The 72,089-nt window shown below is 42.2% G+C and overlaps 1 protein-coding gene across 4 annotated transcripts; it reads left to right on the forward strand.

Moving 5' to 3' along the window:
* Window positions 1-2,494: 2,494 nt before the first annotated feature.
* On the forward strand, window positions 2,495-53,652 carry CD3H18orf63 (chromosome D3 C18orf63 homolog). Of its 4 annotated transcripts, none has more exons than XR_008291673.1 (17): window positions 2,495-2,599; window positions 4,262-4,430; window positions 6,427-6,505; window positions 8,291-8,347; window positions 10,448-10,559; window positions 11,119-11,160; window positions 12,665-12,741; window positions 17,923-18,032; window positions 18,853-18,949; window positions 20,469-20,522; window positions 29,643-30,665; window positions 30,854-30,943; window positions 39,483-39,656; window positions 40,905-48,628; window positions 49,919-50,159; window positions 50,847-51,679; window positions 53,411-53,652. XR_008291673.1 is itself a non-coding variant. In XM_053206039.1 (13 exons), the coding sequence occupies exons 2-12, from the start codon at window positions 4,297-4,299 to the stop codon at window positions 30,908-30,910; spliced, it is 1,842 nt and encodes a 613-aa protein (XP_053062014.1). In that variant the 5' UTR covers window positions 2,495-2,599; window positions 4,262-4,296; the 3' UTR covers window positions 30,911-30,943; window positions 32,272-34,614. The 4 variants fall into 4 exon arrangements, 1 of the variants encoding a protein (XP_053062014.1); XR_008291672.1 differs by having other exon boundaries at window positions 40,905-43,248; window positions 48,525-48,628; window positions 49,919-51,679; XR_008291671.1 differs by having other exon boundaries at window positions 49,919-51,679.
* The last annotated feature ends 18,437 nt before the right edge of the window (window positions 53,653-72,089 follow it).

Raw genomic sequence — 72,089 nt, forward strand, 5'->3', positions numbered from 1 at the left:
AGGAGCACTAGGTTTATCTTTATTTAAATATATAAGAAAGACCAGGGAGAAATATGCATTTATTGTTAGATGTAAGCTGAATCTATATTTATTTTTGACATTGTCTTCATGCAGTTGTTTTTTTCCCTATGTGTATATCCCAGGTAGGATAAAGAGCTTTTCTGTAATCTTCAGCGGTTTAATAATTCCAATGATTGCTGACATAAAACCAGAGTATAAAAGTTTAGGACAAAAAGTTTATTTGTTGGAATGTTTGTTTCAGAAGATTTTATTTTGTTCACTTAATGTTGCAAACTACATTTGTCATAGGGGGCTGATTTTGCTCATCAATCTCATGATAATTAATTACTTACTATGATCTCCCAGCTGGTTATAAGTAACCAAACAATTAAGTATTGAGTACTTTCTTACTGAGTTAGGAATATACCTAAAAGGACTCCTCTTTGCCAAAGTTTATTTTGCAAATACAAAATAAGTAATGATTCCAATAGATCAAACATCAATCACGAAACGAAATCTCATCCTTTCACGATAGAACTTCTGGAACCTGTTAAGATGTGAGGTTGAAAAATGGCTCTTTGCTTAATAAAAAATATGCTGGCATTCCACACAGGAGGTTCCTCCTCTTCTCCAGGAACTTATATTGGAGTCTGCCAGGAGTCAGTGTAAGGGCTTCTTTTCTTCCTACACTCTCTCGGTGATCTGGTCTTGTGGCTCTATTTTATTTTATTCTTTTAAGATTAGCTTTTTTTTTAATGCTGATTTTTGAGAGAGAAAGAGACAGGGCGTGAGCAGGGGAGGGGCAGAGAGAGACAGAGACACAGAATCGGAAGCAGGCTCCAGGCTCTGAGCTGTCAACACAGAGCCCGACGCGGGGCTTGGACTCAGGAGCTGTGAGATCATGACCCGAGCCGAATTTGGAGGCTTAACCGACGGAGCCCCCCAGGCGGCCCTCGGGGTTTTAAATACCATCTATTACACACACATCTTTCCCCGGACCTCCTCCTCTTCACTTCTCAAGGTCAACATGTCCAGAACGGAACTCGTGTTGATCTTCATCCCCAAACTTGCTCCTCCCACGGTCATCCCCCTCTCAGATGATGGCAACCCTATCCTCCCAAGTCATTAGTACAAAAACCTTGGAGTTAAGCTTGACTCCTCTCTCACATCATACCATGTCCAAAATGTATTAGATTTAACTTCAAGTATCTTGGGGCGCCTGGATGGCTCAGTCGGTTACGTGTCGGACCCTTGATTCCCACGCAGGTCATGATCTCAGCGTTTGTTGCGCTCAAGCCCCGCATCAGGCCCTGCGCACTGACAGCTTGGATCCTGCCAGCATTCTTTCCCTCTCGGTCCCTGCCCCTCCCCCCGCCGATTCTGTCTCTGTCTCTCCAGATCAACCTAAAAAAACCCAAAAAGAATTAGGTATAACTTCAAGTAGCTTCACAGCCCAATCCAACCTCGTCGGCCCTCTCTTGAACCTAGCACATCCCCTCTCTCTCCCGGATTACTGCCGTTGCCTCCTGACCACTCTCCTCCCTGTCCCTGTGTCCCCAGCAGCCCCCTCTGAGCACAGCAGCCCGGTGCGCCTATTACAACACGCACAGCTTGGGCCTGATGCCCTCTGTCCGCCTTCGGCTTCAACCTCTCCGGACCCGCCGCACCCCTGGTCACCTCCTGCCTCAGGCCCTTGCACTCGCTCTCCTCTGCCCCACAACCTTGTCCCCTAACGTCCGAGTAGCCACCCACTCCCACCGCCTTCAGGTCTTACTCCCGTGTCGCCTTCTCCACGAGGCCTCCTGGCCTCTGTCACCGCCTCTCCCCACACTCCGTCTTCCCGGCCCACGTTATGTTTCTCCCATGCGCCTAGCACCATCTCCCATCCTCGTATGTTGCTCATTTATCCCATTTCCTGTCCCTCGAGGAACAGGATCTTGTGAGACGCAAGCAACGTGTGAGGTCCACGACGCCACAGAATGCTGTTTGCTTAACGCCCCGTCGCTAACTCCTGGAAAAGCTCCAGGCACACAGCAGGCGCTTAATAAATACCTGTCAAACGGACGGGAGGCACGCCTAAGGCGCCTGCGCCCTGCTGCCTCTCCGCGGCACGCGGCAGAACGTTCCGGCCAGGGCCGATTCGGCCACCGCGGGCCTTGCGGGCGACACAAAAGGCTCGCTTGCCTCTGTGAGGGCCGGGAAAGCGGCCCGCACGGAGTCGGCGCCTGCGGCTCCCCCGCGGCCGCACTTTGCCCACACGGCTGTGCGATTCCTCCGGGGCCGCCGGGCCTCGCGCCTGAGCCCCGCGGACGTCAACCCCGGCCCGTCCCGGACGCCGGGCGGGCGCTGGCGTCAGCAAGGTAGGCGGGAAACGCTGGGCGCCCGGGGCACGCCGGGAGCACCCGATAGGTGGGGCGGGCTGCGCACGTGACACGCGGCAGGCCTGGACGCTCGGGGCACGCCGGGAGCGTGTGGTGCGCGGGGCACGCTGGGAGGGCAGAGAGGGGAGCGCGGGAGAGGCGGCTGAGGAGCGCGGGCCCTGAGGCCGGGAGGCGAACGGCCCTCGAAGGCGAACCCGGGCCGACCGGGAGACATCGGGGTGAGGGAGCCGGGCAGGGAGCGGGGAGGCCGCTGCAGGCCCTGCCGTCTCCCCTCCCGCGAGAAGGGAGAAGGCTCGTGCTTCTCCCTCGGGAGGCCGTGGCTTCCACGGGTTTTAAAAACGTGCTCCCGGGCGTGGTTCTCCGCCAGGAAGCGATCCGCGGCGGCGGAGGGGGGGCGGCGAGGGGGGACCCCGTGCCAGCGCCCGGAGCAGCGCGAGCCGACCGTGTGGGCCAGTGGTGATGGCGGAGCAGGGTGGGGGGGGACGGGCCCCAGGTTCCAGTCTTCAGAGCACCTTTTTTGACGGGTTAGTCACAGGGTCGGCGCTTACACCCTGGATTTAAGCCGAATGAAGACCTTGGCCATGTTTCCACCGGGGTCCTCTAGCCTCCGGGCCGCAGTTTGGCCCGCGGGCCCCACAGGCCGCGGGCTGCTCAGACCCCGGCCCCGGGGCCAGGCTTGCTTGCCAGTGGGCTCTGGGAGCCCCTGCTGCTGGGTGATCGCCCCGAGGGAGGGCAGTGTGGTACCGCGGTTCCCGAACGACACGTGAGCGCCGGCGGCAGGGTATCCGGGAAAAGAGAAGATGCTCTCTATCTGCGACTTGTCCTGGTCGCGAACTCGAAAAGCAGAATTTTGCGCGCTCCTGAACACAGCAGTGCGGTTTGCGTGCTTTTTTCTGGCTAGTCTTTGAAGACAGGCGGAAGAGGAGGGGGACTGCTCGAGGGGCAGAGAGATGGGGACAGAGGATCTGAGGCCCACAGGCTGACAGCAAAGAGCCCCGTGGAACTCAGAAACCCGGAGATCGTGACCTGAGTGGAACCCAAGAGTCAGAGGCTTAACTGACTGAGCCACCCAGGCGCCCCATCTGCCAGAAGATATTTAAAGGAAGAACGACAAAGTCATTTTCGTGGGAAATGCGTTTTAGAAATAAAAGTAGCGAATCACAAACTTTCGCCTATGTCTTTGACTGAACTTCTTTAAAATATGCACAGGGGCGCCTGGGTGGCTCAGTCGGTTCAGCATCTGACTTCGGCTCAGGTCATGGTCTCACGGCTTGTGAGTTCGAGCCCCGCATCAGGCTCTGTGCTGACAGCTCGGAGCCTGGAGCCTGCCTTGGATTCTGTGCCTCCCTCTCTCCCTGCCCCTCACCTGTTCATGCTCTCTCTCTCTCTCAAATAAATGTTAAAAAAATAGGAACATTAGAGAAATTTATTAAATAAAGACAATGTGATAGAAATAGATCTAGTACCTAGATTAGAGTAGGCATTTAAATAGCTGGTTTTCGTATTATTATATTCAAATTATTTAGGATATAAAACTTCGGGCTTAAAATTCTAGATTATCTTTTTGAAATGATGAAAATTTTCTAATGTGTACTGTGATGGTTGCATAATGGCAAACATAGTAAAAACCATTGAATTGTATAATATAAATAGGTGAGTTGGAGGTTATTTGCATTACATCTTAATAAAACTTGTACCAAAAAGTTCTAGCAGGTAAAAAAATTCTTAAAGATAAAATGTTAGTGATATTTAAATGCTGAAGTCTGCTAATTTGTTTTTACTGACTTATTCCAACACAATATCAAATATTCTGTAGTGGGTTGGTATTAAATCCCTATTGGTAAGAGAATTTATTACCGCTTTATTGTTTATCTTTAAAGGCCTGATAGCTGAGACATTCAGTCAACAGGAAAATATGAATGATTCGAGGCAGCAATCATTGTTCTTCATCACATCTCCGGATTTACACAAACTCTGTGCTGTCAGGATAATACTGAGTAATGGGGTGGCAGATACTGAGATTAGGAGTACGCAAATGAAGATGTGCAGGTAAAAAGTACACTTTATGACTGAGGCTTTCTAAATTTTTTGAGACTTATACGCACTGTTTTAGAAGTATCTCCTTTTGGGGCGCCTGGGTGGCTCAGTCGGTTGGGTGTCCGACTTCAGCTCAGGTCACGATCTTGCGGTCTGCGAGTTCGAGCCCTGCGTTGGTCTCTGGGCTGATGGCTCAGAGCCTGGAGCCTGCTTCCGATTCTGTGTCTCCCTCTCTCTCTGCCCCTCCCCCGTTCATGCTGTGTCTCTCTCTGTCTCAAAAATAAATAAACGTTAAAGTACCACAAAAAAAAAAAGAAGTATCTCCTTTAAAGCAAACTACTCTTCTACTCAATCTGTGTATATAGTTTTAAATAAAGGAATTCAGTTTTCTTCTGACCAGGTATATCGGATTACATTTGGGGAAGGACTTAAAATACTTGAGATGGGATATCACACTATTGAGTTTTTATATTTGTGACTTCTTGTGTGATGTTTTTAATTTAAATTTTTTACAGACATTGATGAATTAGATCAGACTCCCCAAAACTTGGAGATAGAAATTAATATTTATTGAGTGCCTACTGTTTATGGACACTTTAGGAGATACTGTAAACACTTCAGATGACAGTTTCTCTTAATTTTCGGGTCAGCATAAGATCACTTCTGAAGACTGTTTCTCCAAGAACTGTCTTGAAATATCTGACCCAAGGTAGTCTGAAAAACAGCTTGGTTGAAGCCTAAAGTATAACTCCATGATTGCTGAGGACCCAGCATGTATTAGTCCCTTAAATTGTTTGAGGTGCTCAAAGAAGGACTCTTAGAATACATGACAAGATTACATGTGTAGCTGCCTTTCTTGCAGAGGAGCAAACAGAATATTGCTAGTTGTCCTCCCCATTTTGTTCTTAATTACAAAACTTTCCTTCTTCCCTTTGTATATTCTCCCACTCAAGTGCATCCAGGAGTCTGTACCCTTCCTGCTAAGGTGTAATTTGAAACCTATTGAACATTTACCTGCGACTCCTTTTGGAAACAAATAGGTGGAAAACCAGAGATTTTCTGCTGTTTACTCTCAAACCGTGCCCACAGAGTGGGATGTCTTGACTCAGTCCCAGTAGCTGACAAAAGAGGCTGGGACAGATTGAGAGGAGACTTCACTATGTCAGACAAAGGCAGGCACTGCAAAAATCAAGTGCTTGCTGCACTTGGTTCTGCACCAGCGTTCTGAGGAGAAACAGGTTGGCCCGTCTTACTTTTTGAGGAAACCCCTCCCCGCTCCCTACACACACACCCATGTCTTTTAAAGTTTGTTTCCCTGATGATGAATTTTGAAATTTTTCATATTTCCGTTTCTAGTCCCTTTCATGTTTTATCCACCTTTTCCTTGATCTTTGAAACAAAATTGATGGTAATTTGAATTGTGATGATTGTTGTTATGAGTTCATTTGGCTGTTGAATGCTAAACTGAAACAACCACCCTCTTCATTTTGGCTTGGAAAAAATTTTCTTTTTAAAGGAAAAGCATCCAGTCGATAGTTGTAACGGTGAAGTATTTGATAACTTCACTGATAGATGAATCCTTACAGTCTTGTCTCTAATGCCTCCTGATCACCACTTAAAAAAAGGAAAACAGAAGAAACAGAAGTTAAAAGAGCTGGATTCTTAACAATGTTTAGACATCTTCACATCTATACTTGGACAGAAATGGAGTTTTAAATGAGGAATCTAAGTTCACAGATAAAAGAGATTGGGAAACTCAGATGCAGGGACATGTTTTCATATTAATATCAATATTTGGAACCTAACATTCTTAAATCTTGGATGAATACCTAAATATTCAAGTTACCATGTTAAGTGTGGGAAGAGATACAGAAGTCTATAACACAGTCCTTCCCTAGAAGAAATGTAAACTTTTGAATAGAACTAAGCAACTTTCTAAATGTTCTGATAAAGTGAAACCAGACAGTGGGCAAATCCGCTTTACAATTAATACATTTCATCTCCACAGGCAATTGCTGTTTTTGCACCAAGATATTCTTACATCACCTGTGCCTGGAATATTAAACCAAATTTGGGTAGTGATGGCGGTTAGTATTTTAAAATTTTATGAAGTGTTATTACTAATTATTGGGAGCAATGTTGATAAGAGAATTAATTATAGCTCAAATTGAATGTGGTTTATGAAGCCAAATTACCTGTATTATAGTTTGAGTGAATCAATTATAGACTTTAACTTTGATATACCTGATATTTAAAATTCATTTTCATGGTTCTAATTTAATATTTTTTTCTGTCATAAATACTAAGATAAAGACTATGAATGAGTAAAATAATATAGCATAATTTTTTTAAAAATAGCATGGGCTTAATATTTTTCTTATATTTTTTTTCCTTAGAATTCCATTAAAGTAAAGGAAGAAGTTTCCCATTCCAACATATGTCCAATTGTTTTTAAAGGACTTAGATCGACAGTGTTTTTAATTTGGAAACTGTATTTAAAATTTTTTTTTTACACTTAATAAAATTAGAATGAATTTTCCCAGTGCTGTATGTTACTGGGAATGATAATGAAATGCCAAAAATCTTTATAAAAATTATATTATTCTGTGATTTTTGTCAAAAATCTTTGAGAAAAGATCCTCTTACTCTCAGATTTCATTTCCTCAGAATCCAGTGAAATGAACATTTATTAATATTAATAAGCTATCAATAAACTTTTAGTTCCTTTATTTTTTCTTCTATGTTATATGGTTATATAGTCATCTTGTCTTTTCATTCTTGATATCATTTTTTAAGAAGGATAAGCTGTTTGTAGACAAGTAAACACTAATAACTCTTATTTGTGTTCTTTTCTGCCTGAAAATCTTTATGGAACAAGGAGGACATTGTTTCAGGGTTCTCATAAATTCAAATATCCTAATCTTAGCAAGAATACTAAGAGGAAAGCAGGCATATAAAAATATGTTTTGCTTTCTTACAAAGATATTACGTAATTTTTTTTATATTTAAAGTAGAAAATGGAATTATTACACATACTATTTTAAACTTGCCATCCATTTCCCCTTGAACAGCCTCTCCTGGATGTTATTCTGTTTCATGGTTGAGGCTGTGAAATATTTTATTGTATTGGTGTATAATAATTTAGTTAATATTTTCAAATGCACGTCTGAATTTCTAGTTGTACTACTATAGTGCTTCAGAAAGCATCATTGAAATTATATCATTTTTATTGGTCTGGAAGTTTCTATGGGTTAAATTCCTAGAAGAGGGATTGCAGTGCATTTTATACTGTATATATTTATACATTTTATACTATAATCTAGATAATGCTAAATTACTCTCTGAAAAGCTTGTGCTGGATGGCATTTTCATAAAGAGTATATTGAGAGAACCGTATTTCCATATCCTCATAAACACTAGATATTAGCAGCCTTTACATATCTGCCAATCTGTTAGGTTAAAAATAGTATCTTCTTTGAATTTCTGTGTCTTTCATTGGTTAGTTAAAGCACTTTGGCCTTTTGAACTTTCTCTTGATCTTACAGTTGTGTCCATTTTCTTTATTCATGCCTAGAAATTTACTGTGTGTTAAGAGAGATGTTAAATATTATAGAAATGTATTAGCCTTTTCCTTTTCTAGGTTTGTATCACTCCCAAAAAGGCTTTCTTAACTTTGAGAATGTACCTACAGATTCTGTTTTAGGGAGAGAACGATTATCACTTGCTTCTCCAACACACAGGAACTGTTAGGATGATGGCCTGATGATGTGTCCTCTGCTGTATAATGTTTAAATTCTTTTTGTATTTCTTTATTTAATAGTATATTTAAGTAATTTTTATAAATATGGATTTTTGTTGTTTTGTTGTTGTAGATACCATTTTATAAAGCTGGAAAACTTAATGCCTATATTGAAAAACACGGAGCTAAAGTAAGTTCTTAAGAGAATAATAATTCCAAATACTATTTATAATGATTTTGTATTCAACTTCTTTTTGTCATCAAACAAAACTTAAACTATTTTTCTCATAAGTTATTGCCATGCATGTGAAAGAACCTGCCTTTTTGGCTTTTGAAGTTTGTGTCGAATTTTTATTATTTCTTCCATAAATTCTTGATAAAATTCATCAATCAAATTATCAGGGTCAGGCATTTTCCTTGTGGGAAGGTTTTTAACTATAATTTCAATATCATTAATAGATAATAGAACTATTCAAGTTATCTAATTCAAGGAATGTGTTCATTTCTTCTAACTTGTCACTTGTACTGACATAAAGTTGCTTCTAATACTCCCTTAATTTCCTTTGCTGTAGAATCTGTAGTGATGTTACCTCTCTCATCCTGATACTGGTAACATGTGTCTTTTTTTCCCCCCTCCCTAATCAGTCTTCCTAGAGGCTTAGCAAGTTTATTGATTGCAAAAAACAAGCTTTTGGTTTTGTAGATTTTCTCAGTTGTTTTGCTGTTTTGTATGTCATTGATATTCATTTTGGTCTTCATTATTTGTTTTCTTATGCTTATTTTGGGTTTAGTTTACTCTTCATGTTTTAGTTGCTTCAGGTGGAAGCTGAGGTCATTGATTTGAGAACATTCTTTTCTAATATAGAGACATTTAGTGCTACAGATTTTCTGTAAAATATGTTTTGTTTTTATTTTTTCTCTAATTCCCCTTTGATTTCTTCTTTGAACTATGGGTTAGAAATGTGTTATGTAGTTTCCATATATTTGGGGATTTTCCAAGGCTACTTCTATTATTGTTTTCTAATTTAATTGTAGTTAGAGAGCGTGTTTTGTATAACTTGAACCTTTTTTTAATTTATTGAGGCTTATTTTATGGCCCCAAATATGGTCTTTCTCTGGGTTCATGTTTGAGTTTAATGTTGCAAGTTGGCCTCATCCTGCTGCTTGAAGTCCTATTGATAGTATCCTTAATTAAAATATCTGTGAAACAAATTGAACAGATTTGGTCTTCTTCCTTGCCAGCAAATTAGTTACTTATATTCCGGGAAAATTCACCAGACCAAAAGGTCACAAAAATGAGGGGTGAATAATCTTTGGGAGACAATTCTCCTTGGCATGTCTTGCTGAGAGAAGCAATGGCAGCATCTTCTTCTAGGCTATATTTGCAAGGATATTTGTATAGAAAACAACCTTGGTTCTTTCCTCAGCCCTGGGTATTTCCCTTACATGCACGTGCTAATCCGTACTTAGCTGATGACTCAAGACGGACTCTGCTGATCTCAGAGTTTGCTCTCTGTTCAGTTCTCTCCCTCTAATGCTTTGCCCTCAACACCAGCTCACTTGGCTTCTTGGACTCTCAGCTGGCTCCTCAATGAAGGGAACCCATGGCTCTTCCAGGGTTCTCCTTCCCTGCACCACAGCCTAGAAACCCTCCTTAATCAATACAGAGGAGGTAATTGTAGGTTTCCCGTCTCTTAAGGATTGCTCGTCTTTATTGCTAGATGTCCAATGTCTTGTGAACCATTGTTTCATATAACTTGCCCAGTTTTTTAGTTATTCTAGGGGGAGGATAAATCTGAGCCTATCACTTCTTACTACTCAGAAGTAAAAGTCGTGATTTTTCAAAATTCTCTACAAGTAGAGACAGTGTGCTGGTTTCATGTGTGCCTATGTAAGTATTTAATTGTTTTCTGATGTTGAATTAAAGTGAACAACAAGGAAAATTATTATAGTATCGTTCTGGGCTGGTTTCCTCTGTGCAAAGCAACATACAAAGTAAAGTGTAAGGTCCTACCTAGCACAGGAGTTCAAAAGTTTAGGTTTATTGGGCCAGGATAAGGAGGGAGAATTTGGGCATTGTAGCATGATAGTCTTCCTGGTTTCAAAGCAAATATGTTTTAACACTTCCTCTAACTTTAGAACAAGATAGGATTACCTATAGTGATGACTATAACTCATATCCCAAATAACCCAGTTTGTTTGGTGGTGATCTAAACAAACATTTTCTTTGAGTTTACAGGGGCATGCCAATTGTTGTGAATTTGCCCATGTTTTTTCTTAATATGTTTAGGTGGAGGCTCCACAGAGAGTAATCCCTGTAATTCTTCAAAACTGCCTTTCATACTCCCTCATGGCTAGGCTTGCTCCAGCCTGGAATAAAACTGGCCATCTCTTGGTGCAAGGTGACTTTATCTCTTTCAGTCATCAGGGGTTTCTGAACTAGATTATTTCTATTATGGGCATCTATTTTAAATTTCAAGATATATCATTTTGAGGGAATAGTTTTTAAAGTTTCACCCCAACTAAGCCTTCTTAGGCAAGTCCACAACAATATAAATGTCCTCTCCTTACTTAGGATGGTATCCAGAGGCCTACTGATGTTTTTTCAAATAATTTTTAAAAATTATATAATACTTGATGTTTGGAAAGGAATAACTATAAGTTATGGAGAATTATGATAAAATGAACACAAATTACCAATATTGTTGGAATCAAAAGGCTCTTCTGGATTTTGTGTTGAGGTCTGTCCCTTTTCTAAGTATTTTATGCCAGGAAATAAATATTAGAAAGAAGAATTTCTGAACTTGGATACTTTTTGAGTGATTGTATTTTTTTCCGAACTGTCTTCGGATATTCCTTTGTGTAAAACTGCATTTTAAAATATTTTGCTTAGCTTTGATAATTTATCAAGCATGATTTATAAGTTATAATAATAAAGCATGTCCTATGAATTTTTTTAAGGACGAGAATTTCTTTCTCAGATGGGAAAGCAAAGTGCTGTTGGTAAGTAAAAATGTAGAAGTCAATAGATAAAACATTAATATGGTCAACAGTTGTTAAATAAAACAATGTTACTGATTGTTGGGTTTACAGTCAATGATTAGGTTATGTCATAATTGAATCGGTTGTTAATATAATCACAATTTACCCAGGACATCACCTCTGGGTCAAAATATATGTTCTTACCTATAAGAGAAAAAGTTAACTTCTCTTAATTGGAATAAAATCTATATTTTTAATTTCTCTACTTAGTTAAAATTATGACCCTGAAGGAATTTAATTCTACAGGCATTTGTAATGTATAGTTTCCAGAATCATATAATTAAAAATTGTTACTATCGTTGTAAGTAAAAGATTTATTGCTTATGAGAACACAATTCTTCTCCTTAAAAGAGTAAAGAAAGATTGTCTAAAGAGACAAAGATGATCTAAAATACACAGTTTACAGTACAGTCTAATTTGTTATTGATAAGCATGGCTGTTTGGCAGGTAGACCTGTTCCTAAACAGTAGTCTAGAGAGAGCAGAGAGGTGGAAATCCTAAATCCAAGGAGACATTGATCAATCATGGTAGCTTTCACCACAATTTGTTCATCGCCTTAAATCCTGAGCTAGCACCTCTAATCCAAAACTATTCGCTTTGAGTTAACTTTCAGGCTGAAGCCTATTTGCCTTCCTTACACTGGTTTTATTTTTAAGTTGGACAGTGGCAGTCACTGTGCTCTAGCTCTGGACAAATGGGTTCATTACAGAAATTCAGTTTCATCCCCACTGTCAAGAGACTATAGCTGCCAGAGATTAAAGAGAAAAGTTTAGGAGAGCAAAATCCCTCACTCTTGTATTACAGTTTTTCTTTTAGTTTTACCAAATGTAATATTCTACAGCAAAACTGACAAATTGTTAAGTGTATATAGCTCATTGGATTTTCACAGACTACACATATCCTCATAACCAGTTCTCAGATCAAGAAACAGAACATAACCAGTTCCCTGGAAATCCCCTCATGCTTTCATCCAGGTACTACCCCTTCCCGAGATAACCACTCTCTGACTTCCATAAGTAATTTTAATTATAGAAAGCAAGGTAGAAGCTTTGGGTCTCTATGAAATCTGTATTTTATCTGCTGGTATATTGATAAGCATTTGTTGGGAAAAGACTATGAAGTCAGGAGCTCGGCATGGTACCTCTCCTGATTTAAGAAGACAGTGTCCATTTTTCACATATAATATATAATAATAGACATGAGGCTTGTAAAAGGTATTGACCCCTCAACACATACATGCCCATATATCAGTGTTGTTTCAGGCCTCTGTCTCATCTGCAGACTCTCAAATATTATATGGTGATTTTTAAAAATTTTACCACGTGAGGAAAAAATACATATTCTTAACTGAGTTTCTAACGTGGATAAATTAAGTTAAAGTCCTTTCTTTCATTACTAAAATAGTTAACTTGATAAAATGGGGTAATAGTTCCATAAAATTCACAGTTAAATATTTTATTTTCAGTATTAGACATCAATGTAACTGAAACTCAAGTTTGTCTAAGTATAGAAGCTTACACAATCAGACTGCCACCACCTGAGGTACCACATATGTTGATTTCTATAATTTACTAGATTTATTATATATTTAATGTACTATTATTATTACCAACATGCTAGTAGATTTTAGTTTTTAATAAGAGTGATAAGAGCTTTTTATTATCAATATCCATAGTATTATATGCTTAATATATTGATATTGTTCTAAGTCTTTTACTCAAAGAAAACAACATACTGTCAGCTTAACACAGATTTAATCATATTTTCTTGTTCAAAAAAATCTCTTTAGATGACTTTCAAGACAACCCTCCCTTGCCTCAGCATTCACTACTTGCCTCTGTTTTCACCTCCAAATATTAAAAGCACTGTTTCAGTTCATACTAAATATCATATCCCCTCATTAGCATTCTAGTAGCATTTTTTTTTGCATCTATTTTCTTATAATGGTTTTTGCCTTCCTAGTAGAAGGATATGTCTTTTGTTTTACTAATTCTCATAACACCCAACATAGACACTTACAGATTAATAGTAGCTCAATAAATATTATTTTCTTTCTTCTGTTTCAGTGGTTCTCGGTAGAGGGGGGGTAGAGAAGGAAATGAATGATTTTGCTCCCCAGGAGATATTTGGTAATGTCTGGAGAAAAATTTGATTATGACATAGGGGGAGGGTTGTGTTGCTACTGGCGTTTAGTGGTTTGAGGTCAGGGATGCTGCTAAAAAATCCTATAGTGCGTGGGATATCACTATAACTCCACCCTAACAAAGAGTTATCCAGCCCAAAGTGTCAGTAGTGTCCAAGTTGAGACAGATGACTCCTCCTTTGCTTAGAGTGACCCTCTGATTAGTTATAGATCATACTCATTTTAAGAGCCAGCTCCAATGCTACTCCATTCATATTTCTCTTTAATTTTTTGATTACCTGTTATATTGAGGCACTAGGCAAGTCAAAAGTAAATAAGATCTAGTTTCTGGCCCTTAAGAATTGTGTAAGCAAATAGGGAAACTGACCTGCATAAAAATAAATGGAATGGGCAGCATGACATGAATATCTTGTACTGAGAGGAAACGTCCCAAAGCTTGGAGCCATGGTGACCTCCCAGCCTCTTTTAAACCTTCGTGCTATTCAGCATACTCACATACTTATTTGTGTGTTTATTATAATTATACTCATTTTTCATATTGCCAATTTACTTTATAATAAGCTTCTTAAGGACTAATATCATGCTTTACTGCCCTTTGAATTTTCTATAGATTATACTTGTGTTTTATATACCCGAGTTTCGAATCAATTAGAGATTGACAAAGAAGAATAAGACATATAGAAATCAGAATACCACCTTTATTATTAGGATGAGAATATAATTTATGGTCCAAAATGGATACTTTTGAGAGTGAAAGGGGCACTAACCTAATGGAATACTGGCCTAACCTGTATGAACTGGAGTCTGTTAAAAGTAAAATCAGATCAGTTAAAGTTGTATTTATTGTATTTATTGCATTTATTGCACATAAAAGAATAATTTGTGAACCAGGAGTCTTCAAGCCAACAGTGGAATGAAGCTCAGAAGGGTGTTGTGACAGGACAGCTTATATAATGAAAATGTGGAAACTATTTTATCTTTATAATGATTGATTATAGTAATGGAGTTTTCAAAATGACAGGTAACTGGTTAAACGTTATTATCTTACTCTGTTTTGGAAAACAATTTAAGTTTTATGATTTTTAGAGTATTTACAAGAAATAATTGAAATTAAATTTCACTTGTTATACAGTGAGCTAAATTAGGTTTTACTTGCATGGCTTAACTGGTTTTGTCTGCTTAAGGAATTTTCAAGTTTGGTCTCCATTTTATTTAATTCATGTATGGTCACACTGTTTATTATTGAAAAAAAAAAACAGTTGTTAAAGAATGTAGCCTATCTGAACCCTAGAATTAAGTAGATTCCCCACCTACGTATGAGAGTAGTGGAAACCCAGAGCTCCCTTGGGAGGTCAGGCACCAACCCCAATATGACAGAATGCAGTACACTACTCTTTGCCAGCAGGCCAGCTCCCAAGAGGAGGAAGAAGGAATTGTCCCAATTTTATCAACCAGATAAGTCACCCCATGGAATGAATGAAAGGGCAGGGAGATATCAAGAATATGTGTTAGAGCTTTCTCAACATGGAAGCAAACACCAGAAATGGGGAAGATGTACTTCTGTCTTCTACTCAACATTATATATTCAACACACACTTGTTCTATTGATTCCCTAAATTATAACTGACCATTAGCTCCTCTAAATCTCACTGTACCTAAATTTTTGATATGGCATTTTTCACATTCCTTTATAAAAATTGGTTTCATACATGTCTGTGTTCCTACTAAGTTGTAATCCCTTTGAGAGTGTTGGTTTTGCCTTATTTGTCTTTGTTCCCCATGTAGACTAAAAGATAATTACATTGAATTTTCCTTTTATCAAAATCTAGTATTGGTTATAGGTCAGGTGAGGGGAATAAAAGTGAGGAGGAGGATGTTTATCATCTCACCCCTTTCTAGTTTATTTTCTATACTTCCATTCCCCTTACGGAAGCGAATTGGGACAGAGGTTAAGTAACTTGCTCTGGGTCATGAAGGGTAGTAAGAAAGAGATTCAGGATTTACAGTTTTTCCTTTGACTCTGTTCATTCTTCTACACTGCATCATACTTCCTTCACCTAGCCTTAGGTTTCTTGACTCAGATTTGTACGTCCAATAGAGCCTGACAGGAGTGGATACTTAAAATGTATTGAAAAAAAATACAACAATTAAATAACCATGTTTGACAATATAGTATCAAACTAAGTGTCGTAGGAACTACATGACTTTAGAGTTCAGAGAAAAAGGAGATGGTTGAGGGAATTCATATTTGAAACCTTTAGAACTTAGACAGTGTTTTCTACCCTTTCCTTCTTGAAATCATCTGAAATTTGATTTCCCTGAAATTGCTTTATCCAGAATTTCGTACCATTCATTCGTGGTTCTTCTTTCTCTTATCACACTTTAAGTGTTACTATTTCCTAGGGTTCCATTTTCAGCATGCCTGTCTTTTCCTTAGCAGGTTCAACTAGTTCAGTGGTGAGCTGGTACACTGGTACCTCCCTAATACTCTCGTATAGTTGCAGCTTGCCCTCTCAGAAACTGTCACAGGAGTGTACTCATGATGTGCAGTCTTGGTTATTGTGTAACACTGAATTATTTATTTGTCACCCTCCCTCGCCTCAACTGTGTTCTTCCTTTGTACTTATTCTTGGTTACTGGCATCAACAGCCAATAAGTTACCCAGCTACAGACTTCAGAGTTATCCTTGGCTCTTGCTTCCTGTATCCAGTCAGCCATTAAAGCCTCCCTTGATCTCTGAAATCTCTTCCTCTCTCTCCATTTCCATTGCTCTAATTTAGGTCCTCTTGTTTGCCCAAACAATTAAAATTGGTCTCCATATTGGCCTTTTTTCTAGCCTTTCCTCTTATTTACTCTCTAATTCTTCACAGTGTCGGCAGAGTTCTCTTCCTAAAACAGACAGCCACAACCTAAATATCTCTAGTATCTCAACATTGCTTAGAGAAAATAAAGTCCAAATTCTTTAGATTGGTGTTATAAGGAAGAAGTGATATTTACCGAGTACTTTCTTGTTAGTGAAGGTCTGTTCACATAAGGACATGTTATAAATATTTGTTAAGTAAATACATATAAGAGGGTAAATGTCTTTGGGGGGTGTGTATGGTGAACACTTGGGTAGTTTTCCAGTCTTCAGAAAGATCTGTGTTGAGAAAATCCAATATAGACCTTAAGTGCTGGTACCATGGAGATCTCTGCAGCAATTTTCTTGGGTCTCTGAATAGTGTTGAGATAGGCAGAAGAATATAAACTCAAGCTAATGTAAGTGGGTGTATATGAGAACCCATAAACTGTGAACATTTGGACATATCTATCCTCTCTGGGTTCAGTTTTAGGTTCTGTTTTCCCTCAAATAATCTACTTATTCACCTGTAGTCAGTCTTTCCTGATGTTCATAGCCATCCCAGTACTGACCATCCTTTCTTTTGTCACAGATTGGACAACTCATCTCTTAAGCACAGTATGTCACAGTGCAAGATTTATCTCCAGTGCACAGGACAATATTCATTCTTAGTGTCTTTGCTCTCTTACCTCACAACATAACCAGCACATCTTATCTTCCTGTTCCTACATTCATGTTTTCCTGCTCTGCCCTGTTCCCTCATTTCCATTAGTCTTAATAAATGCTGTCAGAATTCAGAGAAGGATCAATCACTGAACATAGAGGAGATGGGTCTAGCTCTAGGCCTATAAAGGCTTTTACTGGTAGAATTCAGATAAATCAGAGTAAGGGCAATGCTTTCAGCACGTGTATTGTTATGACCTGTCTAGGCAACAACAAAAAAATTGGCCTGTTTAGTTGAAGTTTAGTGAAAAGCAGTAGAGAATGAAGTTAGGCCATTATTTTCCAAAAGCTGTATGATGATATGTTAAAAAGGGGATGAGGGATTATGAAATTATGAACCATTCTCTCTGACCCTAATACAGTGTCCTCTTAGGAGGACATTAATACTTTATTCTTCACTTCAACGAAGTCCCTCCTTATCTTTGACTCACTGTATTAAAATGTCCCAGAGGGTGAGGAAATGTAAATGAAGAATTCTTGGCAAACTATAAGCTTAAATACCCTGCAGATAGGGTACCTGAGGACCAGAGGAAAAGCATTCGAGATAAAGGATACAGAAGGAGAGTTGAGTATTGGCTCTCCCTCCCAAAGACCAAATAGAGGAACAACTCTCTGACTCATTCTCCAGTTAAAAAAATTTTTTAAAGTAAAGAAAAAATTAGTAAAGATGCTATTCTGATAAAATGTAAATACCTTCCTTTAGAAAGAATTCAACTTCCTATAAACTAACATCATCAAAACATTGAAAACCACTTGAAATAAGTACAAGATAGGCATTGGGGTTGGAAAGTGAGAGAAAGCATAAAATACGTGATATGTTGTATAGAGAGAAGCAGGGTGAACTGAAACACTGATTGCATTATGTGAGGTGCCCTGCACCTCCAATGTAACCAAGCCTTTAACACGACTTTGTAATTGACTGTGTGCACATGTGTGTGAGATATGTGTTTTTTAATGTTCCTTTTGTTTCACAAAATCTTTTGAGGACTAATGCATTAAATCTTATTTCTATTAAAAGCTAAGAGAATTTGATATTTCTCAGAGTGTTATAAAGGATTTTGATACTAACAAGAATGCCATCATTGAAGGACGTTCAATTTTAAGCAACTGGTGCTACGTTTTGCCAAGGTGAGATTTCAATTTGTAGCATCTGGGGTGGGTCCAAGGTGTAGTGGTTCTCTCTCATTTTGCTTCGACATCAATGTGTACGAAAGTATAAAGGAATTTTTGAAACTGACTTGTAACTTGAAAAGTGTTGTCATACTTACAGAAGTCATCAATTTCCTTTATCAAATTAGTAAAATAATTTTATTATACACTTAAATTTTTGTTAAATATAATTTTTACAAAAGTAAAATTTCTAGATAGCTCATTATGAAATTACAACTATTATAATATCAGTAAAACCTTATAAACTTTACGTATAATTAACAATTCATTATCATTTGACATGAGCTGTTTTTTAAGATTGTACCATCTGTAGGGGAAAATGGCTTATTATTTATATAAATAGGACTATTGGGATGAAATTTTAACCTGCTTAGGAGAAAGAACTTTAATTAACTAAGAGAATATGTATGATAATTTAATCATCAAAGCAGGGAAGAGGTAGGTAGGGAACACGGGTTTGACTCTGATTCATTCAACTCTTAATAGACTTTTCCCTAATGTCTAACAGTTATAGGCATGCTTCTGTGTGGCAACATTTTATTAGTCATTATTTTGTGTTTATAACTGGCATGTTGTTTGTATCAATTCAATTTCACTTTTTCCTAACAATTCTGGTTGTTGAGATTTACTACAGTGTGTGTTAGGAACTAGGAGCAAATGATTAGTTTTTACTTATGTAAAGAGAGTTGCTAAATCTTTTTGAATACTTCCTAAATTAAGTTACATAGTTAAATAAAATGATATCCAAGAATATTTTATCAACTCTTATTTTTCATAGTATGAAAAGGGGACAAATAATAAGTATTCTTCACACCATACCCCCTGACTGTCCTTTTCATTCATATGAAGATTTCCAGATGCACTGGGATGACCTGGTAAGGAATAGAAACGTATATTATGTTAGAAGCTATTTGATTTTGCGTCTTATGATTTAACCCAAGTTTAGCTTTCTCTTGAGAGAATTTCAGCTTGGTTTTTAATTTTCAGTATGGCTATAAACTTCCAGAAGATTGTGGAAATATTAAAATATACTGCAGCATCTACTTCAAAATGATAGGAGAAAGGATCTTCACATATCCTTTACACATCATGTATAACAGAAGCCCCCTGCCAGCCTCATGATCCAGTCTTGCTTCTGGCCCTGATGTACATCATCCTTTTCAATCTTCTCTGCATCTAAATGAAACTGCTTTCCCCTCTAACTTCTTTTTCTTCTGCTTGAGTGTTTCTTGTTTTCCTTAGTTTTTTAAAATTAAGGATGAGCTTAATAAAGATATTTTTTCTCTTAAACGCCATTGCAACATTTTAGGCAACAAAAGGAACTTCAGAGTGCCTAGAGAAATGTTTACATGATTGCTAGTAGACAGTAAATAATCCTAGAAAATAACCCTAGAATTCTCCTTAGTCAGGGGCTCCCTCCAGTGGCATTTTGGATATTACTGAAAGGGTGGAATTAAAAGAATTTGTCTTTTAACAGAGATTTTTCTTTTTGGAAGATTATTTCATCTCACAGGCAAAAGTTAGAGGATCTCACTTGCACTTAATGCAACTGAATGATTTAAGAAAATGTGTTTCTTAACATTATTTTAAATTTAATAATAATTACATGTGTTCAGGTGAAACTCTTCAATTGTAATTGATACTGATGTCACATTCCTGTCTCTGTATTCCGACCTGCTAGAGTTTCAGACTGGAAGAAGGAAGAGCCATAATGTTCTCTTTCTGCATTCTACACTTCCTAGCCCAAATCTTAATGTAAAATTGAGGCTGACAGAGGTAAACTGCTCCCTTTCATTAGATGCAAAGACATTGTTCCAAGTCCTCAGAATATTTTTCATTAGAAAAGTAACCACTTTTCTCAAAGATCTGCTTTTGGAGCTTGAATACAATCTGTATGTGTTGTTTCTCTGTACCGAATTTTTACAGCATTTGGAGATGCAACCTGTTTATTGTTTATTATAAATACTTATTTTTGTAATCTATAAAGGTCATAGTGTCTTTGTTATAAATCATTTTTGGAATATCTTAGTCTGCCAGCTCTGTAATAAGGACACAGTAAGCTGTCTGGAGTGTTAAAATAGAAGGAATCAAGATCCCTGTGATAAAACATACTTTTAGCTTTGGAAAATATGAAATAAATGTATAAAATAGGATTTAGTTATGTGTGCCTTTTAACAGTTACTATTGTAATTACTTTTTAATTCCATAGAAATTGCTCTCTCTTAAGCACAAACACTGTTCTATTATTCGTTAACATTGTTCAGATACCCTCTCAGCTGCATCAGAAGTCAGCCTATACAGTTCTTTCCAAGAGTAGATTTGGAAGGTGTGTTGCAAAGTTTCCTTTCAGATTTAAAATCTAAACTGCCTCATATATGTGGCTTTCCCATAAAGATGACAACGAAACCATGCTACTACACACAAGAACTAATGAAGCCTCATGTACAGGTAAGAGATTTCATATCCTACTGAGTTTTCCAGGACTTAGTATGCACCTGTCTTACTTGGATCTCTTGCTCTCTCTGAGGGACTACCTAGCCCATTGTGCTAGAATTCTTTTCTCTCAGGTCAGTGTTTCCCTAATGCTATTTGATGTGATTGTACTTGATCATTTGTCACTGACATTTATTGTTATTACTGTATTTAACATAGCAGTATAGTAATAGTTGCTTACTGGTCTATTCTAATTTAGCATGAACTCCTGGAGGACAAATATCATATTCATATTCTTATACCAAGTACCTGGTACAAAATAGATGTTCATTAAAAGTTTTTTTTTTTCAATAAATAAATGATCTTATAGTATAGTTTGGAAACATTCACCTCATACAAATCCAAGTTTACTTTGAATTGCCACTTCATTTGAGTCTGGTTGATGAAAAAAGCCTTTGTATAATTCTGTTTACAGAAATCGAATTAATTCAATAACGTTTTCATTGTAAGAGGATACAGGAAGTGAAATCTTGTGAAGAAGTACCAGCGATTAAGTAATACTGATGAAGAAAGTATTCTGGGCTATCTTTACACTCACCAGAATATGATTTCTTTGTCAACAGATAACAAAATTGAAAGGGAAGTTTTTGAGAAACAAATATAAGGAAACTTAATTAAAAAAATTTCAACAATGATCTTTCTTATAAATGATAATTGTGTTTTCATAAAAGGGAAAGAAGAAAGTTTGAACAATTTGAGTAGTCTGAATTGTAATATGAATTCTATGAATATTTGTATTGTCTGCTTAATCTCTTTTCTTGGTTCACTGTGCCCTCTGTTTATTGTAGTTTCCACTGCTCCAATGATTTCAGGTTTCACATGGCATTGACTTGCTGTGGCTCATGGCATTTTTTCAGTTTTTGTTTCTATTGTCATTCTCTTATAATCCTCAACTAAAATTTGCCAGCGCTAGTATCTGATAGTCCCCATTTATCTTTTCAGACCAGGATGCACTTTCTGTCCCTGGTGAGCATGGGGATTTGGTATCCTTGAGTCAGGGACACCTCATGTAAATGGTGTAAAAACATGGCAGCCCATTTAGATATCAGGGCCAATAGACAAGGCCATTTTCGAAGAAAAAAATGTGAGTGAATAAATTCCAATTGACATCCTTATGATAATGAATCTTAAGTTTTGCCCAGACATAACATTTTTAGAAGTTTAGTTGCTGGCCAAGTCCGTATCTGTGGAATTAAGAAGAAAATACGTCATTACATAATGCGTTTTTATTGGATATATTTATTGAATACTTAATTATTTCCAGTCCATGTCTGTTTTAGAAATAGTGAATCTGGACAGTATACTTGTTCAAATTTGCTTTTTCAATGTAAAACAACACTTAATTGGAAACCCTGGTCTTTATATTCCTCTTGACAGTAAGAATTTATCATTCTCAGTTTTATTGAGTGCCTTCTGTGTGCCAGCTGCTTTTATGTGTATTATTTCATCTTAATCATAAAAACACAGTCTTGGAATAAAGAATTGTTTTCCAAGTTTTGCAGAAGAACCTGAAGCTCAGAGCATCCAAGTAATTTAACCAAAGCCACACAGTTAAATACATTGCAGAATTAGAACTGAAACCCCAGAGGCAGATTCTTAGTCACAAAACCGGGAAAAGTTTACATCTGTGGTTAAGAGCTCTGGCTCTAGGAACCCTTACTATGTGCATAAGCTTAGGCAAGTTATTTGATCTCCTTGTGCCTCAGTTGCCTTGTAAAACAAGGCATGGTAGTGGTGGTGATAATAACATTTGTTGCAAATTGGGCTCTCTAGGAAGCTGACTCTGGAGTCTAGTGCATGTGATGTTTACTGGGGCTGAACCTGGAACACTTGCAGAAAGTGAGGATGGAAGAACGTGGGGTCAAGGGAGAAGTCAAAAGCAAAGCAGGTAGCAGGTAGCCTTGGCCAATCTTCCGAGGAGCTCTAAGGCTAAAACAGCTCATCGTGGTGGTTTTTTATCATCCAAATAGCCAGACCTTTGTGCCCCCTCCTCCATCTGCCATTGGATTTGCACCACACGGGGATATAGGCATGTCCTAAGATGAGGTAGGTTGGCCCATGCAGGGGCCAACTCCCAGGAGTGGGGGCAGCAGCCCTTCTGTGAAGGTGATCTGAGCAACATGTCACCATGTCCTTCACGGTATTTTGCGGTATTTTGTTTTTTGCTTTAGGATCAGATAATACTTAGAACTGTTTCTTGTACTCAGTGAGCTCTCAGTAAATGTTAGTTCCTGTTATTGCTACACCACATGTTAGCTCTAAGATTCGGGTAGTCTAAAATGCGGAAGTTTGAAAAATAGAAAATAGCCGTACCTAGGTGGCTCAGTCCCCATGTCGGTTAAGTGTCCGACTTTGGCTTAGGTCATGATCTCACAGTTTATAGGTTTAGGCCCTGCCTTGGACTCTGCTGACAGCTCAGAGCCTGGAGCCTGCTTTTGATTCTGTGTCTCCCTCTCTCCCTGCCCCTCCCCACATCCGCAACTTTGTGTCTCTGTCTCTCAAAAATGAATAAACATTAAAATTTTTTTTTAATTTTTTTTAATGTTTATTTTTGAGAGAGAGAGAGAGAGAGAGAGTGAGCATGAGTGGGGGGGGGGGGGTAGAGAGACAGGGAGACACAGAATCGGAAGCAGGCTCCAGGCTCCGAGCTGTCAGCACAGAGCCTGACATGGGGCTCGAACCCACGAACTGTGAGATCATGACCTGAGCTGAAGTCGGACACTCAACCGACTGAGCCACCCAGGCGCTCCTAAAAAAATTTTTTGAAGTAAAAAATAAATTGATCAGACTATTTGATAAAACTCAGCTGACTTTTTAAAACATTAAATTAACAGGAGTGCTTTACCAGACTAGATTTTTTTAATAAACTGATTGAAATTCTCAAAGATAGATAAAAGAAATTACTATAACAAACTCTCATATGTCTAGCATCTAGCTCTTCTTTGATATATTTTTGGGTGGGGAGTAAACTGGAGTATTATTTTAAAAGAAACCCAAGATGTGGGACTTCTGGATGACTCAGTCAGTTAAGCATCCGACTTCAGCTCAGGTCATGATCTCACAGTTTGTGGGTTCAAGCTCTGCATCAGGCTCCATGCTGACGGGGTGGAGACTACTTGGGACTCTCTCCCCCTCCCCAACTCACACTTTCTCTCTCTCTCTCTCTCTCTCTCTCTCTCTTTCTATCTCTCAAAATAAATAAATAAACTTAAAAAAAAAAAAAAAAGAAACCCAACATGTGATGTTGTTTCATCTGTGAAGACTTTAGTATGCATTTCTATCTGACAGGAGCTTTTAAAAAATTATCCAATAATTCTTTAGCATCGTGTAGTATCAGCCCATATTACAATTCCCTATTAATCTCAAAGATTAATTTTAGAGGTTTTGTTTAAATCATAATCCAATCAAGGTCCACGTAATTTCATTTGGTTGTTGTCTCTTAAGTCTCTTTTATTCTATAATATTCCAACCCCCTTCCCCACTTTCCTTTTATTTATGTCAGTTATTTGCTGGAAGAACTGGACCATTTGCCCTGGAGAATGTACCATATTCTGGAACTGACTGTTGCTTTCTTAGGTCATGTCATTTGAAGTTAACATATTCTTCTAAACCTCATATTTCCTACAAGCCTGTGGTTAGATCTAAGCTTAACTGAATTCTGGTTCAACTTTTTTTTTTAATTTTTTTTAACTTACATCCAAATTAGTTAACCTATAGTACAACAATGATTTCAGGAATAAATTCCTTAATGCCCCTTCCCATTTAAGCCCATCCCCACTCCCACAACCCCTCTGTTTGTTCTCCATATTTAAGAGTCTCTTATGTTTTGTCCCCCTCCCTGTTTTTATATTATTTTTGTTTCCCTTCCCTTATGTTCATCTGTTTTGTCTCTTAAAGCAAAATTAGTCAGTCAGAGAAAGACAACTATCATATGACTTCACTCATATGGTTCAACTTTAATCAAGAAACATTCAGGTGGTGTATTACACAGAACCAGATTTTAATAAAACACATTTGATCAGTCATTTCTGTCAGTCCTCAAGTTTCATTTAATCATGACCTTAATTCTAGGACTCCATTAAATGACATCTATTCATATCTAAATAATATAGGTTAAGGCTTTTGGTTTTCCTCTACACTTTATGTTAATGAATCAAGTTATGTAAATTGTATGTAGAGTTCTAGAAGTTAAAAGTCAACTTAGCCACATTTGCCAGTGATACCTGGCAGAATAATGATAATAATGTAGTAAAGCATATGATTTTTTTTTAGCTATGACCTCATAAAGCTTTGGTTTTTGACCATTTAAGTATTTTAAGTTGTATGAATTATTTATGATCTCATCTGCTATTTACATAGTACTTTTTTGTAGTCTTTTTATAAATTTTGAATATAAACCTAGAGGTTTCACCCTTTGGGCTATTTATTTTAGAAGTTGAAAGAATGAGGAAATAATACATTGACAAGCTAGGGGGCAAAACAAGTCCTTGGAAGTTATTTTCATCAGATGTATGTTCCTAACACAGGTGAAAACAAAATAGGGTGTGAATATAAGCATATTTCAGACACATATTCTATGTAAGTTTTATGTCAGAATACAAGTAATCTCATATGAATCTGCTTAGAACAAGTTTTTCTTTTGGAATCTCAAGTAGTAGGTATGTTGTTTAAAAGTTACTATAGTTTATGAAACCCAAGGGTCAAAAAATGGCTTAGTTCTTCAACCCTTTTTTCATAAAATGGAGATATATACATATTGAAACATTTTAAGATGATCCAGTCACTTCTGATAAAAGCTCTCCTTGAGGCAGAATTTCATTGAAATTTAAGAATTCTTATTTTCCTCATGGTAGCATCTATACAAGAAAAGGCTGTGTAGGCTGAGGACATTTGGTGTATTTGCTTAATATGGTCCATGAGAATGAATGCCCTAAGCTCTGTTTCTGGACACCTACAAAAATGATGCGTGGATAGTTAACTTCTGCTAACTCTGCAACTAAAATAGCAAAGGCATTCATAATTGAACTTTCCAGCAGAAACTGCAGAAGTGTGGTTTTATCTCACTTCTTCCTTCCAAGTAATGTATGATTGTGTCTGATTAGTTGATCCTAAATTGTATTCTGAACCCTAGCTGCAAAGGAGACAATGTCCATTTTAGATTTCCAGGCACCGGTTTAGGAAGGAACACTAGACAGAGGATAGGGTGGATGATGAACTTCAGTCCACCATACCCATCCCACAGTCACAGCTGGGTAATGCAGGGGTGAGGGAGGCATTCACTTCTTGACCTAGATTGGTCTGATGTTTATGGTCTCTGCTCATGAAGTATCTTGATGAAGATAGTGTGCAGGGTTTTCTCCTAGCTCCCTTGTACAGAGGGCCTTCAGAAGGACACATCACACCCTGTTATGGGTTGAATTGTGTCCTCCTTGCCCCATATTCATGTGTTGAAGCCCTAACCCCAGTATCTCAGGATTTTATCTTGTTCAAAATAGGATCACTGCAGATATAATTAGTTAAGATCAGGTCATATTGGAATAGAATGGGCCTCTAATCCAATATGACTGGTAATGTTATATAAAAGAGAAATTTGGAGACAGGCACATGTACAGGGAGACCTCCATGTGAACATGAAGATGACCATCTACAAGTCAAGAGGAGAGGCTTGGAACAGATACTTTCTTCATAGCCCCAATCCTAACAACACCTTGATTTCAGACTTCTAGCCTCCTTAACTTTGAGTCAATACATTTCTGTTGCTTAAGCCACTCAGTCATGGTAGTGGCATCCCCATCCATAGGGACAGCATCACTCTCAAACTAATACAAACCCCTTTGTGATGCATCCTTTTTCATTCAAGGTAGCAATCTGCAGGGGTTATAAGCCAGCTCTTATTCCTTGGTCAGCCTCTGTATCCCTTCACTCAGGGTCATGAAACCTGTCTGGGTCTTTGGTGCCCTCTGAAAATTATGGGGAAGTAAAGTGTATTCTTGCCCTACTGACATGGATAAGCCTCCAACTTGAGAAGTATACAGACAAACAAGAAGTGAGCCCTCCTCATCTGTTTTTAGCATCAACTCAAACCTCACCCCAAATTTTTCTTAGAGTCTTCCCACTTCTCCCAAGAATAACCAGGGTAGGAGAATGAATATTGTTCTCCATGTAGACTTTGTGTTATGTCAACTTAAGTATGCTAGAAGTCTATTTTTCTGAATTCCTGTCTCTACGTAGTTCTGGCATAGGGTAACATGTGATGAGAAAGGTGGAAGTGAAGCAAGAACCATATTTACACTTGGAATTTCCATCTCTGTGAGGCCTGTATGGCAACTCAGCCCCTTGGGGGATATCCTATGGCACCTTGTTGGTGTGGAGACATAATTGGGCCATGGTTCCTTCATCTCCCACCATATCTCCTCTTTAAGCCTGTCTAAAGCCTGCATCAGATTTTTGTGCAACTTCATTGCAAAGTGCACCAGTCCTTTGGTACTGTGACATTGGAGGCTTGAAGTCGGTAAGGGATGACATAGGTTCTGGCCAGAGACAGAATGCTTTTTGACATGGCCATGAGATTGTCCATTCACATGCCCTTATGACCAATGACAACACTCAGGCTATTGCAGGGTGGAGTCTGTGTTCCCTCCTCCTGGGTCTGGGCAGGACTGTGGCAGAGGTGATACTGTGTGGCTTCCAAGGCTAGGTCAGGTAGAAACTGTCTCTCTCAGGACACTTGCTCTGGGATCTCAGGCAAAACGAGGGGCTGCTTGAAGTTAATCCAGTTTATAGCCAGGATCCACCATCACACGCAAGTGAAGAAGACGCCAGCCCCACGGTCATCTCACTGCAGCTCCGTGAGAGACTCCGAACTAAGCCAAGTCAGCTCCCAGAATCATGAGAGAGAAGACAAGTATTGTTTTGAGCCACTAAGTTTTAGTGTGATTTATTCTGCCTAATCAATAAATGGATTGCTGTCTTACGTTTTCTTGGCCTATTTCCAATGCTTATCTCCAGTAGTGGAGAGAGGTAAGTCAGTTGCACTGGGTTTGCACATTATTTCTAGCAGTTTTTAAAATTTTATTTTAAGTTGTGACTTTATGGGTTTTTGATGCCAGAGAATGAGAAAAGAACTCCCATTCCATGTTTCAGATTATTGTCACACGTCACTTTTTTACAGACACTAAGACTCGATAGATACATATTTTAAAAGACTATAGGGGCACCTGGGTGGCTCAGTTGGTTGAGCTTCCAACTTTGGCTCAGGTCATTATCTCACATTCATGGGTTCGAGCCCTATGCCAGGCTCTGTGCTGACAGCTCAGAGCCTGGAGCCTGCTTTGGATTCTGTGTTTCCCTCTCTCTCTGCCCCTCCTCTGCTTGTGCTGTTTCTCAAAAAATAAAGTAAAATGTTAAAAAAAATAAAACACTGTGAACACTTCCCATTAACAGGTGGCTAGATAAACAAAATGTGGGATTTCCATGCAGTGGAATATCATTCAGCCATAGAAAGAAAGGAAATTCTGACACCTGCTACAACACGGATGAACCTTGAAAACATGCAGAGTGAAATAAGCCAGACAAAAAAAAGTCATCAAATATTGTATGATTCCACTTATACAGGATACCTGGAGTGGGCAAATTCATAGACAGACAGAGAGAATAGAGGTTCCTAGGAGCTGCAAGGAGAGAGAACAGGAATTGCTGCCGAAGACCACACAGTTTCTGTTTGGAATGAAGAAAAAGTTGTGGAAACAGATAGTGGTGATGGTTACACAACTTAAGTTCAATGAAGAATGCACTCAGGTCCACTGAATTGTATACTTAAAAATGGTTAAAATGGTAAACTTTATGTTTTATCTATATTACCATAATTTCTTTAAATTTTTTTTAATGTTTATTTTTGAGACAGAGAGAGACAGAGCATGAACGGGGGAGGGTCAGAGAGAGAGGGAGACACAGAATCTGAAGCAGGCTCCAGGCTCTGAGCTGTCCGCACAGAGCCCGACGCGGGGCTCGAACTCACAGACCATGAGATCATGACCTGAGCCGAAGTCGGACGTTTAACTGACTGAGCCACCCAGGCGCCCCCATAATTTCTTTTAAAAGACTATAAATACTTGGCTCTCTTTGGGGTATCTGACAAGTCAGTCTGACAGATCCTTGTTGAATTGCTACCAGGTACCAGCACTTTTTAGACAATGAAAATACAAATGATCAAGACACAGACAGCCACTGCCCTACAGTCAAAATCCTACTAAAGGCCTGGTATAGATGCAGCCACCTCTTCCATTCACTTAATTTCTTGGAACAAGTATTTTGTAGTAACTGTGTGAAGGGTTTAAGAATGTGAAGTATAGGGGCACCTGCATGGCTTAGTTAAGCTCCAACTTCACTCAGGTCGTGATCTCACAGCTCGTGAGTTTGAGTCCCGAGTCGGGCTCCGTGCTCACAGCTCAGAGCTTGGAGCCTGCTTTGGATTCTGTGTCTCCCTCTCTCACTCTGCACCTCCTCCGCTCATGCTCTGTCTCTGTCTCTTATTCATTAAAAAAACTTTTTTTATAAAAGAATGTAAAGTATATAGGAATAAATAAGTAATGGTTCCTACCCTCAAAGGGTGATGGAACATGCACACTGAAAGTTACGAACACCACCTTTTACTGGTGTGTGTGTGTGTGTGTGTGTGTGTGTGTGTGTGTGTGTGCACGCCTAATACTGATAGTAGAAACATGGGAAGTTGAAAAGGAAAAAAGTTTACACAAGAAAGACATTTTGAGTGAGAACAGCGTGGACATACTTGGAGGGCAATGGGCAGCTAATTGTAGTTTTCATAGTCAATTTGTATACAATGTAGAGCCTATCTTCATCTTAAAATATCTTGAAAGGTTGGCATGTAAAAAAGGATGCAGACCGTAAGAAGTGTACATGTTTCCTCAAGAAGTCTCATTTGTTTTTTTGTTTTTCTTTTCTATTTTATATATTGTAGTGTTATTCAGTATTCTTATTTTGATGATATTTTATATATTATTTCTTTTCCATTAACATTTTTACATTTTAAATGTTTCCCAATCTCTATCCTTTTAGGAAAACAAAGTCAAGGCGCCTAATCTGACCACTAAACAAGTGTTTAGGTCCTCTCTGACTCAGGCCCCTTGCACCAGACCTGTCCTGGCTCAGTGTCTTGTACCAGGTTCAGGAGCCATGAACCACAGGATGGAGATTCCAGGCAGCCAGCTGAAGAAAACCTGGGTGTCTTCAGCACTGCACCTCCAGCAGCAGTCTGTTCAGAGCGGAAAGAAATCCCTGTCTGACAAGGCACCACAAGTACATTTGGAAGCACCAAAGCCCAACACAGGAAACCTTCAAGTTCAAGGCACAGACTTAAGCTCCCAGAATAATACTGCCCCTACATTCATACCAGTTTTCAAAAATCGATCCTTGCAGATGAATAAAAAGATCTTAGAACCTGGCAACCTGAAAAGGGAACAGCATGTTGTTACAGAATCTAAATTCTTTTCACTTAAAACTAGTGTGATCCAAAATGACAAGCTGAATTTAGATCCAGCTATTAAAAAAAGATCTAATCATAACATTCAGATGAATGCTAGAAATTTAAATCAGAAGATTTCCAGACTTCTGCAAGGAAAAAATACTGAGTCCTGTGAAAATATGACAAAATATCCCCCTTCTAATGGAGAATCACCAACTGTGAGTTTAAATGAAAGTAAACACCTCTCTAATAGTTCAGTATCTCATATATCAAATAACAGTTTAGGTGTAATAAAAAGTGCGGTTGACTTCCAAGTGAATAGAAAAGAAAATTTAACAAGGAAATATATAACACAAATTTTGGGGAAAGGCCGCGAATCACTAAAAATGAAAAAACCATACATTTTTGAATCAGACACAGAAACAGAAGATCCCCAACTACTGCAGCCACAATCAATAAATCAGACTATAAAAGCTGATGTAAGTGACCACAAATTGATGATAAGCAAAACATCCCAGAGGTCTAAAAGAAGATTGTGTCAAGAATCTTCAAAAGCTTCAAAGAGACCTCATTCCAATACTATCCATTATGGACAGTCCAGTTTTCCTAGGAGCAAGGTAAAAAAAAATTTTTTTAATCTGGGTTATTTGCCATATGGTGGGCCCCTAAAATCCCTAAATAAAGATTTAAGTGATTTGCCCAAGATCATCTAGAAACATAATGAGAAATAGAGTATCTGCTCTAACACAACTGCAAGTATATACAGTTCATTTTCACCAAGTGTGATTCTTCAATCTGATTACAGATACATGATGTGGACAAATCAAAAGTTCAGAAATCTCTCATCATTCCTAAAACTTAGAACATGGATGTGAAGGAAGGACATGACTACCAGGTAACTTAGGTGACCTATTTTCCTTTATTTTTCATTACATTATCTGAACTGGAATTGCCACGTTTAGGGAATCCCCAACCTCTTGGTAAGAAGGAGCTACTTTTAAATTCTTTGAAGCTTTATAATCAACAAGGAAATAGGAAATGTTGGGAACAGTGCAGTCCGTTAATAAGGGCCATACACAGGGTCTGTTGCAAATCGTAAATGACCCCACAGAGTGATGAGGTGGATAGAGGTCCCACTGTGGCTGCCTCCCACTCTGCTCCATGGTCTTTGCAGACTAAGAGGTCATAGCAGTAGCAGATGGCCCAAAGATCCAAGATTCCACAACCACTGGAACATGTACCTTTGGGACTTTTACCCAAGATAATGTTAGTCATTAAAATGTACTCCACAAAATTGCAGCGCTGGCTAAAGACAAACTTGAGATTTAACTGATAGTGCTGAGTCCAAGTCACCGAATTCAGAAAACCATGCATCTGGAAACTACATTTTATTCCATTCTGCCATCTGTTTTATTCTAAGAACAAACGTATTACTAAAATATCCACAAATACTTTTTTTGCACAGAACTGTTGGAATATTTTCAATTCAAATTCCTTATGAACAAAATAGAAAACATTTTCTTCTTCTATATATGCTATTTCTTTCTGTAATTAATAGAATTTCAGCCTGATTTCAATTAACTGAAAGGTACATAATTATATTCTTTTTTTAAAAAATCATGTAGTTCATGTAGTTTTTGACATCTTACATTTTAATACACTCAGTAGGTGGTTGAGGAAAAAGAGTGTGTTTGTTAAAATGCCTTAAATGTTTTCATTTTCATTTTAAAAATAAATCTATTCCAGATTTCATAATTTTTTACAAGTATAGAACTTCCCCACTTTGAATTACTTAAGAACTAACATAATTTTTAAAACTTTTTTTAATGTTTACTTATTTTTGAAAGAGAGAGAGAGCATGAGGGGGCAAGGAGCAGAGAGAGAGGGAGACACAGAATCCAAAGCAGGCTCCAGGCTCTGAGCTGTCAGCACAGAGCCCGACGCGGGGCTCGAACTCACAAACCGTGAGATCATGACCTGAGCCAAAGTTGGATGCCTAACCGACTGAGCTACCCAGGCGCCCCAAGACCTAAGATAATTTTTAAGTTAAAAAAAAATCATTCCATCACCTAGAAATTATAGCATAATGAGAAAAACTACAGGATATCGTTATAGAAAATAATTTCTGCCCAATATAAAGTTAATGTATACCTTGTAAAAATTTGAATAATACAAAAGTTTCAAGAGAAAAGTTAAAAAATAATCTGTAATTCCTCTTTGCAGACATAACCCTCTGAATGTGGATGGACATTCACACACTCCTATGAACATGAAATCAGGTTCTGTGCACTGCTGTGGAACCTCCTTTATCACCTGACACTCATTATTCTCATGGGCACATAGGATTCATTCTGTAGCATGGGGGTGTTACTACATTAACTGTCCCTACTGACTGACATTTAAGTTGTTTCCAACTTTTCACTGTGGTTACAATATTGTATAAACCGTGTTGTAAAAGATGGACAAGTATAGAAATGTTTTTGTTAGTTGAAAATGTCTTTATTTTGCCCTTAACCATTTTTGTTGAAATTTCTTTGAATTTATTATTTTTATCATTGAAGATTTCAAGCTATACAAAGTATAGGTAATAGTGTAAAGAGCCTCTGGGGCACCTGGGTGACTGGGTCAGTTGAGTGTCAGACTCTTGATTTTGGCTCAGGTCATGATCCTAGGGTCGTGGGATCAAAACCCTGCGTTGGGCTTTGCACTGAGTGGGGAACCTGCTTAAGATTGTCTCTCGCTCCCTCTGTCCTTCTCTCCCACTCACGTGCTCTCTAAATAAATAAACAAATAAATAAGTTTTAAAAAATAGTGTAAAAAGTAGTTATCACCCAGCTTCAATAATTATTAATATTTTGCCACTATATTTCACCTATTTCTCGCAGATTCACTTTTCTTACTGAATTATTTTTTATGTTTATTTATTTATTTTGAGAGAGAGAGAGCAAGGGAGGGACAGGGAGAGAGAGGGAAAGAGTGAATCCTAAGCAGGCTCCGCACTGTCAGCGTAGAACCCAACACAGGAATCAGTCTCACAAACCATGAGATCTTGACCTGAGCTGAAATCAAGAGTCGGATGCCTACCTGAGTGAGCCACCCAGGTGTCTCTTTACTGTACTATTTTAAAACAGATTCAGTACGGCATAAAGTTCACCCATAAACACCTTGATACAGCTCTCTACCCGACGAGGGATAGCATAAAGAAAAAAATATGTGTACGTACTGTGAACCGTCTACAGTGTCTTCACTGACTCACTAAATTTTACTTTAGTCTAACATGCAAACTGACAGGAAGTCCTCAGTAAACATACGATCTATTTCACAGAAGAACTAGAGCCTTCAGTCAAACAACCAAAATACTGGCGTGAAGATTTATTTGTTCAGCTGTATGTGTGTGCTCTGTGCCAGGCAGTGGGCTGAGCACCGTGTCCCTGAAATCACAGAACTGCCGATGGCTGTGTAGTCTAGTCCCCAACCAACCCACTCTGGGCTCCTGGCAAAGATGGAGGAGCCTGAGAGTAAGGAAGCAAATGCAACAGTGACGTTTTGGTCCACGTTACAAAAATTATGGAGCGTATAAAAAATGAGGAACAGAAATAGAGCTTCTCACCGAATTAGTATTTTTCTGGCTTTCAAACATTTTAGATGTTCAATTTACAAAATGTGATACAATAGTTGTGGTAAGATATTTAAAAGAAATAAAAACCCTCACTAATATTGCACTGAAATAATTCTTTATTAAATTTAAAAAAATAAGCAGAGAACCAAGTATAAGTTGAACTTTGATTTTTTAAAATGAGATTCACTATTTTTGCTCCTTCGCTAAACATTACAATTAAAGGCAAAAGCGAATATGAGCTCTACTTGAAGACTGTAAATATAGTTCTTGCTCTTGGAATTGTGCCTGGCTAATTCATTTACTGTGTGTCTTTTACCATAAGCATGTCTTTTTTCCAGAGTCTATTTTATAATATTATTTTACCATTTTCATAGGGAAACACACCTGGTTTAAAGCCCATTTTGAGTGTGCCTTGCTCATTCTAGAACTGGTATGGTAGACAACGAGTAGACTGCAGTAAAAAATAGTATATCATTGTGTTTGTGAGGCTGTGCTGAAAATACCTGTTAATGAAAATACTATGAATAAGGATATATATTCGGTCACTCAGTCATCCACAGAATGTACTTTCTTAAAACCAGTCTTTCCCTCTGCTCCACACATTCCCCGCTGCCTTCCTGCTGCTCTCCTGCTGCTGTCCAGTCTTCATGCCTGAGGTAATAAAGACTTGTTTTATTCTAAGACTAAGTGGACTAATTAAAAAGATAAATCCACTGCTTAGTGTGTAGTATCTTCCAGTTCTTTATATAAATAATCTTGCTAGCTCCTCCTGCACTCCATTAGTGTCTAAAACTAATTTATAGGATACTATTTCATTTAGATAAATTTAACCTACATGACAAAGCCTGCTTGTGTTAGGATCAGCCTGTTTTCTGGTGTAAAGTAGGTTTATTTTTGCTCTTACAATATTTATCCTAATGAAAACTTAACACAAAAATATATATGATATATATGTAGATAACTATACTGATTTACTATAGATGATTTACTATAAAGATACTTGATGATTTACTCATCAAGTATTTACTATATGATTTACTATAGAGATACTTGAACAGATTGATTGATTATTTACTATTTCATGTTCAGAGAAGAGGTCCCAGGGAGAATTACTGGCTCAGACTCCCTGAAGAAATTAATGAAGATTTTGTTTCATTTTTAAGATTATAATTTTGAAAGCCAGGATAATTCCAAATCTAATTAGGGAAAACTAAATTGTACTTCCTTGTTTAAATTTTGGTTTATATGCATCATGGTCACCACCCCCACCCTGCCCTCAAATCATTCTTCATATTCCAGCTGTGAGTTTTAGAACCATTACAATTTTAAATAATTTTGTGTTTGCCTATATACAGAAACTTAAAAGATTAGCCATTTCATTTAAAAACCTGTGGCAGGGGCGCCTGGGTGGCGCAGTCGGTTAAGCGTCTGACTTCAGCCAGGTCACGATCTCGCGGTCCGGGAGTTCGAGCCCCGCGTCAGGCTCTGGGCTGATGGCTCGGAGCCTGGAGCCTGTTTCTGATTCTGTGTCTCCCTCTCTCTCTGCCCCTCCCCCGTTCATGCTCTGTCTCTCTCTCTGTCCCAAAAATAAATAAACGTTGAAAAAAAAAATTTTTAAAAGCCTGTGGCAATATGCCAAACTAATGCTAAAGAATCATCTTCATAGAAATGTAAACATCCTTTCTTGAACGATTTATAGTTTAAATTTCACAGTATTTTTTGCTTACTATATTTGAATTTTTTGTTTATATTTTTATTATATATTTCTGAAATTATACATTATATATCATTTTATTTGTATTTGCTTACCATAGCAAATAGGTAAAAAATACGGGTTTGTCAATGATTATTAACCAGTTCACGAACCAGTTTTGCTCTTGTTTTCAAATTGCACACCATCAGGTGTTATGACGGAACTGACAATATATTGATAGTTATTGATACTTAGGAATGGTTAGTATTTATAAATGTTTAAAGATGTCGTGGTCATTTATTGGTGCTTAAAATGTCCATTGTTGTTGTATCCTACGTAGTGTCTTAGTTAAAATAAGAAAATAAAGGTATTCAAATAGGCCTATTTTCCATGTGTTGGAGTGACTGCATATAGGAATGGAAAGACTTGGATAAATTCCAAACTATTTTACATTTATGGTTTCCTTTCTTCACATGTATTTGCTACCACATCCATGTAAACTAGTTAGGTCATCACCACTTCACAGAAGTTTCATTCTCAAAAGTTCTTCATCATTTCATTCAATAGATATTTATTTAGTATCTGCTATGTGCCAAGCACTATTGTAGATGCTTGGGATATATCCAAGAACACTGACCTTGGGATATATCAGTGACCACTGAGAGAGACAGATGATAAACATGACAAATAAATAATGTAATGTATTAGAAAGTGACAAGTATATGAAAAATAGAGAAAAGTAAAGGAGATGGTTAAGGTAGGCTTCCTTGAGCAAAGGTGTGAAGGAGGTGAACTCTCCAGGCTGTTATGTTCAAGAGACATCAGGGAGCCCAGAGTGGCTAGAGTAAAAAGAGCCAGATGGGGGAGACCAGAAGATAAGATCTGATGGCATTGGCAAGGATAGTTACTTTCACACTAACTGAGATAGGGTTGGGACCAGAGGGGAACAAGGCCTGACCTGGGTTTTAGCAGGCTCATTCTGACTGCTGCATTTAGAAGAGACTGAGGCCAGAGGGGAGCGCAAGAGAAGAAATAGGGGGACCAGCCCAGACGCTGTTGACGTCATCCAGGCAAAGATGGAAGCGGTGTGCCACATGACAGCCAGGGGGGAGATGAGGCGTGGCTAATTCTGGGTGTGTTGTGAAAGCTACCATCCACTGGATTAGGGTTTGAGAGAAAGAGGGGTGCTGAGGATGCCTCACGTGTTTGCCTTGGTCACATCTAACTTGAGATGAAAAGGAGCAGGCTTTGGAGTAGGAGGAAGACTGGGGATTGACCATCACATTTCACGATGTGGAGGCCCTTGATGATGAGCAACTCCATGGAGTGTCAGAGACAAAAGCCTGACTGGGTTTAAGGGAGAAGAGAGGAGGGAGAATTGGAAATCATGAGTGTAGACGGCTCTTTCAAGTGTCATCAGTGGACTTCTCAGAATCCTTATTTTCTTTTACCTTTAACAATACTGTCCTTTGATTATCCCCTTCTTGAAAGAGTATTCTCCCACAGCCTCTATAATCTTACATCTCTGAACACAAACTTTCTGTTTCTCTTACTGATGGGCATTGAGTACCCAAGGACCTGGAAGGATGAACAGTGGTTATGCCAGACACATTTGGGACACAGAAGGAATGGGAAGAAGGGCATTCCAAAGAGAAACCAAATGAGAAAAGGCACGAAGAGGTACACGTGTTTAGGAACAGTGAATACTGGTTCTGGTGTGGTTAGCATGTGCTTTATACAGGGACCAGAATGAGTGCAGACCAGGCTAGGGAGAAAAAGGAGAGTTTTAGGGCAGGCAGTGAAATCATCTGGAGGCTGTTCCAGAAGCCTAATCCGGGCAGCAGAGAATAAAAAATAAGACACTACTGACAGACCTACAAGTGGCCACCAGGGAAACTGGCTGTCGATGACAAATGCTGGAGGTAGGGTCAGAGGTGAAGCTGGATTTTCAATCCTGAATCACTACAAGAAGAATGTCACCTTTTAAAAATATGGAAAGTGGAAGAGTGGTGGGGAAAATGTAACAGGAAGATGGTGGGTTCAGTCCATCGTGAACTGAGCTGGCGGCGTTAGTAGAAGCTCCAGGTAAAGACAGCCACAGCCAACAGACAACTATATTAAAGCTCAAAGAAATGTAGTTGGGGTATCATCCACACAGAACTATCAGCTGAAGGTTTGTGTGAGAGTGTAGGAAGTGAAGAGAAGAGCATGTGTAAGGAATGGGGGAAGGGAGAAGGTCAGGAAGGGGAGTGGCCCCAGAGCCAAGGAAAGGGGAGTGTGGGCATGGCAAGGTCAGCAGCCCTGCCTGTCCAGGAGGAGACCTGAGACACAGCGGGCTCTGGTCTCCCAGGTCCCCAGTGTCTGCTACAGTTCCAAGGTGACCCAGAGGGCATGGTCAGGTGCAGAGGAAACAAGTGCTGGGGTCCTCTGCAGAAAGGACACCTGCACCATGTGTCTGATGGCTTGAAGGGATGGCAAGAAGAAAGGGACATTTGTGCACTGAAACAAAAGGATAAAACTCTTCAATACAACCAGGAACAAATAGCTGGTGAGATTATATCAAAGTGATAGGATTTGTCCATCTTAAGCTTTTCCTCTATAATTTTTTTGAAATCCTGGAACCTATAGCCCCTAAATATTAACAGAAAAAATCATAAATAGTTGATCATCTTAGCTTATTAGCTTTTGTTTTTAAGAGGAATGTTCATTAATGATTTTCTTAATATTGCATGTACCTTTCATTCTGTTTTCTGCCAGAGAAAATGTTCCTAGTTCCCACAAAAAAATAAAATTCATCAATATTTTATTGTATTCTACAAAGATCATCTTGGCTGCTACCATATAGTCATTATATTATTAAATTTCTGAATTTAAATATTCAAAGAATGTTTTGCGATTGACATTCAGCCATAAAAGAAATTACATATAATATGTGCATAATATTTTTTTTCAACATTTTTTATTTATTTTTGGGACAGAGAGAGACAGAGCATGAATGGGGGAGGGGCAGAGAGAGAGGGAGACACAGAATCGGAAACAGGCTCCAGGCTCTGAGCCATCAGCCCAGAGCCCGACGTGGGGCTCGAACCCACGGACCGCGAGATCGTGACCTGGCTGAAGTCGGACGCTTAACCGACTGCGCCACCCAGGCTCCCCTGTGCATATTTTTTAACTTTGTTCCACTAGCTTTTTTCCAGAGTACCAATGGGAATTATTTCTAGTTGCTAGCTTATATTCCTACATAAAAATAGAAATCTGCAGTTGTAATCAAGGAGAAACTTGGGAAAACATAATTGGTTCTATGGTTTATTATATATCTACTTATCTCACCACTAAAATAATTTAGGAATAAAACATTTAAATATCTGAAAAACATGAGTTAAGTTGCCTTAAAATAAAATCTTGGGTCTACACTTAGAAGGAACATATGTCAGGGTGCCCGGGTGGCTCAGTCAGTAAAGCGTCTGACCTCGGCTCAGGTCATGATTTCACGGTTCTTGAGTTCGAGGCCCTTATCGGGCTCTGTACTAACAGCTCGGAGCCTGGAGCCTGATTCCGATTCTGTGTCTCCCTTTTTCTCTCTGCCCCTGTCCCTGTCACACTCTGTGTCTGTTTGTCTCTCTCAAAAATAAATAAACATTAAAAATTTTTAAAAAGAAGGAACATACATCAACATAATCATTTAACTAAAGTGAATAGTATAATGGAATTTTATAAACATACTGTTTAAACTATTAAAAGTTTTATTTAAAGTGTGTTTTTTTTTCAAATCTATTTCGAATTTTGCTCCATACCAATGCTGCCATAGTGAGATAAGTAAAGATGGCACTTTTATGAAGCAGACAGCCTCCCCTACCCTCTTTCTCCTTCAGTTCTGGACTCAGTGAACTTGTTCTGGTCTAAGTCAGAATTTGACAACTAGCTTCCTTGTTGGAGTTCCTGTTTTCAAAAATGGTTACTTAAACCAAACCTGTCACGGAAACCAACCAATAATGCTGGATAAATTTTTTTGAGTCCATAGAAACATTCAAGAACCAAAATGACATGAAGAATTACCAGGATAAATACTAGGAGAAGACGAGAAAGGTAAACAGAGAATTCAAAATCACTTTTGTTCTTAAGATATTTGATAACCCAGATGGAAATGGAGCTGTGTTTTGATAATGTGGAGGAGTAAGGGGAACAGAAATGTAAAACACGAGTGCCTGCCAAAGCCCAGGAGCCTAACGGAGATACCCACCTCACTCGGCAGTGGACGTGTTTCCTGGGACCCTGAAGACGGTGCCCAAGGTTAAGGTGAGCCAATCAGTCACCACCCCCAGGAGACTGTGGGGGTGCACTGCTGTAGTGTGAGAAGAATAAGGGGAACTCATGTCCGTTGTCTTTGCCCAAATTCACCAAGATGATCCAAGAGAACCCAAACCACGAATTTAATTTAAAATAATATCAGAAATATAAAAGTGCCAGAAATACCAAAAACTTTAGGGAGAAAACTAGATGGCATTTGAGTGGCATTAAAGCATATCAAAGTAAATGGAGCCCTGTGCTTATGTTCATAGATTGGAAACTCGATAATGGAAAGATTCAGTTGTGATTTTGAGCCAAACTTCAACATATTTATTTCTAGAACTTGATTGGCTTATTCTAAAATTGTTATGGGCATGCAGAAGTCAAGAATAAACAAAGACTCTTCTAGAAAAACAAGAAGAGAGAGAACTTGCTCTCCAGATAGCAAGATTTCTACAAAGCTAGAATAACTAAAACAATATGGTATTGGTATTCAGGTTGACAAAACCACTGAAGCAAAAAGAGCCCAAAAATAGACCGTAAATAAATAAGATTTCATACAATTACTGTTCATAATGGCCCACGTGCCACAAATGGCCTTTATGAATCTTACTAACATGGTAAGAAGTGAGATGGGAATGAGCTTCCATTCATATGAAGTTCAAAAACAGGAAAAATCCAACCATATTGTTTAAGGATTTTTTTTTTGCTATAATTAATATTTTATTCTTCCTTTCAATGCTTCTTAAAGGCTGAAATATATTAGACAAAGAAATCTTTGATAATATAAGTGCTAATTCTCTGCAGACAACCATATAATCCTTTAAGAAATCACATAAACAAGATAAAGGTTTCTGCAGCCTACAAATGCCTCTTTTGGGAAAAAAGAAAAAGGGGTTTATCGACAACAATTTAATAATAGTTTTAAAAAATGGTTTTCCTGCCAAACTTTAATGTGTAGTAAATGAACCCATCATCTGTTAGAGCAGTGAACCCAAGTCAGATCAAGCACAAGAAAAGTAGAACAGTTATGAAGAAAAGCAAGGGAATTAGTACTTAAAAATTCAGCATAATGGTGCATTGTGAGAGAGAGTAGTGGGGGCAGGTGGATGGTAGGGCAGTCCTTCTGAAATACTGATAACATCTGTTTTATTTCTTGTCCTGGGTGGTAGTTACACAGGCATTGACTTCATTATTGCTCATTAAACAGTACCTATATGTTTATGTACTTTTCAATGTGTGTGTTATATTACACAGGGTTTTGTTCTTTAAAGAGAAAAATAAAATGGAAACAATAAAAACAACCTTCACCCAGTGCAGAGGACTGAAGGGGCTTTTGTCTGGGACCATAAGACGGTAATACGGAGCTGTGGGTCGTAAGGATTGCTTTCTGACAGTTCTCGGAAGGATGGTGGATGTCCAAGACTCTCAGTGTAACTGCGGCTTGATGGCAGAGTGAGCTGCTTTACTGAGGTGTGTGGGATGAGGTAAGGGCAGAGGGCACCCGAAATGCAGCAGGATAGCATGGAACCAAGTGGTGGAATCAGGTCAGACACTTTGCAAAGTTCCAATTAGGCATGGCTAGTGAAATGAGCCGTGAATCGAGCTTCAGTCTACAATGGTCTTATTGCATGGTTTTTACCTTGTGGACCTCAGTTTTAAAGTCAATTCGTGTGAGTTCTGAAATTAGAAACTCGTTTAGAATCTCTGCTTCCGACTTAGTTTTATTCAACACACATCCACGTAATGAGGATGCTGAGAGGTCGTCCCGAGGAAAAAAGCAAGGAGGGAAGTTCCGTGACAGCTGTGTGTGACCAATATGAGCCTAAGGCATTCCTATTTTTATTTCGTGGATTTGCTTCAGGGTTAAGTATAAAGAACAACCGTGCATGAGAAAGCTATTCCTTTATTAACGTGGAAAGCAAGTATAAGTAACAATACTGTGCGGTAGGAAGCGTTATTAAGAAATAGCCATGTCCTAGCATATCACGTAAACTTCAAAGGGAGAGGAAATGCCCCCACCTCTGCCCTCCCCCCCAAAGAAGACCCAGAGAAACAGGAAATACGTAGTTACCAAAAAGCTACGTTGTTTGAGAATGGGGTATGGGGGAACAGAATTCACAGTTACTGTCAGTAGTACAAGTTGGAGGGGGAGAGTCCGTGGGAAATAGACTTCATTCAGCATTTCAGGAGCATTATTAGGAACCTCGCTTCCAGGGAGTCTCTCCTTCTGCTACTCGTGGCCCCTGGGATCTCTTCCCACAGCCAAGCCAGTCTGGAAGCCCAGACACCCACGCATCACGAGAGAGATTAACGGTGGTTTTAAGCCACTGGGTTTCAGGGTTAGCGTGTCACACAGCAAGAGGTGACCCATAGAGCAGGCCAGTTTGGAAATGAGGACAAAGAACAGGGCTCACAAGCAAAACTGCCAGGCAAGCACCGAGAACATGAACATGACAGATGTAAGCAAACATCCATGCAGAGCCACTGGGTTCTCACTGCAGTGCTCCCCATGTGTGCAAGAGGAGGACATTTCATTGACGCAGAGCTGCGAGGCCTGGAGTCAGACGGCCCAGCACGTTGGGACACGTGTTTTTCTCACGCTCTGCTGCACAATGGGAAACACCAATCTAACTGTGCTGGGGGTGGGGGGGGGGGGTCAGCGGTGGCAGACCACCAGGTCCTTGTCCTTGGTGATCGCCCGCCAGTATTTCCAACACCAGTCCCTCCGGGGAAGCCTGTGGACCCCCTAAGCCAGGGTGGGCAACCCTCCCAGGCACCCCGGGACTTTTCAGTGTTGTGATGGCCCTTTGACTCCCCTCCCTGGCCGTCTGCAGGGGAGGGGGGGTACTGACATTCCCTGCCTGTACCTTGGAGCCACGTGGGGGGCGGGTGATGCAAAGGGACCAGATCCACTGGCCTGGACGATCAGAGCACTTGGGGCAGCAATCTCTCTGCTGAACCTCGTTGCTTCACGACGTGCAAGATTTTCTTAACACGCGATATAAAAGAAGGATTTAGAAGACATGCTGATGTGATCCTTTTCATGAGTATCAGCGATCTGCAAACACATGCAGTGTTTCAAAACCTTTCTTCAATTAGTAGTTCTCACTCTGTCCTCTGCCTCACTGCCCCCGTGTAAACTCGCTCCCTTTAGAACACGTGTGACTCCCCACAGTGAGTCTCTAGATGGAGGGAGGGTTTGGCGGTGGTGCCTGGAGCTTTGACATTTGAAAAGGCCCCTCAAGAGCCGAGGGGTATAGGAGAGGAATCCTTCCCCTCCCCTCTGTTTCCCTTGAGAATCACTCTTAGTCGGGTGACGCCGGCACCCCCAAGTCCTCCCAGCTTACAGCACTGAGAACTATTTGAGAAACCAGTGTAGGCTTCTCTCAGAAGCAGAAAGGCCTGTGTCCTCAGAGATCATGAGTCCATCTGGTGTTCCCACATTTCCGTGCTAACCTCACCCAGGCTGTGCGAATGCCTTGTGGATGATGAAGATGTCACAGGCCTGGCAGAGTGACTGCGGCCCACACGATCTACCAGCTCCAGAGGTCCCTGTGAACTTGAGCGAGCTTGCTTTGGGCCCCGGTATAAATGGCAGGTAATGATTATGACCCAGACTTTCATGGCATGTCTATAAAACAAAGAGCTCCTATGTTATAAAATTGAGGAAGCTCCGTGGTTTCCCACAGCAATAAATTCAGCTTGCCTTTTGCCTCCTCAGAACTGGCATTAGGACTTTGTAAAATAAAGTAAGCCACGCTATATATGGGGCTGCTAAGATGAAACAAAGGAAAGTATTTTTAGCCCTATTTCTCTTAAACCACATTTACCACATTTCATTACTTTGCTGCCTACTATTGCTCTGTGGTCCCTAAGGAAATAACCAGATGAAATTGAGAATAAAAACAACATAAAGTAGGATATTCAATACGCCAGGTTGCATGTACCCAGTCGGGTCACACAATGATTAAATTTAGCTCTAGTTAACCTGATTTCAAGTGCAGTTCAATCCTGGGGGCTATGAGAAACAGAATGCTTCTTCCACATTATCAGAAAATAGTTATATTGAAACACATGAGTCTGTGTGTCCCTTCCATATAAGAACATTGACGTGCATCAGACAGGTTCTCCTTTGAGAGACTGCTGAACGTTGTATTTGCAGCATCAACTTGACAGAGATTTTATTTGGCCAAAGAGAGCATCAGCCCCGTGTCCCTCTCCACACATGCATACTACCTGCCACATCTCTGCGCTGTTGTGCTCTAGGAATGGGTATAGGGTTCCATCTGGGTGTTGGGAACCATGACATTTCTGATAGGCAGCTCCATTTAGACTTAGCATCCCCAGACTTTTCAACTTTGAATGTATTGTATCATTGTTTGAAAAGAGGCCCCAGAGTGTAAACCATCTGTATAGGTCAGAAGGAAGAATTTTCAGATATTTAAAGTTAATTATATAACAAGGCTGTGTAATTTCTTCCTGGGGAGAGGGAGAGTGGGATTTCCAAATCAAACTGGTTCACTTTTGCCTGGACTGGTTTTAATTAACTGGCAATTTTCTGGAAAGTATGGAGATAGACCAGATGTCCTCTCAAGGTCCCTTCAAATCAGCCTGCTCTTTGCTGAGTGATAGAATGTAAGAACAGAAGGAGGTCCAGTCCATTCCCTTCACTCAACAGTGAGGGAACCAAGATACACAGAGTGAGCGTAGTTCACATTATTATTATAATTATAAGGAAAAAATAATGCCGTTGCTTTACAGTCCCATCTTGCTCTTTTTTTTTTTTTTTTAAAGAAAGAGCATGCATGCAGGACAGAGAGAGAATCCTAAGCAGGCTCCATGCTCATTGTGGAGTCCCACGTGGCATTCAGTCTCACAACCATGAGATCATGACCTGAGTTGAAATCAAGAGTTGGACGCCCAACCAACTGAGCCACTCAGGCGCCTCCCCATCTTAAAAAAACTTAAACTTAAAAAACTTAAACTTAAAAAAACTTTTTTCATAAAGAAATACCCTGAACTCAAAAGCATTTATATACACATGCAACTTAAAGATTAAAAATAAAGCAAAGACCTTATCCTACCGTCCAAGTTCAGAGACACAGCCTCACTTGTACTCCAGGAAGGGAAGTAACCACCCCCCTGAATACTTTGTTAATCTTTTATTTATAGTTTTTCTTTATAGTTTTACCACATATGTGGCTATATCCCCATACAATATATTTGTAGGTTGTGTGGGTTGATTCAACACCAAGTGCATCCTCTGTGACTTCTTTCTCACATTCATCATTATGATTTGAGGTCCAACCAGGCTGATGCCCTGTTCTTGTCTATTTCTTTTCCTTTTGCTGTACTACCCCATTGCATGAACATACCACAGTCTATCCATTCCACCATTGATGGACTTTGGATTCTTTCCAGTTGGCATTTTTCTTTGTTGTTGTTTTTTTTATTTGTTTTGTGTATGATTTGCATATGTGCAAGTTTCTCAGGCTCTGGAGTTGACACGTGAAAGGAGAGCCAACTTTAAATTGGAAAATGACATTTGAGTTGAGTCTTGGGTGGTGGGAAGGAGGCAGTCATGTGAAGCTTGGGAGCAGAATGTCCTGAGGGGGAGAAACAACAAACACAAAGGCTCTAGGGTGAGAGATCGTGGAGTAGTAGAGGAAGGGCAAGACGGCCCAGGTGGCGAGTGTATGAGAGCCATGGGTGAGCGGTAGGAGATGAGATCTAAGAGAGAGCAGAAGCCACATGGTTTAGACACCATGGCAAGGTAGATGTGTGGGAGGCTGGCAAACAGGCCACTCAGGGTGATGTGTGGAGAATGGGTGGATCATATATGGACAAGACATCAGGTCATTCTGATGTCATCTAGGTCACCCAAGTGAGACCTGGCGAAGGCTTAGATAAGAAAAGGAGTGGAGGTGGAGAGACAGACTGAACTCAGAAATATTTTGGACATAGACACATGAACTTCTTAGTAGGTTGGATGTGAAGGTGAGAAACAGAGAAGTCAGCTTGAGTCCTACATTTTTTCCTTAAAAAAGCAGCAACTCATGGAATTTACTGAGATGCAGAAGGCCAGAGGAAGGACAGACGTATTTTCAAGACATGGAGAAAATAAATGTTTTTGTTTTAGCAGCATTAGGCTGGAGATGCCTAAAAGACATCTGAGGGAAAGTATCAGGTAGGCAGTTCATCTGCGAATCTGGAGAAAGGTCTGGCCTAGGGAGGTATGTCTGCAGTCACCAGCATTATCGCTGGTAGTTAAAATCCTGGTAGAAAATAAGATTACCCACACAAGGTGTTGAAGGGAAGAGGTCCGAGTTCTGGCCCTAGGGTACCCCCAACATTCTTGCACAAACTGAAGGAGAAGAGCCACCAAAGAATGTGGAAGTAAGGGAACCAAAAAGGTTGGTATTGTGGGACCCAAGAGATGGGACTGTTTCTCGAAGGAAGGTATGCTCGACTGAATGGTGCCAAAAGGTGAAGTACAATTGAGGACAGAGAAATGCACAGACGCACAGACATGTGGTCACCTTCAAAAATCCCTTTTCCCTGAGGGGTGGGGCCACACCCTCCCAGAGCAGATGCAAGTAAAAACGAGATAAGGAAGTGGAGGCCAAATCTAGGACCAGATAAAGGGGAATCGGTCAGCAACGGGTACAGAGAGGGCAGCTGGGGAGGGTATGGGGTGAGAAGGGCTTTTCTTTGTGCAAGATGGAGGGTACTAGAGAGTGTCTGCACCTTGATGGCATGGGTTCTCCAGTGGGGACCTCTGAGGTAGCAGGAGTGTCCTTGAGAAAGTGAGAGGGGCTCCAAACACAAGAGGAGAAGCTGACCTGTGATTTGAGCAGAGGGGCTCGTGAAGATTAATATTCAGAGTGCTCACCACCAAAAAGCTTATAACAGTAAATACTTAGAAACCAACATGTCCAGCAGTAGGAGAAGAGTTTCCTAGAAGTTATAGCAGATCTGCAAAATGGAAGGTTACGCAAATCGCTCTTGGGGGTCCTGTGTGCACACAAGTGATCTACAGAAACATACATTCGAATTTTGAAAGGGAAAATACACATCGGTATTACATGTGTGAAAACTTCTGAAAGGAAAATGCATCGGAACATGACCAGTGGCTACTTTGCGTACTGTTTTGGGTGATCTTTCTCTTTCATATACCTTTTTAAAATGTCCCCAGTGTTTATAATGAACATGAATTACTGGTATTTTTAGGAAAAAGACAAATCATGTTAGTATTTTGATGTAGCAACTCACAGCATTTTCTCTTTTGGCCAGACAGCCATTTCCTCTTGCTTGAAATGTGCAAAAATATCACAGGACTGATACTGTTTAAATTTAGGTTAATTCTACGTTGGTTTTCCTTTTTTACTCTTATCTGTTGCATCTCCTCATGGTGTTAGGCATGTTTCACTCTGACATGTGCCAAGTTGTTGCCTATGCTCTTTCTAGAGCACTGGGCGATCGCCCAGATACTTCTAAATAGTCCTGCCAGGAAACATAACAGGAATATTGCCAGTGAAGTCACCCAGCACGTTAGCGATATGAAGATGGAGAAATAGGAGGGCCCTGGAGCCTTTTAGGAAACCCCAATAACTCATTTAATCGAGAAATTGCAGCTTCGAGCAGTTGAAACCACAAGAGCAGATCAGTTTTCCCAATGGAGAATATTTCAGTAACTGCTGGAGCCAGGCTAAGTATATGCTTCCCAGGAACCACGCAGATTCCCAAATAGAATTCAGAGCTGTCGTCAAGCTGGAAGCGCAAGTGGATACCAGGAAACAACTGATGTTGACCACAAGCCATAATCCAAAAATCCTGACCTCATCAACATGGAACCACAAATGTAGTGGTATATTTCCACTAAAATAGGAGTTCATTCATTTGCCACATATTTATTCAGCACCTACCATGTGCAGGAGCTACGCTAGGGGCCTGATACACAATATCACATGTAAAAGCCACAGTTGCTGCTTCCCCGTCCAGTGGAGAAGATTCACAAATTCGACACGCTGTGAGAATGCGTCAAATGCTACCACAAAGGAAGCACAATGAACTTTCATGGAAGCAATAGCAGGGGCATGGCTTCCAGAAAGAAGGGAAGTTTAAGCTAGGATATTTCTATGGGTGAGAATTAGTGGTGTGAACTGGAGGTGTGTGGGCAGAGGAACTGTGTTTGTGTGTGTGTGTGTGTGTGTGTGTGTGTGTGTGTGTGTGTGTGAAGACCCAGAGGAAGGCAGGAGAACCCCAAGGAGCCAGAGAAAGTTGGCAGATCTGGAATGCAAGGCAGGAGGAGCAGTGAGAGCAGCTGGGCAGGAGGGACTGGAGATTTAGGTGGGAGGAACACAAGACTGGAGGCGGGGGATCATGTAGGGACTCAGTGGCATGATGCAGAGAAATACACTGGTTAAGAGACATCCAGGAAGTACAGCTGCCAGGACTTAGTGCTTAACTGATATAATGGAAGCTTAGATCACAGCATCCAATCTTTCTCTTTTCTAATATAAGCATTCAGTGCTATTCCTGTCCCTCTAAGCACTGCTTTAGCTGCATCCCACAATTTTCACATGTTGTGTTTTTATCTTCATTCAGCTTAAAATACTTTCAAATTCTATTTAGAAGCTTGCTCCCTAATTTGCAAATATTTGTGGCTTTGGCAGGTCTCTTTCTGTCATTGTTTTCTAATTCAATGCTACTGTCGTCATTCATTTTAAATGTATTTACCAAGACTTGTTTTGTAGCCTAGTATATGGTCTGTGTACTGGGCCCCAAACCCAGTTGATTCCCTTCCCTTTTTTATCTGACTTTACCTTGCCTTACATGACTTATTCTTTGCCTTTTTCTTTTTCAATCCTTCAGTGCATAGGAGTGACGAGAAGGTCAGGCCTGCACGCATTTCCTGCCGTCTGCGGATTTTTTTTCTCGACACTGCCTGTGAGGAATTATGCACAAACTCCACAAAAGTAAGCAATAAAATATTGGCACGTTGTAGTGCAAATCTATATTTGGGAAAGAAAATTACTCTAAAGAATCACAATCTGCAGAAATAAGACGTTGGCCACAATAATTACAGCCTTTACATTATTATGCAGAGGAAGTTTAGCCTCCCTGGAGCCAGAGCCACATGGTTTCAAACATCTCCTTCCTGGAAGAGGGTCTCTCCCCACTGGGGTGGCTTCCCAGAAGAAAAAAACATTCAGCTTCAAAGACCAATTCGACCTCCCATCTGTTAAGACATTGCAGGAGCTTGAGGATTACAATTGCCATTCTCTCTTCTTTAAGGAAAAGCACATATAACTCGGTATCTACCAGGTCTCACCCAGGGCATCACTCTTTATTACTATTGTTCAGTGAGGAAGAGAATCACGTATCGAGCTGGGAACATGAGCTGGGAATTGTGGGTTCTGCCTTGTCTGCCGTGAGTAGCTAGAACATAAGCACAGCCTCTGAATCCACGTGGGTTCTTATTGATATCTAAAGCCATCTCCTAACCCCTCTACCTTTTGCCCTTCTCTAACCAGAATAGCGTCTGGAAAGTGGTTGTTCAACTTCTTTCTCACAGCACTGTAGTCCTGCTAAGTTTCGAGACACTGGTCATTTCTCTCATTACAGAGATGGAATCCTCTTTAATGGAATCAAAGCCATCCTCAGGAAGCCCTGTACAAAGAAGCAACTGATAAAATAAGTGAGGAAATTCTGGAGTTGGTAGTTTGAATTCCTCAAATTCCTCAAAGTCACGAATTCTAGGGAATTTAGTAGTATATAAAGGGAAGAAAGCAAGGAGGATTTTCTTGTCATTCAGAGCATTGCACTTTGAAAGAGGGCGTGGAATAGAACGGGGTCTAAACAGAGGGTTAAGTTGTGTGGTAGCCTGAAGCAACTTTAATTGAGACCAGCTTGAGGGCACTTTTTATTCTCTGTGGAGGGTTATTTATTCTTGGGGGACTTAAAAACCATGATGTCCACCCACACTCCTTAACTGGAAACTTCTAGCCACATCTGTCCCACATCTGAGAAGATCACGTGTGCCTCTGTGGGCATCTTGAGTGCTGTGCTAACCCTCGCGTTTCATTTTAGTTCACCCATCAGGCTCCGGTTTTGAATTCCACAAGCCCTGCCTTAACCACAGCCTAATGAGAGAAGATGTCATACATTCTCGAGTGGCAATGTGGGAACCCCCACATCCCATGAGGCTCCCAAGCCAGGGCAACAAGTCAGCTTCTCTGCAAATGACTATCTGTCCCTGTCCTTAGGCCACTGGCCCTGCTCCTGTCACATCACCACCCAGGAGCCACCAGCTGCTAACGGTTGCCAGGGCCCCAGCCATCATCACGGAGGACTTCGGCCGTAAGATCGTTCTCTAAATGTCACTGTCTACCCCCTCACCGTGCAAGTTCTTTAGTCTGTGCCGGTGCCTTAAAAGCTTCTGCTGGCTTTGTGTTGAGCAAGCCTCGTCTGTACTCCAGGTGGATCTGGTAGTTTGATCGGCGCAAGGTAAGACGCGGGAGCCTGGACTGTTTATTCTGGAAGAAATCCAGAAAAGACAATGTGTTTTTGGGAAAGAGTGGTGGAAATTACTGCAGAGGAACTGGCATCCACGGGGCCGGCCCCGGAGGCCGCTTCCTCAGCCCTTGAGAGCAGAGTCATCGCCCCAAATGTGGACAGTATGGAGGCTGGGAGACCCCGAGCCAGCCAAGCTACGGGGGGCTTCCTGACCATGGGCTCCGGGCGGTGACGGCGCTGCAAGACCTGTGCTTTCTGTAACCCAGAGTCACAAGAGCCCGGGGCCTCTTTCACAGGGTGTGTTCACACGGGAAAAGGCTTGAACTCTCAGCACACCCAGTGAAGCCTAGTGAGTGGCCCAGCCAGCAGTGCTGGACCAGTGCAGGCGTTCCCCCTGGGGTGGTTGAGGGGCCGGAGGGAAGCCTCCGGAAACGGACAGGATGCCGGAAGGTTACAGGTGTATCCGGTCGCTGACCCGAGTGGGGGTGGTGAGGAGACGCTGCAGGGCAGAGGGTGTAAAGGTGGGCTGGGGTCCAAATAGGGGGGCCCTGAAGGGGCTCTGGACTTTATGGGTACCTGGTAACTTTGTAAAGTCAAGGGCAAAAGGAAGAAGGAAGACGTGGGTCTCAACTTCCCCTCCACCCCAGTCATGTGGCCCCTACCGCTTCTATTTCACAGGCTGCTGCTTTCCCTGTAGACACCGAAAAGTAGACTTTCTCACTCTCCCGGCAAGAGACCGCAGTGCAGGAAAATAAAGATGTTTTCCACAGTGGGAGCTGCCAGTGGGGGACTGCTGTCCCCAGAACCCCGCATTCCATCCTCCAACAAATACTGACTGGGGGTCTACCGTGTTCCAGGGGCTTCCAACGCTAGTTCCTTAGGGAATCAAATCTCTGGTGCCAGGTGAAAACGAGCCTGACCTGCAATCCGGGACCTCGAGAAACCTGCCAACAAAGACACCTGTGGCTTGGGGGAGCTCCCGGAGCCGCCACAAGAGCAGGTGAGTCTGGCGTCCCTGCCTGTGGCTGGAGAACACAGGCGAGCCGTGGGCCCGTGGGGGCCGAGCTTGGGAGCCAAGCCCCGGCCCCAGGGGGTTGTTACTGGGACATGGTCACTAGGCCGCGCCACCGGCTCCTTGCGAGCTTGCAGACCACAGACGCAGCACAGGCCGGAGCTGTTGGCGCATCAGACCCTGGATGCGAGTAACCCCGAACCCCGAGTCCAGCCTCGGGTCGCGCGCCCACTGGTCAGTGCAGGCTGCCGTGCCGCGGGAAAAGCCAAGCCGAACGGATCGCGCTCCCGACGGAGGCGCAAAGGACGCACATGGCCACGTCCACGGCGCCCACGCAAGGACCGGCTGCTGGTGTGAGGTCACCGTACAAACCGAGGAGCGGCGCCTTCCTTATACTCGGGGGACCAAACCCAGGGAACAAGGAGGAGGGAAGAAACGTCGCCCCAGGACTCATGCAGCTAACTGCAGGTGCAGCCGCGGCCCGGCTTCCAGGGACTCGGTAAGAGGAGGTGCAAACGCCGCCACGCATCGTCCGCTGGGGCCGGGGGTGGGGTGAGGCGGGTCCCGCTGGTCGGGCGGGGGGGGGGGGTTGGGGGGCGCGGGCGGGAGGGGGGAGGCGGTCCCCCCCCGCCCCCCCGCAGCCGTGCCGCCTGGGAGCGCTGGTGATGGGACACACCAGCTTCTCCCTCCACTTCTGGAGCCACGTTCGAATTGTTGCTTTCTTCACAAATGCGCCTCAAATCTGCCGCCCACCGTGCGGTCAGCTCCGCTGGGCGCCGCTCGGGAGGCTCCTTCCTGCCGCCTAGTCCACTGCCTGTTTTTCAGGCCTGCACTCGTGCGGGCAAGTTTCTTTCGGGTCCTTTAAGATGCAGCCCTGACCGTTTGGAGACGTCAGTCTCACGGTTGACCCGCGGCCCCACTCGCCCACAGTGCAGGCCAGATTCGTGGCCCCAGCGGGGTTGCGGGGTGCGTGCGTGTGCACGGGCGCGTGTACGTGTGCGCGTGTGCATGCGTGAGTGTGGTGAGCGTGTGCTCGTGCGCATGCGTGTGCGCGTGCGTGCGGATGCATGTATGTGTGTGATTGCGTGTGCATGGCTGTGTGTGTGCTTGAGTGTGTGTGCGTGCGTGCAGATAGATGCATGTGTGTACACGTGCGGATGCATGTGCGCGTGTGTGTGCTTGCATGTGTGTGCATGTGTGCACATGCATGTGTGTAGGTGTGCATGCTTTGTGTGGTGGGCAAGGGTGAGGAGGAAAGTGGGGGCAGCTTCTGCTCTTCCCCCCATTGCTCCTTCGTGGCTTACTCTCTGAGACAGCGTCAGGGACAAAGAGGGAACGGGACAAAGCCACAAAGCCGGGTCCTCACGCGGGGCTGGCAGGCTAGCACCCCACCCACCTTGGCGGACCTACCTGCAGGTGCCGCCCCTCCGGAGAGCTGATGCGCCAGCTACTGGCCAGCCACCCTGTGTGTCCAGCAAAGCCTGGTGAAACCCTGCAGCCTTACACCGTCAGCCCCTCTGGTGCCTGGTGCAGCAGGGTCAGGGAAGCCTGGAGCTTTCTCTAGCCCCATTGTCCCTGCCTTTAGGAACTAGGACCTCAGGGCAGGTATTACATATGTGATCATATCTGATGTATATTGCATATAGTATAATACACATATAGTTATGTAACTAGATGTCATATATACCTGCCTCTTCACTCCTGTACCTTTGAGAATCTATCTCTTTGGTCAGAAGTGTGTGTCTCTATGTGGCACCACTAAAACCCAGCCCCTGCACCCCCTCTTTCCCTCCCACATGTCCGCTCACTTCCCTGGAACAGGATACACTGTCCCTCCCAGGCCATCAGCTCCTGGAGGGCTGGCCCTGCTCTTAATAGATTGTTTTTGCCCCCAGCACCTGAGGACATATTAAAAGAGCTTCAGAAATCTTGTAACCATTATGTTTAGATATATCATGCACTGTTTGTGTCAATTCCACTGGCTGTATGACCGGCCAGACGGTCTTGTACCGTTAGCTATGCAGCCAGCACAGGCGCGTTCGCAGAATGGAGGAACATTTACTGATTTACTGATCTACTCCAGTAGTAATGTGATTTTAAAAATCTGGAAAGCATCTGGGCAGGTGACATATGACTTTGCATGCCTAGGATGGAGTGGGGGCAAAGTGAGGCAATAAAAAAGAGGTTTGTCTACCAGCAAACCCACTTCCTTTCCGATTCTGCCTTCCAGAGGTCCTGACTCTCCACTCCCCAGTGAGTCTGACCTCCTGTGCTCTGCAGGGTGCAAACAGCTGTCCTGCGGGGCACCACGCACAGCTGAGAGCAGATTCTCCTTCATACCGAAGAGAAGATTAAAGGCCAAGACAATAGACTGGCGACTCAACAAATATTTATTGAATTAATTATTATTTACTGATGAATTAATTATAACTTTATCAGATAAGAAGACTGATGGTTATGGGTCAGCGTGGCTAAGCCACAGTCCCTGGTCAAACACTGTGTTGCTGTGAACATGCTGTGTAGATGTGGTTATAACACCTACAAGCAGTTGACGTTCAGTAAAGCAGATTAGAATGTGGATGGGCCACACCCAGTCAGCTGGAGGCCTTAAGAGCAAAACTGAGGTTTCTAGGAAAAAAAGAAATCCTGCTTCAAGCTGCCTGAGTGTGCAGCCTGCCAGCCTGCCCTGTGGACTTCAGACCTGTGGACTGCCAGCCCCACAACCACAGAAGCCAATTCCTTGGAATAAATCTCTGAACATTTATAGGTTAATCCTACTGGTTACTGCTTCCCTGGAGAACCCTGATGGGCACAGAGATCCTCAGCTCTTCTCCTCCACCTTGTTCGTAGAACTAAGTTCCCGGGAAAGAGATTGAAAAGCACATTTCTGGGGAAGCTGACCAGCTCGAGAGGAAGTTCCTAAACACGAATACTGGCGTCACTGACTCCCCCAGTTACAGAGCTTAGCAGGTCTCCCCATGGCGAACCCTACACCCACAAAAGCCACCCAGATCCTCAGAGCTCACCACCAGCTTCTTAGCCCCAACCCTTAAATCTGAAGATACCAGACATCTGCCCTTTGACAGGAAAGAGAGATCAACACAGGAGACAACCAAGGAAGAAGAAAACTTCAGAAATACTATCTTTGGTATTCTCAGGGAGACAAGGGAAAATACTTTAACTGTGAACAAGATACCATTTTGCAAAAAAAGGAAAACTGAGAGAACAACAACAAAAAAAGAACCCTTGATATTAAAATGCCCTAGCAAGATGGAAAACTCAGTAGAAGTATTAGGAAGTAAAATTCAGGAAATCGAGCAAAAAGAGAAATATGGGAAAAAGGAGAGAAAAGGTAAGAAAAGAGAGAATAAGTTCAGAAGACTAATATCTGAAAAGAAAATGCAAACAATGTGTTTAAGAGAGAAAATCATCAAAGAAATAATTCAAGAAAATTTCCTGGAAATACAAGATATGAGTTTCCTGATGAGAAGGACCCACTGATGGACCCAACTGAGAAGGACCCAACATGATGACTGACATTTCACAATATTGGAGGCAAAAAAAAAAGGGAAAAAAATCCTACAAATGTCCAGAGAGAAAAAATAGGTAACATTCACATAAGCGGGAATCAGAAAAGCTTCATAATTCAACAGCAGAAGCTAAAAGGCAATGAAGTCAATTCTCCAGTGTTCTGAAGGAAAATTAAATTTCCAATTTAGACGTCTGTGTGAAGCCAAACTGTCAACCAGGCTTCAGAGAGATCAAGACATTTCAGACATGCAAGGGGGACATAGACTAACTCCTGTGCTCCCTTTCTTGGAAAGCTACCGGAAAATGTGTCCCTCCCCCCCCCCCCAAGATGAGAGAGCAGAAGATGTGGGCTACAGGAAGTAAGACACCCCGGACAGAAAGGAGATGACAGTCTGCCGTGCACCAGCAAAGGGTGGTCCCCGGTTCAAGCCCGGAGGTGACCACAGGCCTGGGCTGAGTAGAGGGATCTCAGACAGGCTCAGAAAAATGAAATCAGTGCTCCCACATGTCTTGAGAGGAGATTTGGACAAATGGAGAACAGTTTGAGGGTGAATTCATAATGAAAACGTGAAAACCAAACAAATGAAAAAAGATAATTACAAAGTTCAGGGAAAACAAAACTTTGTACAGCAAATTGCTCATGGCTCATCTATGAATATTCTTTAGTCATAGTAACATAAATATTAAACCCTGACCTAAACACATCACAGTAGGCCAGAATTGGGTGCTCAGGTGCAGTTAAGTCTCAGGGCACTACGCACTCACCTCTAGACCAACCTGGGGCTCCAAACCCCCTGGGAAAGAATGAAGGAGAGATCCCAACACCATGAAAAAATGAAGGAAAGAAAAATGCTTCAAACTTCTAATGCAAACCATATTCTCTTGTTAGACTTGGAGAACATTTGCCCAGCTCCAGATCTCTGGGCATATTCTCAAGAAACATCACTACTTACATCTATTAGAAGAGCTCCCAGGGAGAGCATGGTTGAGTACTTAGGATTCCAATTTATATATTATGGTCTCATGTTTCCCAGCTCAAAATACCACGGTTAATATATCAACGTGGAAAATGCAGCACTCAAGGTATTTGCTAATGTTTAATTTAATCTTGCATTTCCCTGGCACCTGGAGAAATTAAGAGCCTGGGGAAAATAATGATTAGCAAGCATTTGTGAGTTAGAGTGCCCTGCACTTGCAAAAACCAATTTTAAGTGCTTTTAAGATATTTGTTCTTCAGCACCTCTCAGTGAGAAGTTGGTTCTGCCCCAGCCAAGTTAAGCTATGTGATTCCCACAAACCCCATGGACCATGTGAGGGAGATCAGAACTTTCGTGGTCTTCTGGTTTGTCTGTGTGTGTGAAACTTGGGGAGCACTTCCTCAGCACAAAACTGTGTATAACCCAGTATCAGGTGGTGACTGCAGCCATCCACCCAATTAGCAACAAAAGAGGAAACCCTTCACCCCAGTGGACTTTCCAGACAGAACGTGCAAAATACTTGTATTATTTTCCTCTGACATGTAAATCCTGTCTTCTTCATACTTCTACATCTCATTCGTAACATTTAAATAGTATTGTGTAGAAACCCATATCCTTTTATTTATTTTTTAAACTTTTTTTTTTTTTGAGAGAGAGAGAGGGAGGGAGGGAGGTGCAGAGAGAGGGACAGAGAGAATCCTGATGTGGGGCTCGAACTCACAAAACAGAGATCATGACCTGAGCCCAAATCAAAATTCGGACACTTAACCAACTGAGCCCCCAGGCACCCGGAAAGCGCCTGTGACCCTTTCTCTTCAAAGTAGCTGCTGGTGTGAGGGATGCCCTGGCAGGTCCCCAAAAGACCACAGCATATGTGACAGTGTTTCTCAATCTCTTCTATTTTGAAAAGAGGAGGTAATGCTTAATATAAAAGGAACCCATTGCTGATTGTGGAACTTGATGTGTCCACGTGGTTGGGGAAGGCAAGAAGAAGGATCCTGCTGTTGAATCTCCCAACTGAGGTGTGGAAGGTGGCCCTGAAGGTGACACTGGCTTCTGCAGACCAGATTCCCTGAGTGTCAGTTGGGGTCCCGACCGGCATCTCTCTCCAGGTCCCAGGTGACACTGCACGGTGGGTGCAGGGACCAGGGCGCTCAGAGCCTCGGGGCGGACAGCACCTTTCCCAGGTAACCTCAAGCAGGTGTAGAAGCATCTAAGCCTGACTTCCGTCCTTAACCGCTGTTGTCAAGTGCGGGGTTTGATCCATGGTGTGTGTGGCAATTCCCACCCCCACCCCCATATTTCAATTCGCTGTATTTAAAGTGTCTAAGCAGAATCATTTGGGAGAAAGAAAAGCTTTGAAGGTAAAAAAAAAAAAAAAAAAAAAACAGAGAGAGAGCCTATGAACCGCTTTGGATTTTGTTTTTAAATTGTTTTTTTAAAGTTTATCTGTTTTTGAGACAGAGAGAGACAGAGCATGAACGGGGGAGGGTCACAGAGAGGGAGACACAGAATCCAACACAGGCTCCAGGCTCCGAGCTGTCAGCACAGAGCCCGACGCAGGGCTCGAACCCACAGACCGCGAGATCATGACCTGAGCCGAAGTCGGATGCCTAACCGACTGAGTCACCCAGGCGCCCCAGATTTTGTTTTTAAAGAAAATTCCTAGGCTTTGAAACTGTCACCTTTAAGACAGAATAGTGCCCATATATTCCTATTGAGAATCTCCAGCTACCCAAGCAACATGTTTTTTTTTTTTTGCATCCTAATCTTAAAATTCACATTTCTTAAACAACCAGTGGGCTTATTTTCTTTCCAGCCACAGAGTTATGTAAAGGCTATTATTTTTCAAGAGAAGAGCACAGGACGATTAAAGAAGCCAGGCTAAAAGAGGAAGAAGCCAGCAGAGGTAGCAATAATTTGAAGTTCTAGCGCATTTCTGTGCTTAAAATAATCCACTTCCAGACTGCCCCACTTGCCACAGAACTACGTCCTCACTGCCTGCCCACAGCTGCAGTTGGGGAACAGAACCAGAAGGAACCGTGCTCCTCGGCAAGTAGCCCTTCCCGTCTGTTTCCTCTGCCAACACTGCAGGTTTCTCACGCAACCAAAAAAACGTAAAAGTGAGGTGGAAGGTTGATAATAGAGAAACCAAGATAAAAACCAAAGAAGGTGGGGGGAAGGATGTGGGCTTTCTGCAGATAGTGCAGCCATCATTCCAGAGCGGAAAATCAACGGCCAAGAGAAGTTTTTTATTGGACTTAGGCAACCAACACCTGACCAGTCATGTGGCCACTGGATGTAGTTCCTGTGTGGGGTTGGGATGTGCAATTAGAGGAAGCAGCATGGGACTCGCCTCCAGGATCTCACAGTGCACAAGGGGGGATGGTAGATACAACGCTGGCCCGCCTGCCCTACTTTCCAGAATCTGTGACATGTTGCTTTATGTGGCATAAAGCACTTTGCAGATGTGATTAAGTTAAGGATCTTAGGTGCGGACACCATCTTGGAATATTTGGGTGGGTCCAATGTAATCACAAGGGTCCTTCTAAGGGAAAGAGGGAGGAAGGAGTGTGAGAGAAGACGTGATGATCAGGCAGAGGGAAGAGAAAGAGAGATTTGGAGATGGTACATTTCTGGCTCAAGAAAGAGGAAGGAGCCATCAGCCAAGGAACTGAAGGGCCTCTAGATGCTGGAGAAAGCAAGGAAATGAATTCCCCCCTAGAGCTCTTGGCTGGAACACGATCCTGTCGACATCTTGATTTTAGCCCACTGGGCCCATATCAGACTTCTCCACAACTGTAGGACAATTAATCTAGGTTGTCTTAAGCCACTACAGTGTGGTTATTTGCTACAGCAGCAGTAGGAAATTATACAGAAGGAGAAGAAATTAGAGACAGTATGTGCCCCAGCCTGAGTCCCCCCCACCCAGCCCCCGACCAGGGCACCAGCCTGAGTGCTCCCATAGTCACAACCTGATCAGGGCCTAGAAATAATAGTCTCTCCTTACCTGTCGCAGGGTGGTCACTGACCTCTGTTCCCACTTGCGGTGGGAGCGCCCTGCCCAAGGGTTTTCTTCACTCCAAAAACATGTGGTTGGCCCCTTCACCTCCATTGTTGACCACAAATCTTAAGAGACTCAAAAGGCCTTATGCTAGTCTGGAGAGATTGAATATTGTGGAAATCCTACTAGAGTATTTTTCAGTACCTTCCCCTTCTGTGGAAATAGGCGTGAGAATCAGCTCCTCCGGTGGAGAACCCACTTAGAATTCTCCATCGGGCTAGGCACGTAGTGTTTATGCTGCACCCACATGGCAGCAACTGATTAGAGACAGAAAGATTTACTCACAAGAGACACTTTCCAATAATACTACGAAAAATACATGTGGACAAGCCCTATATTAAGCATTTGGAACAGAAAAAGTTGATTTAAAGCCATTCACTGCAGGAGCCAAAAATAATTGCCCAAGAGGCTTGGGATAAAGCCAAAGAAAGCACAGAGCAAAGCCCACAAGAAACACACAAAGCCTAGATGTACATTAACTTCAAAATGTGTAGCTTACAGACCAATTGAAGTTGGTCTTCCTGTCCTGCACCCTATTTAGAAAGAAACCAAAAAGGAGGTAATATACAGCCCCCCAAGTGCAAGTCAAGAGGTGTGAAGAACCCCCAGTGGCTCAGGGTGTAATCTGTACAGCAGGTTCTTTATGTGGCAAAGACAGAGCAGACTTCGTTTACTCTGCAGGCTTTGATGGCAGGTGTGGCCACAAGAAAGATGGCCAGGTGGTACCGGACGGAGCTCTGCCCATCGTTTGTGCCCCAGGGTGCCAAGTGCCGTGCTGAGCAGTGGGGACCCGCGGGTGCACGCGGCCGTCCTGCACACCGCAGACCCCCACCGAGTGAGTAGGGAGTCGCAAGTGGAGCAGCTGCAGAGATGTAAGTAATTAGTTACAATCTCGAATGTGGAAGAATGACTTGAGGCCCCACGGGACACACTTGGTGCACAATTGGTGGTCTTGTCGTACTCAGCAGATGGCTAAGCTAGAGTGTTTAGGTTGACGAAACTTTGAGGGTGGGCTGGGGAAGAGAGGGGCTGATTAAGCTTAAAGGATTTGGAGGGAGTGAGAGAATAAATAGGGATGAAACAGCAGCTGTAGGGAAAAGAATCTTGAAGAAGGAACAGAAAATTTTTTTTTTCAACGCTTATTTATTTTTGGGACAGAGAGAGACAGAGCATGAACGGGGGAGGGGCCGAGAGAGAGGGAGACACAGAATCGGAAACAGGCTCCAGGCTCTGAGCCATGAGCCATGAGCCCAGAGCCTGACGCGGGGCTCGAACCCACGGACCGCGAGATCGTGACCTGGCTGAAGTCGGACGCTTAACCGATTGCGCCACCCAGGCGCCCCAAACAGAAATGTTTTAGAGGGGATTTTAGGAATTCATGTCATTTGCAATAGAACATCCTTCTCCAGCATTTGGTAAAATGAACATCACTCATCCATCCTTCTGGAATTTGTGGGAGAATTTTGAGGTGCATAGATGTGCAGGTTAACCACCTAACACTCATTTGGGCAGCGCAGAATGGAAATACCCAAGATAATAGTGGCTTAAATGAAATACACATGTATTCTTCTCTCATGTAAAGGAAGTCCGTAAGCTGTCCAAGGCTGGTCCATGATGGTCCATGATGATAAGATCCAAGGACCTTGCAATCTTCTGCTCCATTTTTCAAGTGGTGGCTTCCATACTCAAGAACACTTTGTTATCCAAAATAGCTGCTGGAACTCCGTTCATCACATCAGGCTTCCAGGCAGCTGGAACCTGGAAGGTGCGAAGGGCCAAAAAAGTGTACCAGTTCTTTTCAATAAAATTCGGATTCTATTATTAAGGAAGAAGAGAATGGCCATTGCACACCAGCAGAGCGGTCTCTCACACACTTACTCTGGCCCGAGATCGGGAGTGGAGTGAAAAGCAAGAATCTCTGTGAGTTCCTAATGTGACAAAGCTGCCGTGAGGAGATACAGAAAGGTCCATGAGCCATAGAGGTACGTGGGCTGGATTCTGGCTGGGCAAGCACCGAGGGGTTCCCCAGGGGCTCCCATTGGAATTGAGTCTTGAGGCATGAACAAGAGTGTGCGGGCAAGAGGGGGGTGGCACTGCGGCAGGGAAAACGGGACGCCCCCACTGTTCAGACTGGCATCCCTCCGGCTCTGACTCCACCTCTGTCCTCTTCCTCCCGGCACATTTCCGGGAGGGGAGACTCGTGCACCACCGGCCCCTGCCCCAGCGCCCTCAGAAGCGACCACAGCTTTCTCCGTCCAGCTCTGCAGGGGCCAGGGCACGTGCTGCCCTCCCATCCTCTCCCCACCTCCATCACTGCTGCCTCTCCTTCTGAAGAGGGGCCAACTCCCATTTTTCACTCCCAGACACTTCTGGAAATTCCGCCCCAAGTGATCAAGGATTCGAACCAACCTGCTCAGTGGAACCCACATACCCTTGGCTACCCAAGAGCTCTCACTTGGAAAATTAGGCTCTACGTGTATGAAATAAAGCTTTGGTTTCTGTTTTGGGGTGGTGGGGGTTGTATTTTTTGTTTGGTTTTGTTTGGCATGAGGCACAGCAGCAGGGTCTCTGCGCTCTGGTCCAGAAGTTGTAGCCGGATTCTTGCACAGGGAGTCGTGACATGAGGCTTTTCTTTCCGGGAAGTGACTTTATTCCTGCCGGTAATGCCCAGATGGGTTCGTACCCAAAGAGCTGAGCCCCGAATGCCACCTGGCGTAGTTTTTCAATATATTTTTTACTTCTTTGTCTCCCATATCTGGTAACACGCAAACATGGAGTCTGATTAAGTGGTCTCATGTTACAAGGTCATGAGGGATGTTGTCACGTGGGCATATAGCCAGGTTGCCTTGAAGTTTGTTTTTTTTTCTTAAGGAGGGGATCCTACCACATTCCCCCCTTTGATGCTCGGACCCCTCTATTTAGGGTCCAAGAGCATGATCTTGGTTTAGAGGTTTATATTTTTATAACATCATTACACGAGTGGCCCTCTTTTTTTAAATTATGGCCTCAGTGAGACTGGAGGCTGACCGTACCACCAGCGGACCAAAGGAGGGTGAGATTAAGCACCCTCCTAAATGAGGAGGAGCATTGACTTCCATGAGGGTTTTGGATCCCCAGAGAGTTGAAAAACATCCTCCAGATAACTTGCCGGGGTTCCAACCGGTCCAAGTCCGGACGGGGACATGAGCAACCTTTTTTCTTTGATCTGTGATCTCCTCTAGGACTCTCCCGTCATCATCTCTCTGTGGGCAACAGTTGCTCAGGTTAAGTTTTCCACAAACACCTCTCTCAGAAGCAATCAGGTAATCTAAGGCCAAGTAATCTTGATAGATGGCGTTGAACATTTGGGTTTGCTGCTTGGCTGGTAAGTTAAGGGTTCTGGCAGTTTCATTGGTTATAATTTCTATTAACTGCTTGCAGTCTGATTATGCAGTTTAGCACGTAAATGGGGGTGCGGCCATCCTCTGCTGAGGTGGCAGGCCCATAATACTGGATTATATGCTCGGGAGGCCATTTATTATCTTTTTAACTGTTAATTTTTAAGGCACGCTGCTTTCTTTGAGTCTCCCTGTGCCCATACATTTGGACTCCCAAATGTTTCCCTCTGGCAAGTGGGAGCAGGAAGAAAGATGGACGAAGAGTTCCCAGCACATATGACCCTGACCAGACTGAGGAAAGTACCGCATAGGCTGTCCTTTCATATACCGAGCATAGTTCACCTGGGACCCACCATTTGATGGCTGCATTGACATTGTCTCAGGCCTCTCGGAGATGATAGAAGTCAGACAAGGAGTGGGGATCTGGTTCAAGGTGATCTGGGGGTCCCCCACCATTGGGTTTTCTGGGCAGTCGAGTTATAAAATCTTTAGCCTAGGCATGTTAAGTTTTTAACAAAGGCGACGATGAACTTTTTCCCCACAAGGCAAGACGGTTTTTCCCAATAATTGAGTTTTTGAGAAGCCAAACCCCGGTAGTAGAACTGGGGTATTTTGCTTTAGTATAAGGTTTGTGGGAATCTAATTTTCTAGTCTCTTATCGCCACTGTTTCCCTGTGTTGGTACCAACGAAGCATCCTGTCCACAAAAGGAGGGTGAGTGTTAACAGCCAAGGCGGCCTCAGCCAATCCTATGACAAAGAGTAGAGCAAGAATCACAATAATAGTGGGCAACAAGGCGTGACAGTGCCTCACAGCAAGGAAGCCTATAAAAATACGGACCGTCTTTTGTTTCATTGGACCGTCGGTTGGTTCCTCAAGCTTCTGCCGTGCGTAGATCAGTCAGCTTCCGGAGGGACTGAAGCAGGGCTGTGGTCTCCTGGAGCCTCTGGAGTTGCAGAACCTTCCGTGTGGTCAGCTTGCACAGCGTGGATGGATCAGGAAGGCACTCCCAGTTTCGAGATGCTGGCTTCACTCTGCCGTAGTGAACCCAGGGACCCGCTTCGGCTACCTTCCTGCATAGGGGTGGACAAAATGACAGTGAACGGTCCTCTCCAGAGGGGTTTTAGGGGTTGGACACTCCGCTCCTTCACCCATACAGCATCTCCTGGTTTAAAGGGGTGAGTGTCTGTGGTCAGACTCACAGGTAATCGCTCCCTGACCCAGCGGTATAAGGTGGTTAGGGTAGAGGCAAGGGCTCACATCTGTTGTCTTAGGGTTAGATTGCCTGTCTCATTTAGATCCCCCCCCCCCTTATGCCCTTGATAATGGGGGGAGGGTGCCCATAAAGGATCTCATAAGGGGAGAACCCTGTCTGCTTCTTCAGCCTCCCACCTGCAGCTGTAGTCTGCCTCCCTGAAGGCCCCTTCTCTCTCCCTGCCTAATGTTCACCCTTTCCCTATTTATTTCTCCCCTGGAACAGGGCCTGTGTCTGCTGTTAGGGAACAGGGACGATGACTGTTCTGGCTTCTTCAAGCTGATAAGGGACGGTGTAAGGGTACAGCAGTTAGAGTCTACCCAAGGGTCGGTCGAGTGGTCCCCCGTGTGGTTTTACAGGAAGGCTGGCGGGCATGAGGCGGCATAAACATCAGCAGACACAAAGGGAAAAACACAAAGTGAAGATTATACTGACCAACAAGATGGCATCTTAAGATAATGTCTACAGTTTGCAAACCTGTCAAACAACCTAGGAGAGACCCTGACTTCACAAACAACATATGTCAAGGAATCTCTCGTTAACCCAGGTGATGGAGAAGCAGGCAAGCAGTAAGTAATCAATGGTGGCCCTATTACTGAGAGTTTGGCCCTAACTTAATTAAAAAAATTTTTTTAAGCATCTGATGTTTGTGAGGTGTTATTTAGAGTTTTGTTGAGTATAAGCAGACAGTCTGCTTTATTTTGATGTATAAAACTTTTAGGTAAATTTTTAGCAAGCCAAACCTGGGTATTATTTTACAAAGCAGAATTTGTGTTACGTTTTGTGCCTTTTCTGTCTTGTAGAGGAAGGCCTTTACCCAATTAGTAAAAAGTATTAACCCATACAGATGTTGGAATGTTTTGTTTTGTTTTGTTTTTTTACCTTGGCATCTGAGTGAGACCTAATTGTTAGTCTTTCCTGGATAGTCTCCAGTTTCTTGATTGTCTGGGAGAGCAAGTTTGTGGTTGGAAGGATTATTTCTAAGACATACTTCACAGCCTGATTACTACGTGCAGAACTGTCCTTGACGAATTTTTTTAGTAAACATCCTTTGGGCCATTTGATAAATTTTGTCCCTCCCTAAATGAAAGGCCTGATGCTGTGTTTTACCAATCTTTTAGCTCTGTGAGCTTGGTAATGGTAATTGCCCTGCTCTGTTTGTAACCATTCCAGGGGCTGGAGACAGTGTCTAGAAGTCAGACCCCAGTTTATTTGCGGGGAGAGAGTAGGTGGGATTGAGTCTCCTTTAATAATTGATATAGCAGCAACTATTTTCCTGAGCCCAGGTACCTATAGCCTACAATGTCCAGTAATTTTCAAAAACTCATATAATTGTTTATCTGTTCTGGAGTAGGTAGCACCATAGTCCTCATTTCATTATACTGTTGCTTTCTAGCAAGGGCGTAAGGCTCTCTGGCATTATCAGGAAAGAACGAGAAAAAATTAGGTTTCTCCATATACATCCCAAGGGCTGAGAGAAAAATTTAGTTAGAAGTTTTTCGAAGATGTCTCTAATCATCATGCTGGATTTGGATAGTTGGCCTGGAGTGGAAAGGGTGACAGAAAAGGTAGCTCTGGTGTTAAGGAAATCAACCAGTTTTCCTTCTATATTTAGAGTTACCCGAGGCTCTGGGTTTGATATACAGTTGGTTTAGGGGTGGTTTAACCATGAAGAGCCCCAGGCCCCGGTTAGTCCCTTCCAGGGACATTGGTTATCTGAGCCGGCAGATAGAGGTCCCCGAGGGCATTCAGATCTCCAGCGATTGTCTCCACAAAAGGGGCAGGGTTTACGCGGTTTTCATTTTGGTTGTCCCCTCTGAGGAAGTTCTCATTTTAGTGCTCTGAATGGCCATATAGATGGCACTTGGTGCCAGGACCTCGGGAAGTCCCGTCTGACTTGGTGTATAAGGCCACAACTGAGGCCTCAGATTTTTTTTAAGCTTCCTTTTCTGTTTTGTTTGTAATATACCCAACTGGCAGCTCGAAAGCGCTCCCCCAGGGTCCCTTCAAGGCCAACAGCCAAGTTTTGCATTTTCTCTTAGTGTCTAGGGCGGATTGACAAATTTGTCCTTTAAAATCATCTCAGCCGTAGGGGTGCCAGGGTAGTAGCCATATATTTAATGAGAACCTCCCTCAACCTCTCCAGCAAGGCCATTGGGCTTTCATTTTGTGTTTGTAAAATAGTGGCTAATTTGGCATAATTTAAGGGCTAAATCTTATATTTCCTTAATTTTTTTTTTTTAAATATATAGATTGAGGACTCGAGGAGGAAGAGGTTGAGGTGGGAGACTTCCTTTCCTCCTTTTCTAGGTCTGTTTTGGGTACAGGTATGGGGCCCTTAATTTCATCCCCTCCTGATTCCTGGACTTTAGAAAGGGTTGCCATTAAATTAGGATCCACCTCACACTGCTCACATACATCTCGCTTTTTTTTCTTAAGGCCCCAGAACCGCGAACAGAGGGGAATTCTCCCCCATTTCCCTTCACATTTGCAAAACACGTCCAATTGTAGGATAGTATTGTCGTTGACACTTTCCTCCGGCAGTCAGGTTCCCTCTTGCAATTTGTATTGGGGCCAAGCCTTTGGGCAAAAGCAGATGAATTCTAGTGCGTTCCAAAGGAGTAATGGCCTTGGCTGGGGAATTACCCATCTCTAGGAAGAAGGAAGAAATTGTCCCTTATCTCAGTTTCCTATAGCTGGCCAGGAGAAACCTCATCTCCTAGCCCTTCATCTTGGCTGGCTTTGTGACTGGCAGCCAGAAGCCCTGTCAGCCTCCTGAGGTGCTGGGAGCAGTCATTCTTACCCAGGCTTCACCCTGCCTCTGAGAGCGGGCCTGGTCTTTCCTGTGTTTTCTTCTTACCCCTTCATTTCTGGCCAGTAGGACCTTGGGGGTGTGGACTGTGACCAAGCAAGATTTTCCTGGTTGTCGTAGGATGCACTAATTTTATTTTGGTCCAACAGAAACTTACGTATTGATCATTGGCCGTTGAGGGAGGGGGTTAAAGAGCCAGAGTCAAGGTCTATTCTATTCCCCTGCCTTTCTCAACAATGCCCACATAAATATGTTTCACCTATGTGGGAATCCATTTTTGGCATACAGTGGGCTAAGTTTAGTAAAATGGCTCCCATGTATCTTAGTAAAAGCTCTTTATATATTATCTATCCTTCCTACGGCAGAGGCATCCAGTCCTCTGCTGAACAGGAACAACACAAAAGTCAAGGATTTGGAGGCCAGCACCAAGGGTACTGCCATCATTTTCCCAGCCTTTTGACCAAAGGGTGAGGAATTTTAATCTTAACCCCGTGTATTTTTAAAATCCATTTATTTTAACCTTAGTCCGCCCTGACTACACATAAAATTTCTTTTTAAAGATTTCCCTTCACGAACCTTCCACAGCTTTTCTTTGCATTTAGATTTGGTCCCAAGCCATTTGTCTCCAAATAACTAGTCTCATTTAGGACAAAATTACTTTCTTTTACCTTCAACAAAAATATATCTCCAGTTCTTATACCGTTCATATATCCTACTTTTTTACATAGAGTTATTTTTCTTATTTTTATCAGTTTTAACTATAGTTAGCAGAATTTTAACTCTTAGAAGCCTTAGTCTCCTGTGAAAACTAAGTAGTAACCAATTGTGAACTCTATGTTACTTTAGAATTTTTTAAATGGCAAACTTATGAATCCATTAAGCACAAAGCATGTTTTTCAACAGTTCCAAATATCCTTAGTTTTTTGCAACAAATCAAAAGCACAGACCCACATCTAGTAATTAGTGCTTAGGCCTCTTATCTCATTAGATACCCAATGAATTTAATCTCAATTTATCATGCAGGCAAAACTTTAACCTTTTAGGTTACCAAGGACTTTGAAAGCTATCTGAACAATTATCCATGACTTTGAGACAGACACAATTAGCCATCACTTTAAGTCATCCTTTCGTTAACAAATTGAAACGGAGGTAACTTGAGCTCATTTGACCTTCAGCAAATCTAGGTAGAATAAAAGGGTTTTTTTTCAATGTTGATAAACATTGTCTATCTCAAATCAGCGAACTTAAATTAGCTTAAATACGTTTTACTTGAGTCCACCTAAGACAGTTTGTTCCCCATGACTAATTTTTACCTGGAACATTGGTGGGGAAATCTGACTTTGGGGGACTTCACTCCTCAACATCTAGGGGGGAAGGAGGAGCCGGTTCTGCAGGCCGCCCCCCAGGTGGTGCAGAAACAGGAGGGAGGGAAGGAAAGGCAGAAGAGACGAGGTACCAGCAGAAGGCAGAGAAAGAGAATTCCCAGTTTTAAATCTTGTCAGCTCAGACAAAGGAGCAGACTCCAGGTTTCCTTTGTTTTGTTCTCCACCGGTGCAATTAGGCAGTACATGTCAGTCTGGAGAAGACAGGGAATTTCCCCGAAACAAAAGGAGTTTTGGCACCTGCTTGGGAATGCTCCTTATAGTCCCCATTCTGAAATAACCAGAGACAGTGGCTCTAATTATCATAGTCATTGACCCAGGAAATGAAGGAGAGACAAGTCCCCACACAGTCACATGGCAACTCCAACCTGCCGCCCAGTGCCCAACGCTTTAGAGATGCAGCTTCATTCCTCATCCCTTGTGGAATTATTACGGCACCTCTGGGAGGTGATCAGGCTCCCCTTCTGCCTCTCATGGGCAGGTCTGCCAAAATGAACCGGGTTCTTACCAGTCTGATGGCAGTGACCTGAGCTGATTCCTGGGCCACACAGGTCCTCGCCCCCACGTGCCTGAAGGGTTAATCTCTTGCAGATCAAGTGGTCCACCTCTCCCAGGGCCCTGCAGTTTGAATCCCTGGTGGCAAAGTAGGTGTAAATGCACTGTCTCTGAATCCCGGACGAGCCCCCAAGTAATGTAGCAGGATTCTCACACACAGAGTTGTGACCCTGAGACTTTTCTTTATAGGAAGCAACTTTATTCACGTTGGCATTGCTCAGTTGGTTTTGTACCCAAAGAACTGAGCACCGAATGCCACGTGGCATAGTTTTTTTATATGTTTTTAACTTCTGTGTCTCCCATATAGGGTAACACACAAACATGTAGTCTGATTAAGTGATCTTGTGTTACAAGGTTGTGAGGGATGTTGTCTCATACACATATAGCCAGGTTACCTTGAAGTTTCTTTTTTTTCTTTCCTTAGGAAGGGGACCCTACCACCAAGTAGTCCAGTGTCCCATGCCCAGCCAGAGGGCAACCGTCTCCAGGGGAAGCCTGCCCAGGGAACTTTGTCTACCCTGAGTTGCCTAATGGAAAAATACTGCATCTCTGCTTTCTGATCTGCAATTATTTTATTGTAGCAAAATACACACTACATAAAATGTACCCTCTGAACCACTTAAAGTGTATAATTCGGTGGTATTCAGGGCACTCACTACCTAGTTCCAGAACATCTTCACCCCACAACAAAACCCCTACCCATTCAGCAGTCACTCCCCTTCTCCCTGTCGCACCCCCCCCCACCCCCAACTGCAGCTACTGGTGTATTCTCTGTCTCCCTGGATCTGCTGGCTCTGGACATATCCCAAAAGAGGAATCATTACAGCATGTGGCCCTTGGGATCTGGTGGGATCTGGCTTCTTTCATGTGGCAGAGTGGCTTTGAGGTTCATCCACATGGTAGCATATGTCAGTGTCTCATTCCCTTTTCATGGCTGAGTGATATTCCGCTTTTGGAGAGACCACACTGGTTTACCTACCCACCCACTGATGGACATTTTGGTTGTTTCTGCCTCCAGGAGATTGTTCATAGAGCTGCTAAGAACATCTGTGTGCAAGTGTTTGTTTGAACACCTGTTTCCAATTCTTTTCAGTACATACCTAGGAGTGGAATGGCTGGAGCATATGTTAACTCTTGTTTCATTTTGTGACGAGCTGCCAAACCATTTTACACAGAAGCTGCCCATTTGCAGTCCCCCCAGCAGTGTTATGAGGGGGCCAGGTTTTCCACATCCTTGCCAGCATTTGTTATTTTCCATTGTGTTGGTGTAAAGTGTATCTCACTGTGGGTGTAAAGTGGTACCTCGCTGTGGTGGTTTGTTTTTTTCTTAAGCAGGCTCCACAGGTAACGTGGGGCTTGAGACCCTGAGCTTCAGAGTCGTGTGCTCCACTGACTAAGCCAGGTGGCTGCCCCTCACTGTGGTTTTGACTTGCGTTTCCTCATGGCCAGAAGATGTTCCACAACTTCTCCTGTGCTTCTCAGCAATTTTGAAAAGCTGCTGTTTCATCACATTGAAAGGTCATTTGAGAGAAAATTAATTTAATTTGTGCCACTGTTTCTTTTCACTATTTTTTTTCTAAAAGACAGGAAGTTAAGTCCTTTCATGTTGAGGACTTTTTCTCAAAGCAGATACGTATTTATTGTAACCATGAAGGAAAGGTAAGAGAATGCCTTCCACTGAGCAATAGCCAATTTTGTAAAAATCCTGGACATTTTATTACCCGAACAGTTGACTACACATTTTCTCAATTTCCAGGAAAGGAGCAGAAAGGCTTTCTTTTATCGTGTGTTTTCCAGCCTTGTCCTGTGTAGTACCTTCCCCTGCAAGAGAGCAATCAGCAGATCTATAAATTTGTAGTCTATAAACCTGTAAATAGCATGCACGGAAGTCGTCTCTGCCATTCTAGAAATGCCACTGGCATTTTCTCTCCGGCGGCTTCATGCTGTGCCTGTTCTCTGTTTTCCAAGGCAGGGAATAAATATTCAATTTTACCTTAAATAATAATTGAACAAATCAAGAAGATAAACAGGCTACTTAGGTTTACAACACACACACATCCACTCATGCTCATCTCTCCAACAATGGAGAGATTGCAGGTGGTACCTGAGCGTGGGTGACCAACCGCCTCGTCGCAGTGCACACGTGTGTGTTATTAATAGGACATTCGCTTTTGCTACCTAGGACCGCTTCGTTTTTCTTTGAACACTATGGAAGGGATATCAGTAAGAAGAAAGTTCTTGCACCAGGAAGACCAAGAACTTTCTACCTTGGGATGAAATGCCACCTGCGAGCTCCTGCTCAGAACACAGTGCAGCTAGGAGAAGGCCAAACCCCGACAAGACCACGTGCAGGTGCCCAGGGCCACACTGAGACCAGGACCAGACCCTGAGCGATGGGGCCAGCTAGGAAGTGGGTCTTCCTGCCTCACAGAAGGTGGGCTTTCCAGATGGTAATGCCCAGGATCTGTGAGTGGGCAGCAGGGTGTGGGGGAGGAGGCAATGGCTGCTTTTTATGCCATCAAGTTCAAGGAGTTTCTAACACACCAGTAGCAACTATGAGGGGAAATTGACATATTTATAATGGCTTTGAATACACAGTCTTTGTAGGTCTTTACACCAAAGTCTTCTTTATGCCCCTAAAATGGTATTTTCTTCATAAAGGATATACACGTCTCTTACTAAATTTGTTGCTAAGTATTTTGCTGCTGGTTTGCTATTATAAACACCATTTCTATCAATTACATTTTCTAATCATTTGTTGCTTCTTGCAAAATGGCTAAATTTTATGTTAATTATAATTAATTCTTGATTCTTTTTTATTCTTTAATCCTCTTGGTTTTCTAGATCCTAAATTCTTTCCAGTTTTCTACATATGTGATCATGTTACTAAAAAATAATGACTGTTTTATTACTTGCTTCCCATTTTTACCATTTTTTATGTGTCCCTCTTACATGGTGGTATTGTCTCTCACCTCCATGCAGTTCGGCGGGGACTCCTTCTGGCCTGGCGTCCTGTTCCCCGTTAGCCCGCTGTTTTATTTGGTTCCCTTTTCCTGCATTTCTGTTTTCCGCTGGATTCATCAAGTTCCCTTCAATTCCCCGGTCTTTTCTCTCCTGGTTGGGAAGTTACAGTTAGTATTTCTATGCCAATTCATTATGCATTCTTAAAAAACAGGTTCTTCTAAAAGCTCAGAGTGTGAATTCACAACGTATCTGCCCCCCTGGGCAGGCCCAGCGCCCCACAGTACTCTGCTTGGACGGCTCTGGATCAAGCCATTCTGAACTGCAGCTCGTCACGGGTCGCTTCAGCCTCTTCCAATCCAGGGAATTCTGGTTTCAGGGAGCTTTCCACACAGTGACGCCACAGACAGCAAATGAGACAGGACCCCCCCTGACTGGGGATCCAAGGCTTGCCAGGCGGTTCTGGAAGCTGCCCCTCCCTCTCTCAGGGGTCCCATCTTCCCCAGGAGAGTGAAGGGATTGGCCTCTGGTTAGCCACTGCAAAACTCCACCAAAAAGTCTGTGACACATTGCATTCCCCCCACCCCCCACCCCCGGCTTCCACGAAAATCCTGGCGAGTGTGAACACTGATGCTGCAGCCTTCCTAGCTGAGCTAAACCAACACAACTCACATTTCCCTCCAGTTGCTTCCAGGTGGCCAACATCCACTTGAATGTTGTTGCCCAAACAGAAGACTGGAATTCTAATTTTCATAACAGGGTGAAGCTTGGCTTTTCTCCCCAGAAAGTCTGGTTGACTTGAACTTCCGGATTTAAGTCCTATAAATTTCAGTAGCTAAAGTAAACGCCACTCTCTCCCCCTCCCTCCTCCACCTCCCCCCTCCCCCTCCTTCCTTTCTCCCAAACCTCCCCCTTACTCCCCTCCCTTCTAGCCCTCCTCCCTCCATCCTCCTCGCCACCTCCTTCCCCCTCTCTCTCTCTCTCTCTCTCTCTCTC

This window comes from Acinonyx jubatus, chromosome D3, assembly GCF_027475565.1.
Source record: "Acinonyx jubatus isolate Ajub_Pintada_27869175 chromosome D3, VMU_Ajub_asm_v1.0, whole genome shotgun sequence".
In the NCBI taxonomy this organism is placed as follows: domain Eukaryota; kingdom Metazoa; phylum Chordata; class Mammalia; order Carnivora; family Felidae; genus Acinonyx; species Acinonyx jubatus.

Bases quoted from the DNA above. Each gene is read 5' to 3' on its own strand.
- CD3H18orf63 (XM_053206039.1), top strand. From the start codon at position 4,297: ATGAATGATTCGAGGCAGCAATCATTGTTCTTCATCACATCTCCGGAT. The intron at 8,348-10,447 runs GTAAGTTCTTAA...TAATATGTTTAG, and splicing joins TTGAAAAACACGGAGCTAAA to GTGGAGGCTCCACAGAGAGT. The intron at 11,161-12,664 runs GTAAGTAAAAAT...TTTTATTTTCAG, and splicing joins GGGAAAGCAAAGTGCTGTTG to TATTAGACATCAATGTAACT.